Source organism: Microchirus variegatus (assembly GCF_963457635.1).
Source record: "Microchirus variegatus genome assembly, chromosome: 4".
NCBI classification, from domain to species: Eukaryota; Metazoa; Chordata; class Actinopteri; order Pleuronectiformes; family Soleidae; genus Microchirus; species Microchirus variegatus.
Window position 1 is genome coordinate 12,417,698 of NC_139805.1, and position 72,089 is coordinate 12,489,786.

Here is a 72,089-nt window from a genome sequence, read left to right on the forward strand (position 1 = left end):
ACACATACTGTACAAATAGAGGGACAAGAAGAACTGAGTGAAAGTTGACTGTGTACAACAATAACTCATCACCCATAAACTTTACTGAGTAAACTTTGTTCACTTCACATCACAGGCTAAATGTGACATTTTCTTGGCATTCAGGATGTACGTTTGCCTTGAACCACACATCTTTGCATATTAATGTTTTCAGTGAAACTTTACAGCAAAAAAGGTTTCACAGAACTGCTTACACACAGTTAGTAGTAACGTTCTTACCCTGCCGCAGAGGGAGCAAACATCTGCTGTAAAAAATGCATTTTACAGAAGAAAAAAAAAGAAGGCTTTATGACCTTGGCAGAATACTCCTGTAATTCGCTTCCCTTTTCACAACACACAGTCCCTGAAGAGGAAAAGAGAGAAAAGCGAAAATTAAAATGCATTGTGCCCGCAACCTCCATCTAATGTATCCATCCTGTTCATATTTATGAAATGGCCTTTAGCTCGTCCAGTCCTTACCACTATCCTCTCTCATGACTTGATCAAATATCCCTGTGTCTGCTCATATAGCACCGCAGCTGTGACACAGACACTGCTGGCTATCACTGTTAGTGTGCTGAATATGTATACTCACTCGGGTAATCAAGAACAGTGAGCACCATGGGCCATGTTCTGCTGACTGATATGGACATGTACAATTTGTGTTTAATATATCCACAGACCCTCTTTAACACAAACAGCTTTTTTTTTTTTTTTTTTTTATCCTGCTTCTTTCTGGGTTTTTTTCCACAGAATAATGTATCACCTATAGATGTGAACTACATGCAGCTCACCTCGACTCAGCTTGACTCTACACGGTTTGGTTTGTTTGTCCATTACAACAGAATACCTCCTCAATGGTGGTGGAGTCACCACAGCATGGCTGCATGATACTGCTGTGCTGTGATTTCGTTTTACACGTGACACACACAAACAAGTGACTTAGTTGTAAAGCAGTTGCTTTCTATGTACTGTATCATTAGAATCAGTAAATTAAAAAGATTAGTTCAGGACTTTCTTCTGACACAGTGACTGATCTGAAATACAGTGACAGGGCTTGTGATGCGACTCGTTGCTCACGATCGCAGGTTTTCTGCAGTGTTGTTGCTAAAACACACCAGACCCCTCTGTTAAATATTGAGATTTTAGAAATGTCCTTGCTAATTGTTGGAGATTAACCCACGTTTTCAGGATTGTTAAGTCTTTTTAACTGATCTGAAGTTCGGCATTGTTCGTCTTGCTCATGCCTCTTCCCGTGACGGCACTCTGATCAATCAGTGGCCGACAGTCTGACGACGTCACGCAGCACAGCGGCTCAGCTCGCTTGGAACCTCGCCTGAGCGGGTACTCAAAAAAGTACCAGGTGCTATAGCAAATGGAAAAGTAAAATAACCACAATAAGGCTCTTGGAATGGTATTGTCAATAGGACACTTTGGTCCAGACGGAAACATTTGGTCACCTTTCTTGATTCAGGTTTCTTCATCAGCCCCTGGTCTTTGGACTATAAAGATACATTTTCCTGGACTTGTCTATAAAAGAGGAAGAATTGGCAAAGGTAAAAAAAGAAGAAGAATAAACATTACGCCTTGACTCGGAAGAGTTGATTGCAGTAAAAAAAAAAAAACAGTCTGAATGCCCTCACAAGCCAAACAGACTGCCCATTTGTCAAACTTTATCCATCATCCAATGCAACATTTGGTAATTGTATAACTGTGGTAATTTTTCATTTATGAGATTTGTTTGTGTCTGTTGACAAATTAATTCTCATTAATTCAATACACAAATTAAATTACACATCAAGTCAAATGCTCCCTGTCTGCATTTATTCTGCAAAATAAAATCTGTTGTTGCTGCAGTTTCATTTGAAATAATTTCACAAAACTAATTTCACAAACTTTCAATGACACTATAAGTGGCACTTTTCACCAAAACTGAAGATCTCGATAATAACTATTCACAATCGCAATAATACTTCAATATGAAGATCATGGCAGGGTGGCAGGACATGAATACATTTACTTAAGCTGCTTTAATTTGAAATGGAGATGACTTCAAAGATTAAATAATATTCAATATTCAAGCTGTTTTAAATCATGTTATGATGGTGGTGTAAAAAATGATTTATGCTGATTATTTACATTAGGATAAATAACATATGGAAAATGTAACATGTATGAATAACATGTCGAAATACACAACGTATTGGGACGCCTGACCATTACACCAACAGGGACTGTAATGATGTATTCAAATACATACACAGTACTTTATCATGGAGTTGGTCCCTCTTTTTTCAGCTATAACAGCTTCCACACTTCTTGGAAGACTTTTCTCAACATTTTCAAGTGTTTCCAATTTGTGCTTCATTCATTCTGGTGAGCTTTTATGAGGTCAGGGACAAATGTCGGAGGAGGCCTGCAGGCTCTCAAGCTCTGTTTCAGTTCACTTCAAAGTTGACTGATGGGGTTGAGCCTGTGATTTACTTCCACACCAAACTCATCAAACCTTGTCTTTCTAATCCTTGCTTTGTGCCCTTGGGCACAGTCATGTTGGAATAGAAAAGGACCTCAACAGCTGTTGCCACAGAGTTGGAAGCATAGCATTGTAACATACCCATAATGTCTTTGTATGCTGCAGTGTTAAGATTGTCCTTCATTGGAGATAAGGAGTGGATAAATACTTTTGTCCATGCAGTGTATGTCTTATTTAGTATCAAGCAAAGTGAGAGGATGAAGTGATAATGTGTGAGAGAGTGAAAAGGTCCCTTATCAACATACATCAGTCTGGTTGGGTTAACATCTGCTCAGCAGTGGTTGGTTATTCATGAACAACAGTAATGCTGTGTGACACCTGTATGCTCTTGAATTATTCACTCATGTCTAATAGAGCTGAAATCAGTATTATTTCCTGAAATTCTATTCAAGATGCAGTATTATGAGGTTATACTTACCAAAATGCGTAAATAAGTTATTATATAATAGGCTGGTAATTCTGAGATTCAGGGCTCCTTTTAAATCTCTTAATTAGTAGTTAGAGATGTGAAAGAAATAATGTCACTGCCACACTGACTTTGTAAAAGTATTATTATTAATAGTATTATTGTTTTTTTTTTTTACTGACTGGTTTTATATTAACACATTCATCTGTTAATCTAAGGGTTGAGTGAAAATGGATAGTCAGATTATTATGAATGGTTGTTTGTCTCTCGGGCCACATGGTTGGTGTAGTGGTTAACACACTTGCCTGCAAGAAAACCCAAGTTCGAGCCCCGGTTGGAACAAGGGCCTTTCTGCATGGAGTTTGCATGTTCTCCCCTTGTGTGCTTGGGTTTTCTATGGGTTCTGCAGCTTCCTCCCACAGTCCAAAAACCGTGCAATATGGGGATTAGGTAAATTGGTGACTCTAAATTGACAATAGGTGTGAATGTGAGAGTGAATGATTGTTTGTCTCTATGTGAGGCAACCCTGATGTGGGAGATGATGGATGGATGGATATTTGTCTCTCTTTGTGGCTCTGTGACCGATGTACCCCACGCTTTTCCCCATGTCAGCTGGAAATCAGCCTCACGTGGAGGATAGAGCAATAGATGATGAATGAATGAATGTATACATAAGATCTTTTATATCTAATAACATTAGATATAAAAGATTTATATATATATATATATATATTAAATAATAGAACTATGCAGCCCACTAGACCGGAAAAATGTGTTTACCATTGGGCCTGGTACATTGAATTCCACTGACCTTTAAAGGCAAGTTATATGTAAATATATAAAGTTTTTGTTTACAAAGTTGCAATTAAAGATGACTTTTTTTTTAACATTAATAAGTAAGCTGTGACACATTTGCTGATTCAGTTAAAAAAAAAGAAAAATCTGTCCAGTGCAATCATTTACAGATCACTGAGCAGTAACATTAAAGCAGCAGTGCACTTAAGTTCTCAGGTCAAGGACATTATTGCACAACAGCACCTTAGCATCAAGGCAGGAATGAGATACAAGACAACGAGGAGACTCAGAGAAAAAGAGATGTGATGGAGAAAACAGGAGCATTGCACGGCAAAAATAAAAAAAATATGACATTTTTTTAAAGAGCAAGGTAATAAATGAAAGTGTTTGAATAGTTTTCTTCTCAGAGCATAATTATAATGTATGCAGAATCAGATCATTTGCTACCATGTAAGTGTCATCAATGCTCCTGCAGGTTGCATCAATTGCATACAAATTGAATCTGCCAAAGCCTCTGAGACACTCTTTGTCATCGATCAAGTACATGGCAAAACATTTATGCTAAGATTATTATTAATAATATTATTGTTGTTGTTGTTGTTGTTGTTGTTACAAGGGAATTGCGAATACATAATTTACATTCCATACCTTAACTGCAAAGACATCAGTTTTGCTTTGTTTGGAAAGATAACGCTGTTGCAGCAGAATTTAATTAATTTAAAAGAGAATTCCAGAGGGTAGAAACATAATGACAGTCATCAACAACAGCACAGCATCATCACTCCTGTAACACTTAGGTTGGAGCTTGGGGACACGGAAAAGATAGACACAGATAGCTTTGTTCCCAGCACTGACAGGAGAGCTTGCTGCAGACCTGGTAAGATGATTTTTGCCCCATCCATATGGAAACAGGACTAAAACCTAAATTATCTTTCTTTTTTTGTAGTTTTCAGTTTTTTCATAAACACGGCATTGTTTCTAGACAGAAATGTTACTTTTGGGTGGGCCAGTACAAAAGTGGGTGGACCATCTTGCCGCAGAAAATCAGGAATAACAAACACGAAAAACAGCTGTTATTCATGAGCTGTCCAATGGTACTGACGCTGCAATGGCTGTAATAAATGCATGAGGGATATCGGATATGTGCGGAATCCCTCATGGCTCGTGCTTTCATTACAGCCAGTGCAGATACTTTGATAGTGTTTCATCAATTGCTGATAAATAATTGCAGGTAAATAAAGCCACGTTAAGCCTGACTGGGGGAGGACACTGACAGCGAGGAGCAAGTTAGCTAATGGAGACTCGATGGAGGCATCGGCAGAGTTGCCAACCTTGTGAGAAAACCTTGTGTGACATCGTGGCATGCGGGGCAAATGTATAGCTGGCCCAGTCGAGGTTACGACCACACATCCAATATATTTATTTACAGTAATATTTCATGCATCCCAAGCTTATTAATGCTTTATACAATATGCTTTATGTATTATTAATGCTCAATACTAATATTATTTACCATAATATTTTATACAATATTATGGTAAATAATGTAGACACCCTGGTCCAGGGTGATGCAACTGATCGTAACTGAACTGTCTAGGTATCGCGGGTGCCAACGGTTTCAAACATCTTCTTTCTTAACTCTTTTGAAGTAACGCGTTAAGCCATCATTGTGGTTTTAACACTGAACAGCCAATTGTCAGTAATGCTAATAATTTTTTAAATGCTCCTGGACTCTATCTTCTTCTCTTTCCTCTCTTTGTAAATTTGACGTTGGGTTTGTAATCTGCTGAAGTTTCTGCACACGTGACACCTACTGCACATCTGTCTGTCCTGGGACAGGGATCCCTCCTCTGTTTCTGCCAATTTTTGTGAAGTTTCTTTTTACTTGCTGTACAGACTGTTAAGCTGTTCGAGGCATATTGTTTTTGTGACGTTGGGCTATATACTGTATACAGTACATATATATTGTCCATATAGACATGGACTTCCTGAAGTTGAACTCCAGCATCAGAGCAAGGAGGAAAGATGCTTATAGTGACTTTGAACGTGGCATGTGTCAGACGGGCTGGCAACTGCTGATCTACTGGGATTTTCACTCACTGTCATATCTAGGGTTTATGGTGGAATGATCTGGAAAAGACAAAACATCCAATGAGAGGCAGTAATCTGGGAGAACGTGTCACTGCTTCCATTCACAAATCATACCCAACCCTTAAAGTGTGTGCAAAACAATAAAGACTATAATATATTAAAGGCCAGTATTGTTCCCACAGTCTGTGTGAAAGACACACACCATGTTTTATATTGTTTTTATGTTTTTATGTATTATTTTATTGATTTTATGTAAAGCACTTTGGGTACCGTCTGGCTATTGTAAAGTGCTATACAAATAAAACTGGATTGATTGATTGATTGACCATGTTGTCACCTTTATTACTGCATTTGTGTGGACAGCATTATAAATGTAGATTTGAAGGTCTGCACATTTATGTGTGGTATAGAGAGGATGGGGGTGAGGAAGAATGACGGAGAGTGAGAGAGAGGGAGAATGTGTGTGTGTGTTTGCACTATATGTGTGTGATCATGAGGCTTAAGGAGAAGGAGCGGCAGAGCAGTATAGTAGAGTGGTCGGAGCGCTGCTTGTTGTTAACCCACCTCTTTAGACACTAATCTGCATTGACTCCAGGGAATAACAACACAGGGACACATTAGAGGTAAGAAGATTTATGCTCTTTAGAGAAAACTAGACATTTATAGCAGAAGGATGATTAATTTTACTGTAAACACACTATTTCCCATTATTATATTTTCAGATTCTTAATGTAATTGGCCAATTAATTAACCTGCAACGGTTTGTTGTAATTGACCCATTTATTGCGACAGCTATGTTTTAAAGAGATGTCATATTAAAATGTTGGAAAACCCATTTAGCTTAATTAAAGATAACATTTTAGGACTAACTGAACATGCAGTGGATCGTTTTACAGCTATTTGCGGTATATAATAACATTCTACTAAAACAAAAAAAACATAATAAATCATGTTAGAGGTACTTTGCATAATAATATATTTATGTTATGTTAATGTCTGTCCATGGAACCAATAACAAAGGATTTACTAAGGTTACATCTCTGCAGCTATAACTTAATTGGTGACTTCATTTATCTAAGTGGTGACTTTCTGTTGATTCAGTGGCAGTTTCAGCGTAACTGGATTGTTGGGGGGGGGGGGGGGGGGGGTGGAAACAACTCAGTTACACTTACATTTAATCACACTACATTGAAAAGTAAATGCATTAAAAAAAATAAAATGTGAATAAGATAGTTCAAAAACAAATTAGACCTTGGGTGTTGTGAATGTTGTATCTCTCATAAATGACCTGCTTCCTTCTGATTTTACCTTTGCAATAACATCATATTTGAAAAGAAAAATACAGTGGCCAGAAACAGTAGTTATCATTGTTTTAAAGAAAATATCACATAATATGCAGTATTTTCATACAGAACATTGACACAAATGTAGTCTTTCCTTAAACTGATGGATCATAAAATGTCTGGAGTATAATCAAATTTTAAATTCAAGAATTTCCATATTTACTTAATTTATTCAGAGCAGACGTCATGCAATCAAAGCAACTGTACCAAACACGAATGCACTTTATTTATTTATTAATGTACTAATTAAACCAATTTTGTCAATTAGAGTGATTTTTTGACCTTCAGGCAGCAGTTGCATATTTACTAAATAACATTTATAGGACATGTTAATGGAAATTAAAGCAGATGACTGTTTTATCTTATTTTTCCTCAGATAGCAAGTCCACTGGGACAAAGTCAGCAAAGACAAAGATGTCAACTTACAACTGCTCCCTTGATCTAATAGCTGAAAAAGGTGGGTGGCTTTGTCCTCTCGGGGAAAAGTGTAGCAATCTGACGCTAGGAATGAACAGCAGCCACGTTGACCTGGACGACGCATGTTTGACAGACTACCTGGAAAAATATCTGGGTCCTCGTCGATCCTCCGTGTTCCTTCCAGTCTGTCTCATCTACCTGATCATCTTTGTGGTAGGTGTACTGGGGAATGTGCTGACGTGTACTGTAATTGCACGCAACAAAGTGATGTGGACGCCGACAAATTACTACCTGTTCAGCTTGGCAGTGTCAGACCTGCTGGTGTTGCTGCTCGGCATGCCACTGGAGCTGTATGAGCTCTGGCAAAACTACCCCTTTCTCCTGGGTAAGGGAGGGTGTTACTTCAAGACCTTTCTGTTCGAGACAGTGTGCTTGGCGTCCATCCTTAACGTGACAGCACTGAGTGTGGAGCGCTACATTGCTGTGGTGCACCCACTGCGAGCAAAGTACGTCGTGACACGCACCCACGCCAAACGTGTCATCCTCACGGTGTGGGGTGTGTCAGTGTTGTGTGCCATCCCCAACACAAGTCTGCATGGGATCGCCACCCTTCATAGTCATTCCACCAGCCAGGCTGGAAACGTAAATGTGGAAATCCCTGACTCGGCCATCTGTACACTGGTGAAACCACTATGGATGTACAATCTGACCATTCAGGTGACCACTTTGCTGTTTTTTGCTCTGCCCATGCTCATCATCAGCGTTCTCTACATGCTGATTGGGCTGCAGCTGAAGCGCGAAAAAATGCATCAGGCAATGGAGGTGAAGTTGGAGTTCGGACAGGAGAGCTTTTGTAACGTCCGTACGCAGCAGCAGAAGACACGTCGCCGGCAAGTCACTAAAATGTTGTGTGAGTATTTAACTCTTTTACTACTGTAAAGTGTGTCCTGGAGTCATTTGTGAGGATTTTTTTTTGTATTTATGCAACATTTGTTGCACAACTGAGACTCAATACGTTTTTGGGGGTCGGTACCAATATTACCACAACAGTACCATAGTGCTTCTGGGGTTTTTTTTAAAGCGGAATGGGAGCATGTAATGTATGTTTGAAAATGCCTCTGGCTGAGCCAGCAGATAGTCTGTTGGCTCGGCACAAATATAATAGCATACATCCTCTGAAGGGATCCAATTAAAGGAACATAACAAGTAATTGTGGAGGTGTTGGGGTTTTTCCAGCCCAGCCCAACATTGTAGCCCAGGGCCATTTCTGGGTGCTTCTTATTTCAATGAAGGGGAGATGGAACCACTAACCACACTTGGTTCCTATGTATTTTCTAAAAGAAGCAAACAAATCACTCTTTTAAGGACCAAGGTGGCATTACCAGTAGCGGGACAAACTCAGGTAGAGCAGAAAATGAAATCCAAATTCACTTAGTGCGGAAATGATGAGCCATTTGATAATTTTAATGATGGAAATGAATGGTGAATCATTGTGGTAGTTCCTTAATCGTCTTGCCCTCATTGATTCATCTTGTCATTGTTGTCTCTGTGTTAGGTCTCTGTAAGTGGAACATCTATTACTCTACATTCACATTTAAGCATTTAGCAGACACTTTTATCCAAAGTGACTGACAAAAGAGGAATAAGCTACATAGAGGAAGTCTTGGAAATAAATCCACTAGATAGGAGCAGTGGACTGACAGAGGGTGAGAATGCAGAAGTGGATCCAAGTGCAGAAGGAAGCTCGGACAAAAGGTGCTCATGGACCGAAGCATGTACTAGGAGCTGGGTAGCCTATTGGGTTAGGTACGGCCTGATTTCTTATATTGAATAGTGTAAAGCAAGATTCTGGATCATGACACTGGATTTAAAAATTACACTTTATAATAAAATACCCAAATCATTAACTAAACATAGGTTAATGGGAACTAATGATTAAATAATATTACAAAATTGTGTTTGATACATCACTAATTGAGGAGATGGAAAACAAAACTCCCAAAGGACTCGCGCCTGACATCTGTTGCCACTGTAAATGTTGTTTAATGTAAATATAACATTGTACTTTTCTACTTGTGACATAACACAATAAAAACATGCAGGTGTTGCACCCAGCCGTGCAATTCAGAATACACATGATAAAATAAACAGTTTTACTTCCACTAATTATTTGACTTTATAAATTAAAGGTTACATAAACAATGCTGATACCTTCATCTGAAGCTTCCATTCATCCGTCATCATCTGTCATACAAGTATGTTTATTGATGTAGGCCATGTGTGCTTCTGCATCACTCAAGGTCAGGCTCTCACATCAGATGTTTGGTCGCTGCTGAGACTCTGAAGTGCTGCATAAATAAAATCAAACTTGAAGACAGGCACTAAAACTATGAAGCCAAATGCGTGTTCAGTCATGGAAGTATTCCCTGAAGATTGCACAATTTCCTCCTGTCTGAATAATAAATACTGAGTGCAGTCATTTTAGAAAATAACTGAGCCATTATAGATAAATACAGGACAATATCGTATTTCAAATTACCAAAGATTTGAGACATATTTTTGTATAATTTAGTGACCACTACTTCAGTCCATTCAGTTGTTTAAGTCAGTAATCTAGAACTTCCTATGAAACAACAAGAAAGTATTGAATTTAGAATCAAATGTTCTTCTTTAAAACACTGCCGTAAGATATTCCTATGTACTGTATATGATTAAATGGAAATTCTGTAAAGTTCAGGGGTTGCATTCAAAATTAACAGGAAAGGAAAACATTGATTAACTCTCATTTTGCTTTTAATTGTGTCACTTTGCTTCCACTGTAATTAGCATGCTAACCAACTAGCCTCAGGTCGGCCAGTCTGTCTTGTTACTTGATAATTATTTACAATCACGTCCGCCCTGAAAATACTACTGCAGTGATGCGCAGAGGCCACTTTATAAACCCTTTGTCTGTGGCAAATGATGAATCACATTCCTGCCAACAATCCTCTTTTAGGACCAAAGAAAAGTTATTGTACAAATCGCACTTAGTTCTTCAGTAGCAAGCTGTAGGCAACAACAAAGGATTTGCTCCTGGACTCCACCTGCAGTTGGTAAACAGTATCGTTCAATACAACTGTCCTACAATATGGTGAAATCTGAAGCAGGACTTCTAAAACAACAACCATGTCTTCAGACCAGATACAGCAGCCAATGGTATAGCATGTTATTCACATAGGATTATATTATTTTATTTGTCATATATTCGAAACAAAATCTAACTGTGAAAAAAAACGACAGAAGAACATCAGTGCTTCTGTTTGACGTAGCTCGCATGTTCAACCTGGCTTATAAAACCTACCGTCATTACATGCACATCGTTTGACCCACTGGATTTATGAAAGAGAGGACAAGATGACTTCAATAACACCTGACACACAGCAAGGTTATTATGAATGTATTATGTATTGTGAATGTACATGGTTATTGTCGAGAGATATGACGTATCGACTTCCTTTATCTGTTCGTACGACAGCGGAGCTGAAACAGTTTTTTGGAGAAGGAGCTCTATAGCTCTGCTATTATTGTAATGTTTAAAGTGGTAGTGTGAATAATTCATTAATTCATTCATTCATTCATTTGGAGGTTGAAATCCCACATTGTGTTGCTTTAATGTTCATATCTGTCCAATAAGTCATACACATAATAGCTTCTGTAACCTGTTTCAAAGTAAAACCACTGCATTAAATGCAGCAATAAAAAACTTGCTAAACAAATTTTGTTTAGCAAGGTTTTTATTGTGAAGTATTTGCAGGACCAATGCTGGAGACGCATGGATTTAATTTGAATACATTGGGATATTACAAAGTGTAATCTTGAACTTTGAAAGAGCTTTTTAGAAGAAAACTAGAAAAGCACCCCCCCCCCCCCTTGGACTTAGAAAATCTACTCTCAGCATTGATATTTATGAAAAGTATTTTAACCTAATCATTTAGGGGGAAAATGCTGTGAATAAGTTGAAGACTGCCAGTTGAAGACAGCGAGTGCTATAACCATTGACAGCAGATCATGCCCAAAATTTAATCACTTGTTCCTGGTCCCATTGCGGACATTTCCTGAAAATTTTAAGAAATTATGTTGCAAACTAACAGACAGACAGACAAACAAACAAACAAACAAACAAACTCGAAAGCATAACCTTGTTGATGGAGGTAATTAGAAATTAGAATGGGCAATTAACTTTCCAACCACAATGACAATTGTGCAAATGTAATTTTGTTTTTGTATAGCAGGTCAATCTATTTTGTTTGGAACACTCAAAAGGTATTAAGGACAAGTAGTGGTCTCGCACAATGGTATGAGCAAGGACTTCAAAGATATTTTCCAATTATGAGTCTAAAAATGAATTGTTGTTGGGGCTAAATAAAAGGCTGCATGTTGAGGATCCTCTGAAACATAGACACACAGCCCTCAGAAGGACAATTTAATTGAGAACAGAGGGAGCACGTTGGCAAAATCAATCAATGTACTGCTATATTAAATTGACCCCCAGGCTGTTACTCCTGCTGTCTTTTTTCTCTCTCTTGCTGTTTTTTCCAGTCGTTTTAGTGGTGGTATTTGGGATCTGCTGGGCACCATTTCACACCGACCGGCTCATGTGGAGTTTCATCCATGACTGGACTGAAAACCACCTGGAAATCTTCCAGTATGTCCACATCATCTCTGGCGTGTTTTTCTACCTCAGCTCAGCCGTCAACCCGATCCTTTACAACCTCATGTCCACCCGCTTCAGAGAAATGTTCATGGAAGTCATGTGCCATCGGCCGCATCACGCAACTCCGAGAAAATACTCGCTCAGCGTCACTCGGGTGACGCTCCGCAGCACACTGAGCGATGCGCCTCTCAACAACGGAGCTGCTGTTATTGAGGCCGAGGCAGAACATGGAGTCAGAGATGAGACCACTTTTTAAGGGGTTTTTCAAGAGCAGGTGGTGCGGTGTGGTGTCCAGGTGTCCTCATCTGATTCACTGCATCCATCAGCCGTAATCAACATCCAAACGAAATAAGTGCATCAGCTAAATATCTAATCGCAAAGTGGAGGAAGTGAACTGGAAGCACACTCAGACATCTGCTGAAACTGCAATTTTAAGTGTTATTATGCTTCTTCTAACTCACTGGAGATGAACTCCTGTGCCACATTTCAAACAGGCCTGATTCTACTATTTCAACTAACAAGATGACGCGTACATGGAAGTGAGGGAACATACAAGCTTATCCATGCATTAGCATTTTGTTTGAAAAAGTCATTATGTGTTCATCTCTTTTAGATGTAGGTCAGTGCTCTCAAACCTGACAAGTTAGTAAGTCCTCCCAAGACTGTAATGACACGTGAAAAAAAGCATTTTGTTGCGGTTACGTTATTATTCTGCCTCTGTTTAGTGTGCGTATGTAGACTGTAATATGTGTGCACTGAATTCTTCATGTGGAAAAAAAGGTCTATCAAGCAATGGAATCAGACACTGACTGCGGCTTCATTTGTATGTGTACAGTGGCAGCACAAGAAGAATTTATCCCATTAAACTGCTGAATGACTGGGTTTTTTGAGCTCTGAACTACTGAAAATGTTTTCTGTCACACTCTAACATGTACGCAACAATCTCGCTTTACTAGCGCAATGTCATGACACAAAATCTAAACCCACTATACTGAGAAACGCAGGAGCAGTTTTGTGGAGACGAGAGGCTTAATCAGCATTGTGTAAACTTATCTTCACAATGGTTTGAATGTAACAGGTGGTCTTCACTCCCTATTACAGGTAAATGAGAGTAAATAAAACATAACGGTGTCGAAAGCAATGCAAAACAAATCATTCTCAATGCTCCGTCCAGTACAGTTTGCTTTCCCGTTCTCTGCATAATGGATAGGGGTTTATACAATGTTACCCTATGTTTCAATTGACAGTTTGATGTTGAATATGTGTTTACTTTATGTACAGTTTTGGCCGTGTGCAGTAAGACTAATCCTGTGTTAGATTAATTTGCTAAATGTATGTTGCTTTTTTACAGTTTATAAGTGTGTTGTTCTTTAGGTCACCTGTGTAATGTCTCTCTTTTTGTATGATGCTCGACAGTGTTTTCAGTGATTTCTCAGAACTCAACAAAAATCATTTTCACGCGTGATGTTGTCGATTGCAAAATTTAAGACAACATGGTGATTGCCCCGCTTTTCATAATCTGTCATATTAGTTTTAAATGTTTTTATGATGTTAACTTATTGCTGTGCCTCGTGCAGTGTTTTCAGCGTACACACATCATTAATTAATCTAGTGAGCAAAATGTTATTGTAATCCAATGGATGGCTGACACTGCACAAATAAAGATTTGAAAAAAGAAAAAGAGTGGCCTTTTCTGTTGAGTCAGCCCTAAATATAAAATAATGTATGTAATAATGGAAGTAGTTTGTCATTTCTGACATGAAAGTGTCAACTGAGGATGTCTATGGGAAGCGTTTGGTGCAGAGCTGCTGTTGGTCCTTCATCTGTTCGTCAAGCAGAAGGTAACAGGTGCAACTTTTTCCGGACCATTTTAAACGGTGAGTACCATGAGCCACAACGTGCTCAGGAACAACAGCAATCATAATAATTAGTAGAGGTGTCGATATACTCGACTCACTTGGATTTACTTATCCACCGACAGGGACCTGTAAAAGCTTTGCTGCAGATACTGAGTGGTCCCATGTGGTAAATGAATGTTATTGCCTTTAATTTCATCTTAGCTTGGCTCTCTGTCCTCACAGTTGGTTGATTTGATTCATATGGATTTTAAGGTCATATTGTTGACAGAAATCCCTTGCATTCAAAGTCTAAATATCCACTGTATTCTTGTAATAACAAGCCAATAAAAAAAACACAGAAGATTAATACTTAATTTGCAGACATAGGTGGGCTAAATACCCCTAGAGCTGCAAGGATAACCCATCTGTATGAGCACAAACAGGCCATTGAGTACCATATCTAATGGTCCAAAAGCCACTGTGAAACAACCATGTGGGTAATGGGCAACCTGCTCCAGAACCACAGCTGCACACACATTAGTTTTTGCAAAAAAGCAGTTAGATTACTCTGTGACTGTGATGTAAATTCAGATGGGTTGCAAAATAAACGCCTGTAGTGATGGCCTGTTATATCATCTCCAATGCAAGAGATTCGTCTGCATATTCAAGCATTTGCCACCGCCATTAAACTGCAGGATGACTAAATAATACTGAGTAAATAGGAGGCATCTGCAGGAGCCTACAAAACTTCCTTATTTGATAATTCATTACCACAGGCTGCACTCAAGTGCAAACACACTTTTGATAGTATTGTGAAACAATATACAGCAGTCACATGCTACCGATAGCGAGAACTTTTCTCATGGTGTTGCCTGTGGGCAGCTACATAAAACTTCTGAAATCAACAGTAATGTTGGAAACCTGATGATGTAACAAAGCCAGGGATGACTATATATCCCTTTACATCATCATGACCCGAAGCAGATTTCATAATTCACACTCTGACACTTTGGAAATGTCATTACACTATCCCAGGGCTGACATTAGAGTCTTAACACTTTCTTAAGGCTATGTTCAAAAGTAATGAAATGCTGCCGACTCAAGAAATGTCAAGATCTTGAACTCGTAAACCACCACGATCTGTACTTTTTGAGAATTACGAATTCACATGAGGTGTTGGTTGAGCAGAGTCTGCGGCTTAAGATGATTTTAAGTGATAATTAAACATTTGATGTATTGGGAGATGACCTTGTTAAAACTTGCAATAGCTCAGCAACAGTACTTCCAATAGTGTCATCTTAGTCATGTTTTCACGGTTCAGTGACAATCAGCATAACTTTTTTAGGACTAGTATAGAAAGATTTGGCCGAGAGTATTATGTAAGCGTGGCAGAACATTCACACTCAAGTTCAAACAAAAATGACACACAAGAAGAATGTAGAAAAACCAAAATAGGAGGCACACTAAGAAAAGATATACAAGAGACACAGAAATGCCCTTTCCCTATAGAGAAACCCTTAACAAACAGTGAAAGAACACAAATGTCCAAAAAAGAATTTGACCTGTGAATTACAAATATTCTCCATCATGTCTTCACGTGCACGCTGGGCATGACTGAGCCACTGTGCAAGGAAGCAGATTTCTCTGTGGTTGCGTAGCTGCAGAAAATACTACAAATGAGGAACTGTGAAGGTGAAAATAGCCAAGCATCACAGCATTGGCATCAAGGTAACAGTTAACAATGCTTACAGTTTATCATCCATGTTGCGTACACCACTTGTATTTGCGCAGTCATTACTGCTGTTGCATTGTAAGAGGACTAGAATTATACTCACACGGGAGTACTACCTATAGAAATTAAAGCTTTAATTTAAACTTTAGTTCTCATAATATGCAGAGGAACGAGAGAGAATGAAACATGTTGTCTCTGACCCTATTCAGTGGATCCACTAGGATCCACTTCTTCTACTGCTACAGCTACATTTTTATCTGAGGTACAATATTATCTGCTCTCTTTTTAATTAGCTAATCAGCTGAATCTGCGTGTTGCACAGCTAAAGAGGTGAGCAAGATACATTCAATAGAAATTAACTAAACACAGTGCATGTAATGAAGTCAAAACATAAAGGTCAGTGCACCACTCCTTCCACACACACATTCAGTTTGTCAGTGAATGAATTCCTTTTTCCTCTATACTAAATGCAGTGAAACTCATCTAAAAGTCTCCTTTTGCTGTTTATCCGTTCAGGCACTGTAGCTTCAAAGGCTCAAAAGCTTTTCCATTTTGAACTTGGTGTGTGGTCTTTAACAATCCATTTTACAGCAGTCCTTTCTTTTGCTGCAGGCGGCAAAGTTATGTTCAGATATCGACTGTGTAACCAGGACAACATTTAGCACATACTGTACGTGTGGTCTGACAACTGCAACTCCACAGCTCCACTCTAGACCATGAACCAAACATAAACCTATAAATGAAAAATACAATATTAAAGCCATCCTCTCTTACTGAGGAAATGTATGAGAGCATTACACATTTCAGTGTACAGTGTTTACAGGGTGACTTATAATGCTAATATACGGGCTAAAAAACAACATCAAAAATTAAAGGTTTTTCATTATCCATGTTGCCATTCTCAAGATCTAATCCATGGGTGTCAAACTCTGGCCCGCGGGCCAAATTTGGCCCGCCGTGTAATTTCATTTGGCCCTTGAGGCAATATCAAATTAACATTAGAGCTGGCCCGCCGTTTTATACAGCGGCAATCGCACTGAATTTAGCCGGCGATTTGGCGACTTTGATGGTCAGTATAGCGGTATTTTCAAATTTATTAGCTTGTGGAAAAAGTTAATGTTGATATTTACCTCAGAAGGCTGCAAATAGAGGCATTCAATTTTTTATTTAGTTTTATTTGATATGACATTGATATTTTTTAATTATTATTATTATTATTTGAAACTCGATTTTGCATGTCACTATAAAGTTATATAAGCCTTGCTTGTTCAATATTCAATGCAAAACTTGTTTGGGTCCCTATTAAAAGGTTAATTTGTTCAACCTTGGCACGCGGCTTTGTTCAGTTTTAAATTTTGGCCCACTCTGTATTTGAGTTTGACACCCCTGATCTAATCGTATCACGTCATAGTTGTGCACTGCTCATTTACCTACCTGTAGCCGCAGGCTCACGAGACAAAGCATATCATTAAGCTATACCCGCACGTACTACGGTGCACACGTCATCTACTCATGAATATTTCACTCAGGCTACTATTGCATAGGCGTAGCCATCAACAGCAAGAAATTGTTAAGACATTTGGCGCAAATATCTTGGAGGCATCAAGTTATCATCTTGTCCTTGGATGAAAAATCAGGGTCCTTCAATTGGTGTAATTGCCTCAAGGCTTCAATTTACATATTTTAACAAAGTAAGAGTTTCTGCTTTTTCTCAGTCTATTACCTTGAGCATGAAATTACAGAGCAGTGTGGGACAAACATGCAGATTAAACCTAAAGATGTGTTTTCACAAATTATTGTCAACATATTGTATGACTCAAAGCTACATGTATAATTATGACCCATCATGTCTTTTACCACATGAATGGTTCTTAAAGTATCTTACCCAAAGGGTTGAAGTTGAAATATAAATCCGATTACTAATGCTGGCATGTTTGCAGAAATGTTGATTAACGTGTGTTGTCCGGTCTCGAGTAGCGCCAGATGTTTAAAACCCCTGGATTCATCGTCCAGATAGATTATCAACACCAGCCACTACTGAACTACTCCAGTGATCTTATAGCCGGCTCTCCTAAGAGGAGACGGTGCAGATGGAAAAATGAGGTTTCATTAATGCGCTGGCACATCACTAAAGGCGTGTTTCAACTTGCGCGACTCTTCTCGGCACAGTAACGTTATTTTGCTTTTCCATTAGCGATAGTACCTGGTATTTTTTGTTAGAACCTTCTCTGGCAAGGTTCCACGCGAGCTGAGCCGATAATAAAATGTGATGTTGTCAGACTGTCATCCACTGATTGGTCACAGGAAGAGGCACAAGACTCAAACAGATCAATGCTAAACTGAAGATCAATTAAAGGTCACATAGAGTGGTCCTGTTGCACATATTATGTTAGTTATGGAGGTCTACTTACATATATTAACTTGTTTTTATGGTCAAAAACCTCCTAGTTGCTGTAAACGAGCCGATAGAAATCCTCTTTTCTGACAGTATTTTTCTGCTGCGAGATTTCAGAGTGAACTTTCACCCCCAGAAGACAGAGTCTTGTGATTGGCCAGTACTATCCAGCACATCCGTTCTCAGAAGCGCAGCGCCCCCCTCTGGAACGGCGGATGCACTGCTCCTCATTATCAAAACATTGTTTTAACAGTGTTTAAAAATAGCTTCGTCACGACTCCCCGCCGCAGTCCCTTTTATGACTTTAAACCGGAGTCAGACCCAGAGTCAGAAGACACTGTTGCTCGTGAAACACCTCCACAACGGACATTATTCTTCTTCTGCGGTTCAATGTACGTAACCGGATGTGCCCTGACTACCGCCCGGAGCAGGACGATCGGTTGTTCAGGAGAACCGCTGCTTACGTAACTATTACGGGATTTTCAGTAATCTCGTTGAGCCCCGAGATTACAATAAAACACAACGTTCTCAGCAATGGCTGAACTGTTTGTTTCGAACCGTCAGGGCTTCATAAACAAGGTAATGATGCAGATACACACCAAAAAAACAGCGATAATAGGAACTTCCGGTCTAGTTCCGCTTTAACAAGACTTAACAATCCTGAAAACGTAGGTTAATCTCCAACATTTAAAGGGATAGTACGGAATTTTGGACCCGAGGCAAATCAATTGTAACGGCTGATTATCAATGTACATATCTGTGTTGATAGAATGTTTGAAATAAAACCAACCTTGCAATTCGAAGGATTTATGTCTCAGCAGCACGTCATACTTCCTATTAGGCTATGGCAACGGCGGACTGATTCCGCTGCTGCTGAGAAAGTAGTCCCTCAAAAACTCATGCGACGCGAGGTTAGTTTTGTTTCAAATATTATTCTATCAACACAGATATGTACATCGATTGACTTGCGCTAGCCATAGCACCAGCGAACTCGGCAACTAGAAGAACTGAATGAAATTTCTTGAAAATGTCTCCAGACGTCTCCATCTCACCGGCTGAGTTGGAAAATAGGTCTTATGTCCAAAATTCCGAACTATTTTTTTAACAGAGGAGTCTGGTGTATTTAGCGACAGCACTGCTGAAACGTCTTGGAATATATTTATTTCATATATATTTGAACTATGTTAATTTCCCTTGGTTTCCATGATTGACAAACAGCTTTGTAAAGATGATCTTAGCTCATACTTTCCTGCTAATGGAAAATATATATATATATATATACTTGGACTCAACTTCGTGAAGTGATATACAGCAACATAATTACTGTAAGAAAATAATTAACACATCACCTCACAAATAAATGGACTCAGGAATAATAATAAAAAAAAATGCTCATCACAAGCAAATGTTTTCATGATAAATGTCTTTACAACAAATGCTCCAATGTGGCAGTTTGCCAGTTTGGCTTATGTGGCTCAGTTATCATACATGTTATGTTGCTATAGAAACCAGTAAATGTCTCACTGAGCATGAGGGTGAGGATACGCATGCACCCATGTTCTCAAACGATTGCTGATAATCAGTGATTCACAAACAGCTTTGTAAGAGAACCATTTAATTAAATAATAATAATAATAGTACTTGTCTCCTAAGGAGCTATTAGAAAAGACACATTTCTTTCTTTGAAGTATAAATAACTTTCAGTTGTATTCAACTTACACTTGCACCTTGGTCCGAATTAGTATATGATACATTCTGCAGTAGGCAATTACACAAACAATGGACATGAAGGTTTTTGTAGTATTTTTATGTTTGCCTTGTGATAGACAGCCTGGAAACCTTCTGCCAAATGTCAGCTGAGAAAAGCTCCAGCTCCAGCTCCCCCACTGCCCTCAAAGAAAAAAACGGTGTAACTAATGGATGGATGGATAATTATGCAATCAACAAAGTGGGCTGTCAAACTCTTCCATTCCCCAAGTGAATGAGGGATTATGTAGCAAATCTTAGAGGTGAGATTCCCATCGGGACGTTTAAATGAGAAACATACAGCCCCATCTTGCTGTCTTTGTTCCAAAACAAAACACATTAATCTCATAAAAACCTAATTTTCAAGGAGGTAAAAAAACAAGATAAAAAAATATCACCACACTCAAAGGTCTACAATTATAATTTAAGAGCTTAGTTTCATCAAAACGACATTTATGACCTCAAACATTTATAGTCAGATTCAGTCAAGCTGACACATGCATGGTTATTAAAATAATGAAGCGGTCATAGTGATTAAATTACGCATGAGCACAACTTCTGTAAGAGCTCTAGATTTGAAAGACAATGTTTTCATTGCATAGTGATGCTGAAATACTATTGAAGCGTGGATAACTCACTTTATTGTTGTAAAAATGTTGTACAACTGTGTAAAATGTAAATATAAAGGCATCTAGGTTTCTGCATCATCTAATATGCTAACAGTTTAGTACAGACCACATCATTATAGCTGTTGTCAGTCCTGTTTCTGTGTTTCCCATCCTGAAACCTGAACTGTGCATGAATTCAAATTTGCTACTAATGCTGTGTACACGTGTTTCACCTTTCCTTGTTACTTTTATCCTGCCTCCTCACTGCACCACTGCCATTTTATAAGTTTCTATGCTGTCCACGTTCAGGGTGACCTCACCCTTGTGAATAGAATATACCAATAACAATATACCAGGGAATTTCATTACATCGGACCAAAATAAAGAAGACAATAAAAACAATGTAACGATTAAATACTTCAAATTGTACGGTTTAATGTCGTTGGTTACGGACACCGTCACTTTATTTTATATATTTTGCAGTGATAACACTATTCCAGGAATACCTTGAAGGGAACCAAACTGCACTTGCTGAAATTAAACTGGTTGGTAGAGGCATCCAACTGCAAGGCAGTAATTCTAGGTACAAAATCAATATGTTAGAAAACGCTGGTAAAAATCATCCTTTGTGTTCGACTACACACAAACGGCAAGCAATTTTTATTTTTCACCAAATAAACATATAATCATGCTAACTACCAGTTCTTAATATGTACCCAGAAAATTATGCTAAGCCCTGCACTGACTGCATTCACGCAAATCCTGCAGTGCTCTAATTACTGCTGATTTATAAATATATCTAAGAAGGAGTTTAATTATTATTGTAAGGTTCTGGGAAACGGAAAATGAGAGAGTCATTGACATTGTTCTGCTAATTATCTGCACTTTCCCAAGACAAGACATGACGTATGAAAAGAAGCCACATGTCTCAGTTTCACTGATCAGCACTACAACATTTCCACTGAGGATTTCGTCCCAAATGTGTTTATTCCATTTAATTCCATTCACTCTCTATAGTGTATCTAAACTTCTTGGTAGTTGCAATGTATCGATAAAAATGTTGATTTGCTCATTGATGGCTAAATGAAATAAGACACTTAATGAGGGACTTTGAGGACATTTTTGTTCTGGAATTTGTCTCAGGTTGTGTACAAACCTCCTTGGTTGAGCTTTTTTTTCCCCCTCACAAGCATTGCTGATCATTGCAAGCTGAATGTCAGGCCACATCCCAATAAATGCAAATTTTATTACATTATTACTCAGGAAAATGAAGGTTTGGAATTATATTTGTCAGAAGCTTACATTTGCCTCATTGACTATAGTCAGTTTTAGTTTTGTTCATGTTCAGTAAAGGTCAGTTCACTAAAAATATCAGACACATTTGTAACCATTTTGAAATGACAGAGTGGACAGAAGCATCATTTTTCAAGGTCAAAATGACATTTGTGGACAAATTATATACAAATGAATAAAGGGCAGGTGACATTTTCTTTGCCACTGCCTGCTTTGATTGATTTGCATAAGCTTGGTAATATGCAAATCCTCAAACGGAATGGCAACTTGAAAACGACATGAGGAGCCATATTCACGAAGAACATGCACCAATGAATCTTATTAACTATAAAATAAAAGGGGATAAAGCACAGTTACCCTGAAGACATAATGAGTGGTGAGGGATGCAGTAATCTCTGCAGATGACTCCTCCACTGATATATTTAAAACATGAACTATCAAACTAAAAAGCACTCAGACATCAAGCTTAATGATTGAGGGATATGTATTACACGCTGATGTTCCATCTGTCGTTACAAATTACAAAATGAGAAAACAACGATGGCATCAAAGTGGGTACTGTAAAGAAATGTGACACTGGATGTGTGCAGAGGTGATGGAAGAGTAAACAAACGTTACAAAAACAGCTCAGCCATTACATTTATTTAGTCACGGTGGTTGGCGTGAATGTTCCCATCAACATCACTCAACTACATTTACTTATATCTATAGACAGTAAAGGGAATTCCTCTGTGTGGTCTTCTGCTCCCAGAGCTCTGGCTTATGTTCTGAATGGCAGGTATTTCGGTAAATCTGTTGGCATTGAGCCAGTAAATTAAGGCTCAGGAGGTGAGCAAATTCCCTGAAAAAAATCAATATACCACCTTAATTGGCATGGGTTCATGGGAATAAGGAATGAAAAACTGCTTCCAATAAAGCTTTTAAACTTCACTCATCTCTGACTCCAGAAACTCCCTCCTTGGTTGGCTCACCTAATAATCAAATGTCCACAACAGTGAGGAACACGGTCCTGTCCATAAACTCAAAATAAAAGGATAAATAAGACATTCCAGCAGATACTGCACTGTGGTAAAATTTCTGTCGAGTTTCTAGTCATCCTGGTCAATATGGATTCATATGAGGCCTTTTTTCATATACTGGACCATTCTTTCACTTCTGGAAGGGATGTACAATATCCGAGTTGTGTTCGAGTGTCTTATGTGGGCAATAACAAGTGAAAACTCTGCTCAACGTTTGGTTGAATATAAAGATGTTTTCTCACCTTCGCCTGTTTAGAATGTTTGACCATGCTCGACTGTGTACACAAAAGACCCAGAGATGTGCACATGTTCACAATGAGGAAGAGGAACATCATCATGAACGAATGCCAGTACTTTCTTTATACCGCGACCATAAACAAAATGAAGTACCAAGATGTCACCAACTCCCGTAATCTGATAATTTCAAGTTTTGCACCTTAACCTCAAGCTGAAATTAGTATGTGTTAATGGTTTATATGCAGATTGGACTGATTTGAAGAACTCTCACAAATGTAACAAATGTGTCAGTTTCACTCATGAAGTCTGGTACAATGTTCACTGCATGTAGTCAAAAACACATAACATTGTCTCCAAGACAAAAGACAACCAGAGCAGTAGAGAGCTAAGAACAATAGGGTTTGTAGAAGTCACCATGACCACTGCTCCTTACTGTAAGTGGCAAACTTTTAATAGTCGGTATCTGTCATTGTGAATTTACACTGAAATACATCAAAATCACAACTTACATTTCAAGAGCATGAACCAAACCAAACACCATCATAAAGAATTTAGACACACATTTCTCACAGCCTGCTCAAACAGAAGACAAGCAATCTGACTAGAACACCATAAGGGTTGTGTATGAAAAAGAATTTTCTTCTCCTTTAACTCATAAGACTCATAGATGAAGCGACTATTTCCACAGGTCACTACATGCAGTAGATCATTGTGTGTCTCAAAGATAGCGGTGACCACCGACAGTGTCCAGCTGGCCAATTCCCCAATGGCTGTTGCCATAGCTACCCAAGTCTGGATTCTGCATATGTGGAAGATAAGATGAGCTGATTTTCAAGATAATGGGAAAATATAACATGTATTGCCCTGCAGGGTCACAGATTAAATAACATTACATTAAAAATGATATGGGTTATATCCAATATAATACTGATTGTGAAGTGAGACAACAATCAGCCACCTCCTCTACATGCATGCATGATCTCAAGCTGAGCGGGATATCGACTCTTTGATGGACTCTCTGACAGCGAAGACATTGAAGACATTGAAATATCATTTGCACTTGATCAATGTGGCTGAAAGATATCAAAAAGACAGAAGACGATCAGAACTGAGGGAATGGAACTACTTCAAGGCAGAGTTGATGTTCAAGACAGCTACAAATACCTTGAGGTCTCACAAGCAAATGAAAACCATGTAAGAAGATCTACCACAGCTAAATATCGACAGGTCCTAAAGAGCCAGCTGAATAGTAGGACCAAGATCCAGCCAATCGATAATAATAATAATAAGATACCCTGTTTGCAAAATTGCCTGGCCAAAGCAAGAACTAGAGGCCACTGATGGAGAGTTCCAACTCAAGTAGCACGGAGAGTTCCAACCTAAGTCCAGGACACTGAGGTTGTTCACTAAGGGGAGGGAAGGAGGCCGAGAACCAGTGAGTGTCAAAGCCCCTATCCAGGATTAAACAACTAACATCCAAGAATACATCAAAAAGATGGCTCCCAATGATGACCTGCTAAGTAAATGCCTTAGGCAGCTGAAATCCAGTAGCAGAGAGGAGGTGCCAGAGGTGCAAACATAGAGGGACAAGCCCCTGCCTACATGTCATATTCTACTGTCGAATTGAAGAAGTGGCTGATATACCAATGGGTGAATAAAACCAGACTGAAATACAGCACAGAGGCTCTAGCACAAGATCAATAGAGGCTGGGATCTATCACACCAGACAGGACCCCAAGTGTAAGCTGTGTAAAAGATGCCCAGGAGAGAGTGCAGCACATCACAGCATGTGTACATGGAACACCACAACCAAGTGGCTGGAATAGTGTACACGAACATCTGCACTGAGTATGGACTGGAGGTCCCAGGGTCAGGATGGAAGACACCTACAAAGGTTGTTGAGGACGACAGGGCTAAGGTCCTATGGGAATTTGTCATCCAGACAGAAAAAAACTGGTGGTGGCTAATTAACCGCACATAGTGGTTGTCCATAAGCAGCAAAAGAGAGCAGTAGTGATAGATGAAGCAATCCCAAGCAACACCAACATCAATAGGAAGGAACGCAAGAACCTTGAGAAATATCAAGGGCTGAAAGAGGAGCTAGAGGAGATGATGTGAGGAATAAAGGTAACTGTGGTCCCAGTGGTTATAGGAACACTAGGGGCTATAACTTCCAAACTGGGAGAGTGGCTCCAACAGATTCCAGGAACAACATCTCTGAGATCTCTGTCCAGGAGAGTGTAGTCCTAGGAACAGCAAAGATACTGTGCAGAACACTCAGGCTCCCAGGTATCTGGTAGTTCTTGGAGGACACACAAGTCTGTCCAAGTGGGTGAGTGGGGATTTTTTTTTTAAATTATATCTGTGTGTGCATGTGTGTGTGTTGCCATAATGAGACACTTCAAAAACAGACAGCTCCAAATGTGTAACAAATATTCTGCTTCCATAAAGGAAAAAATAAGCAGCTCACAACAAACTCAGCTAAATGCAGCTGCTGCTTTATATTTTAAGTTTTTCCTTAAAATCTACACACACAAAAAAAATGTAACACCCTTTTCATTTATCTTCCATGCAGCTGACACAATTACTGCAGAGAGACAGACGGCATCTCTCTCACATTCTGGTCACATTATGGTGGAGCGGCATGTGCTGTGAGAAGCATCTATGCATCTATGTGATAATAAGGGTTTATAGATGATATCATTTTTTTTTTTTTATTTATTTTTGGTGACATCTGGTCCAGTGATGTTGACCAGTATCTGGCAGATGCTGATATCGAGTATCACATAATCCCATCTCATGCCTACACAACATGCATATAATAAACCTTACACGGTAGTTTGATAAGACCTACCACTGCCATAATTAGTTATTTGTCAGAGTGTGATACTTTGGCCTCTCCATGTAATCAAAGTGTGAGTCATTTGACTAATTGATGCAGATAAGCTGGATCACTGCAGTTGCTCCCTTCCGTCTCATTACTCTTTATATATAGAGAGAGTCTGAAAAGCATCTTGTTTTCCTTCTGGAAGCTAGTTTGCAAAATTTAGACTAACAAAACACAAGAATATATGAAAATGCCTCCTTGTCCAACTGATGACAGGCGTTTCAATTTCACCAACTAAATATGGAGAAGAACAATTAGTTGAGTTTTCATATAACCAAAAATAGTGGTAAACAGTATTTATTTATTTATTGAAGGATGTGTTGTTAACTGAAAAGTTTTACATAGTCAACCTTTGACACGTCTAAATCTTAGGTTAAATAAGCAGCAAAGATCTGTCATCATTTCTTCCAAATAAAATGAAAACAATGAAAAAATATGACAAAAACATATGAAAAGCAAAACTCTTATCAACATGCTGCAACAAATATCTAATGCATTTTCTTATGTCCTGGTAAAATTACAGTGCAAATATCATACGTAAAAACTCTGACCTCAAAAAGATCAACATTGTTATAGTCATTTATTTTATTGTGAAACAAATTTCTCCTGAGATAAAAAAAAAAAAACTCTACCAGGAAACCTAGGAACAGTCATAGATCTAATTAAGTGTGATGGCTCCTCAATAATTAGATCATCTGCATAAATGTAAACCTTTTTCACTTGCTGCAGATTGATATAACTTTCTTGTTTAACAACTAAGAAAAAAAATGAATTGGCTCTGTTTCGGAGTAAAACCCCTCGCGACCAAAAGGTCAGTGAATTCATTTTAATCAAGAGAACGCAGCATGAATAATTTACACTAATAACTGGTGGTAGTCGTCAGGATGTCTTTGACAGCACTCCTTTTCTCTTAAACCATGCATACAGTATTAATTCCGGCTGATGGGCATTAAGATGTCAGTATTTTTCTAACTTTAATATCTCCTGTCAGGTGGACACAGGATATAATTTTTATCCCGTTTAATCATAAAGAGTATGTGCTGACAAATCAGACTAGACCTTATGTGTCTCAGCTGATCTGAACTGATCAAGTTCTATAAAGTGGACAACCCCGACTCATCACCAGTCACAACTTTATCCAAAGTTTCCTGCTGGCTATTTCTAATGTTTCTGTCGGCGATGCATGAGCAAGTGATAGGAGTGATCACGAAGCATCTTGAAAACCTGTGTGTAACATGTTGTTTTAATGGCAGACATTGAATATATTGATGACAAGTATGTTTGTGTTAATCTATAACTGCTTTCAAATAACTTGTTTTGGTATTTGAGCCTGAGAATAAGCCTTTCATATAATACTTCAGGCAAGGGTGTTGCTTTATGGAGGCTTCCATCTCACAAAGTAAGTCTGTGTCGCATTTAAATTGATCAAATTCTCAAACTCCAGGGGAGTGAATTCAAAACAGGGCTGAAAGGAAGTCAGATTGTGATTATAACCCCATACTGCTACAGAGGTTTGGAAGCTAAAAAAAAACTATGTGGTTGTTGAGATTTCTTTGTAAGCAGGCACTAGAAAATATGCAAACAAAACCTGAGCATATTTCCTGTCTTTTATATTGGAAACAGAGCAGCGTGTGAGCAGTAAGGTTGAGTTGTTTTCTTGCCATTGTAAATAACCTAATTTCAACCTTCAGTGCAAATAAAAATCAGGTTTCTAAGTACCTGGCCCATTGTTATATGTGTTATGATGCTAACAACAGGAGACAAATACTGACCTCTACTGTACTGCTGAGTCACTTTGTACTCCATTATTCAGTTGCTTTTAGTGAGTTTCATAAGCTGAAAGTGCTGGGAAACATGAGACAAAAATACATCTGCTAATCTGCCAGGTCTGCTAATTATTTTGTAAAATGTCTTGGAAATAAAGTCAGAGGTATTTTAACTTGTTAATCCCTTGAAGTAAAAATGTTTGCTTTTTTAGGTATTTAAATTCATGATCAAAATACAGTACACTGTATGCCAGGGGTCACCAACCTTTTTGAGTCAGAGAGCTACCTTAAGGGTAAAAAATAATATGGAGGGCTACCATATAATATTTTTTTGTTTGTTTACCATTTAAATGATTAATATTATGCATTCAACTGCATACACATTCCTTCCAGTGCTTACTCCTAACGATTACCAGTTTTTATAAACAATATCAAAGATATTTTACTGACAGATCATAAGGATACATGCAAGTGAGGTGAAGTGAAGTGAGCCCGCGGGCACCGTATTGGCTGCCCGCGGGCTACCAGGTGCCCGCGGGCACCACGTTGGTGACCCCTGCTGTATGCAGTTCACTGGTGTGCAATTCATCTTGCTTTTTCTAGCAGAGGATTTCCACACTTACATTGTCAACACTTTTTCCAACACCTTTGGCATGTACGGATATGCAACTTTCTGCACTGAATTTCATCAGTTCTGATCTTAAAATGTAGCATTTACATTACTGCAGATCAGTGCATTATGGGCCCAAAATGCTGGAAGTGAGCAGATGTTCACCTCACCTATTTCCATCCAAAAGAGTTCTGCCATCCCTCCTCTAGTCCGTCATCTCATCTTCAGTAATAATAGCTCCCGAAAACTGCTGCCAGGCAGAACAAGCTCTCCTAAAAGGTAAGAAACAGAGCGTTTGAGCCAATGGTCTCCGCACATGTAAACAGGTGCGTACAAAGTACAAAGCCGCGTTGATTTCGTCAGACGAGACGAAATATATTCATCAACAACCAATTCATGTATAAGACTGCACCAATGTCCTAAAGCACTGATTAAGACTATGATAACATTCACTTTTGTTGACACATGAACTAAAAACTAAGACAAAATCTCTCCTTATTTTTGTCAAACAAAATGAGGAATGTATCCAGCTGTTACGCCTTCAAACTGTCGAATGAGTTTGTGTGCAGCCGCTTCATTTACGGTGCGTGCTGTTGCTGCAACACAAATCTACATGGAGCAAGAACACGGGAGGTTTCTGCCACAGTTCCAGCTTTTGAAATGTGTCAGTTCAAAATAAAATACATAAGTCAGAACAAGTACATCGCATGTAAATGTGTCTCTTAAATCAGCAAAAACAGACACTTTTATCAAAGCTGTATTGATAAGTGCATTTTTTTTTTCTGGCAATCATGACATTTAATAAATATATTTGAGAAGTGTGAAACACTATTTGACTGAAAGGATAATAGGAAATATTCTCAGAAATAACTGAAAGTTTCTTGTTATTAAGAAAATAATGTCTTAACTAATTAAAACTGACTAAAAAATGACTAAATATGACTAAGACTAATAAGGACATTTGAAACAAGACTAAGACTAAAGAATAAAAAACACAAAAAAACAGTACAAAAGCACCTACGTTCATGAAAAGATCTTCTGCATAATTGTCTGTGTCGGCATCCCAGAAACATCTGGAAGACATTCTGAAAAGAAAAACACAATAGCACAGACCAGAGATCAGATCGAACACTGTAAGTCATGGACAATACACTGAAATACATTGGAACCCTTGTCTTGAAAACCTTAAATGATTAAGTATTTGTGTCATAAATACAAAATACAGCTCAGTCAGTACCTGTACCACAAAACAATGTTTGCAAATGTGAACAGCTAAGCCAGGGTTAGCTACTGTTACTGAAATATTACGATCTTAAGGCCATAATTACACAATCAGGAAACATTTAGTGAATAGAAACGTTCGTTAAATGGCTCACAATTCAATTTTCTGGATTTCAGAAATATACTTTGACTACACAGAACAAAACCAAGTAAACAAAACTACTACATTTTGTGTGACATTTTGGCTTTGACAGTATTTTTACAGCAATACTACTATATGACAGCAGACACATAGATTTATTCTTTAATGTTGTGAATAGAAATTGTCCACCTGTGTTTCCCCAGAACAACAGTGTGCTACAAAACATAAACTGTGACAGTTTGTCATTTGTCTGCAGCATCAATTGATCACTCACTTGACTCCCTGCCCCCGCTGTTCTCCAATGACCACCTGCACAACAAGCTTATATCTGTCAAATCCAGCATCTGTTGAGGACGAGAAATGATGCAAATACTTTCAGGAGACAATATTATTATTATTATTATTATTATTATTATTAATAATTACATTTCTAGAGCGCTTTTCTAGACACCCAAAGCGCTTTACAAATTGGCTATTATTAATTATTAATTAACACATTCTCACTGGTGGTGGTAAGCTACTTGTAGCCACAGCTGCTCTGGAGCAGACTGACGGAAGCGTGGCTGCCAATGTGCTCCAAACGGCCCCTCCGACCACCACAATCATTCATAGCATGTTTTTTCGAACTATATTGATATTTATTCTTTTTTTTTTTTTTTTTTTGTGCAACAGTAAGGAGGTGCAGATAAGAAAGGCACGGGAAAATAGTGATAGCAGGACGCCATAAACAAAACGACATGCAAAGCATGCGTTATGCAAGGCGAGCAGCTGGGTGTGGGGAGAAGGTGTCCAACTCATGGTTATGTCCAAGAACTTCTGGTGGGCAGGCGCAGAGGTGGCGAGTGAAAAAACATGCTGACGCAAAATTGCAGATATCACAATACAAGTAAAACATTTTAATAAAGTAGCAGCATGCCACTGTGAATGTTTTAATCTCAAATGTGCGAATTTGAAAGTGTTCCTTATGTTCTGAAGCCATGAATAAATTTAAAACCACAATTAACCAGTTTCTTCAGTGGGAGAATTTTTTTTTTACATCTTTAATAATTATCTAATTATCTTTATTAATATAACATTTTGGGTCATATTGCAGAGCCCTTCATTTTATTAGTTGGACTTTGACTGATCTATATCTGATTGACGCTGTATATCAATCCTGTAAGCTATATTTGGATTCATTTATATTCACTCTGCATTTTGTCCCCTCTCATGAGAATTCCTCACTGCAAGTCACATCAATCAAGAGTGTCATTAGTCGGCCGACTTACAATAGGGAGCATAAATATCCTAAAAGGACATGGTCATGTAAAATGAAATGACTCACTCTTCACTTTGTCCTTGATGCAGTCTGCCAGTGAGCGGGACAGCTCTGGGACTTGATCTGGGTCATACTGGACTCCAGACAGTCGCTCCCTCACAATTTCACGAATGCACTCCTTCACAATGGCTGGTTTAAACCTGAGAGAGCAACAACAAGGCACAGGGAATTAGTTTCCATCAGCTCCCACTGATCATAAAATGATGAGCCGGCCATGATAATACATGTAGACATGTTCCGTAGTGATGGTTGTTATAGGCTTGTGCATAATGTAGCCAATGGGGATGTAATGGTTTTTGTTATTTTGTTATCAAAATGGCGAGAACAAATGTCTCAGTACTGTGTGGACATGAACTACAGAAATCATCATCCTCCTGATTAATAAACAGAATTTATTTCCAAGTCTTTGTCTTTTTTTTTTTTTAATGTATTGGGAAACAAATACATATTCATCATACCATGGACGTGTTACAGTGGCATTACCATATCTTGAAATGTTTATATTTTCATGTTCCCAGTAGCCACCAATAAAGACATGTAACATATATGTCATACAGTGTACGTCCTTATACTGAGACATGTACAGTATGTCACCTACAGCATTGGAAATTATCAAAATCATTTTGTATGGTTTTGTAATGATTAATGAAGAAGCTCTTTAACCGAAATTATATTTAGTTTATGCAAATTTTTTTTTGAATTTTTGTTGTTATCTATGAATTTTCTAAATTACTGTTTTACAAAAACAAGATTATAGTTATTTACTTGCATTACTGAATAAAAAAGTGGGTTAGTGGTTGAATGTTATGCATGATTGATTCATATCTGACTTCTCAAGAGACGAAACGACTGTGCCGACTCAAATTTTGGGTTTTAAAAGGTGAATTCAGTTTGTTATTTGCCAAATAAATAACAATATCATTCGTAGATTTAAACACGTTGTTCAAAGATTTCTAAAATAATTCAAATACATTCGTTAAACACTGTATATGTGAAATACCCACACTAAAATGTGTATGTGAAACGTTTACATGTTCAAGTCATTCTTGTTTTACCTCATATGTAAGATCAGAGACACAATTCCATATAGTGTGTACAGCATTGTGTGCATATTAGATTACTTTTTTTTCCTGTTACGCAATATGTAGCTGACATTTGAAATTAACTTTAACTCTGCCAAAACTCCAGAAAACGATTATTTGATTTGTGATATGGAATTAAATCCACTGGACTGGATTCTCCCAAAGAGGTTGTAGATTCTTCAAAACACTGTTTCTGATTTGTGAATCATTTTACCCATTTGTGAAAATGCAAAAAAAGTTTCACAGATTTCTCTGCATCTAGACATGACTAGATTTTAGACCAGATCCAGATCAGAAACCTACATAGACTTGTCAAACCTGGACCGGACTGTCCCAAAGAGGCTGTAGATTGTTTTTGATAGAACTAAGATACAAATGAGTCGTCACGTTCGTGAATAGAGTACTAAACATTATGAGCGTATGACGTAATTGACGCAAACTACTATTAAAAACACGTTATTTAAACTCACGCTAATTTAAGGAGTTACACTCGTGGCACAGCAGCGTCACTAGTGACACGAGGAACTCTTATTTGGTGACTGGTGAAAATCAGGTCGTTAGCAATGTGCAAAACATGCTAAATGCTAACTCAAGCCGCCGCTACAATAGCTGTTTTACCACTGAGAACAACTCACTTGTGATGATGATGAGGTCGGATTAGATATGAATCAGATCCCTCCATGGTTAATAATTAAAGTTTCTGCCTCAATAAGATTGAGGACTCGTAAAGAGGCACGCTGAAGCTAACCAGCTAGTATGTGCAGTGTTACCCGTTACCATAGCGACGTATTTTCTGTGCTTCCTGTTTCAAAATAAAAGTATGGGAGTTGACTTATATGGGTTTTCGCGATCCTTGCAAATCAGGGCAGCTGTTGTTCGGCATTACAAATCGGTAATGTTACATCTCTATGATTGACTGTTCCCTCTGTCTGATAAAATATAACTGTTTAATAAAAACAAATGACACATAAACACTTGTTTGTCACTTCGATGTGTTCTAATCCTCACCTGTGGCACACACTTCCTGAATAAATACCTGCGGTGTGCTCATTTAAGTCAGGACTGAAAACATTATTGTTTAACTCAGCTTTGTCTTGAAATCATAGTTATCAATTCATTCTTCATTTTTATTCTTTTGTTTGTATCAAAAACAAAGTTTTAGTGAATTTGCAGTGTTTTTTTAAGTTTCTGAAAGCAAATAACCCCACATAAATAATATTTGTAATAATTGTATGATTAATTAATTACATAATGATCTACTGGTAATGATGATTTAAAATTATGTGCCCAATCACTCCAGACCACACCAGAATCTTTATTCCTCTCTAAGGTTTACTTCAGAAAACATGTTTAGTTTAATCGACTTAATTAATCACAAGCTCCAGGAGGTCATGGTTTGGGTCATGTTTGTTTGTGAGCATGCAGGAATTGTAGTGAAAGGATTCACTACACACTGAGGGTGTAGTTATGGCCAAAGGAAGAAATTAATATATTTTGGCAGCGATCACACGCAATTTTGGAAACCGAGCAGCCTCGGTGGAGATTTAGCATCTTTCTGAGTGCTTTCTCAAGATTTTACATGTGCTGCACTTGCCTCTGAGGTGCTACAAAGTAGTAGGCTGGGGTTCGGGCCCAGGGGAGGCTCTACCTCACTTTCTCTTATATATGTTTCTCAAATGTCAACGATTGCCTTGCCTCATGTACACTGCTCCTGTCTGCTGATTATATGTATTTTTGTCTTTATCAACTGTGCATGAGATGAACCGAAATGACTGATCCTGATCTTATTCCCACTGTTCTGCAAGGCTGTGGTGTGATAGTATGTCTTTTTAAATGTCACTGCTACCGCTGCTGTCTCTTTTCATTTTACCCTCTTCCCTTTGTTCATGAATGGAATTCAACATTGTAAAATGGTCCATTCCATTCAAGTCTTTATCATGAGTCCTGAATGTTCTGCTTTAAAAAATCAATAGCTGGCTGTCACAGCTGCAGAGATACTTTGGATTGTAGACCATTCAAACCTCCCATTTCTCAATTCTCTCACACACAAAGTGAAAGAAAAGGTGTTTCCATAACACATTGCTCATATTAATTAATTGTTTGTTTTTTTTTGTCAGCTGGGATTGGCTCCAATTTCCCCACTCGGGGAGAATAAAGTGGTAGAAAATGGATGAAACGGATAATATCATTATATCATTACATTCGGTATTGATCCTGATGTTTTGCAGACCTTTAATGGGTCACACATTAAAGGTCATTTTGAATAACCATAACTAAATTGCCCTCCCTTCAATTATTAAACCTGCAAATGAGTCATCATCACCTTAATGTCTTCATATTTGATTGTTTAAATGAGCTGCTGTCTGCATGTATTGTACACTTTTGGGGGAAAAAAAATATGTCAAAGATTTATAACTTAAACACCATTTCCTCTCATATCTCCTCTTAAAACTTAACTCAGATCACACTTTCACATAGCAACAGATGGACATTTTGGGGAATGTAAGGCAGAAAAGCTCCAGCAGGTGGCACTTGTGCACAATACACATATGGAAAACTGTAAGTTTGAATTTGTCCTGCAGCCCTTACTGTATAATATTGATTAATCAAGGGCATCTGTTGTTTGGCAACAGTGGGAAAACAATAAATAGTCTCTCAGAATTTTAGGATAAAGAGACTAGATGTATAAAGAACAATTACTTTCCTGAGATTGTCAAACAGGTCTAAACCTCTTCTCCCTCTTTTACTTTCATGATTATTGCTGTTTCAGCATCTGCCAAAGCTACATAAGCGTTTCCTCACTACAGTCATTACCATGGATGTATAATATAAAAACATCATAAAATACATCCATGGTCATCATGACTGTTCAAATGAAACTCAAGGAAACCAACATTAAGTTTCAGTTTCATTGTACTCCTCAATAAAAGCCAGTGGCTCTGGCTGAGTCCTCATTCCCACAGCCTGCTTCTTTACTGTGCAGACCAGCTGCGAGTCTTACCTGGGGTCTTTTGTGTCTTTAATTACCAGCACGTCTGTCACCGTCAGGATGGCACTTTCAGAGTGGACCAGTATTTTCCTGGGAGAAGCCAGCGATGTGCTGCATGGAGACACTTGGAATCTGGAGTTTGATCCCTCTATTCGACCCAAGTCTCCAGAGCCAGGATGGAAGGAATACATCAGAAACACTAGTGCAAGGTCAGTGTACTGGACTTAAATTATCTAGAAGATACAGACCGTCTATACAGTCTAATGTACAACACATATGTGATCATCTCTTAAAGTTTTGGACGAGAAAACAATTAGATTATACATTGTGAATGTACGTGTGTATGATGTAGAGAGAGTTGTGAGTAGGACAGGCCTGTTAAAGGAAACAAACAGATACAATAATACCAACACTCCATGACATTAGATTTGCTGTGATTTAGAAAATAAGTGTCACTTGTCATTTCAAAGGTTTCAATGCACCCAGTGTCGAACAAGAACCTGGCCTTCCAACCGAGTGATGGTGCTCTTCCACATGAGTCTTTCAGACGGGAACGGCCGTGTCAAAGTCAGGCGCTTCCGTCAGAAGTGCAAGAAATGTACTGACGCCCCAATGGTGGATCCCAAAATCGACCCAGAGCACATCACCATCCTCATGAAGAATCTGGTGAAGAAGATAAGAATAAAGTGCTACAATGAAAACCTGGATCAAGGCCACTATGATCACAAGAAGCTTGATGTCAAAAATCCTCATGAGCCTGATCACTGTGAAGGATGTAGAGAAGGCATCTGCAACAGAGAGTGAGCTGAGCTTTGTGAATCTTCAGCTGAATCGTTTGTTCTTTGTAACAGCATAAAACACATGTTCACTTTTGTCCCAGATTTATTAAAATTATGTATCACAAGATTATAATTTGTTCATGTACACGGTTCTATCACCTTGATTGTGCTTGTAATTAAAACAATAATTATACAGTTGTTATTATGTGATACACAATCATTTAAATATGTTGATGATGTGTTTTCAGTCAACTGATGAAAATGTATCCGCAAGAGAAAATGTATTTGTTGTCAAAAGAAATATAGTGTGTAGGTATTTTGCAACAACATAAAAGCTACTAAATATATGTTTCTGGAAGTACAATATAAAGTAAATTTAAGCTGCATTGTTTAAAAGATTTGATGTTGTAATATGGATTTCAAAATAAAGCTGTTAATTAAATGAAATAGCTCCTTTGACTGTTAAATGGATACAGTTTGTATAATACTGTATTTCCTCTTCAGTGGCTAATATAAAACACATTAGCCATAAAGGCCACCTCCAAGATCATAATTTTTCATTATGTTGTGATAATAAGTAACTTACTTATTATATTTCCACTATGTTTATTGCACTACACATATGAACAAGTGAATAAACGCCATGCAGTCATAAAACTATACTGCAAAGTATATTTTACAAGAATGTTGTTATTGTATGTCTAAGTCACTGTAAACCTTTTGTTTTTTTTGGCACATCATAGTGTTGACATCTGTCCTAGCATCACACGTCTTTCTTGCCCCACCCTGGTTGCACATTATTGCTAAAATGAAACTAAAACGAAACTCACTTTACTTTCATGTTTCTCTAAATATCTCTTGGCAGCGTGACATCACAAACGCAGGAGTGCACTTGTTTTAATTTTATCTATCAGGACAGGCCCATTCATCCCTGTTTTCTGTCAGGGATGTCTGCATGCAGTTTCAAGATGAGTAGAAATGTAAAAATACAATAAATAATAACCACAACACAAAAGCGTACGCAACACAGTTAGCAGATAAAACCACAGGACACATACAGAAACATTTAAGGAAACGGCTGAGTTGAATAACTGAAAGAGAAAAGACCCAGTGACTTCACATTTGCTTTGCACAACAATGTGCCAGCATCGCATGCTGAACATAACACAGTTTATAAAATCCAACATAGATGTTCAGACAGATGCCAAGTGCATTTGTTATTTAAATATGTGGGCACAGAATAGAAAAATGACGACTGGAAGCTTGACCCAAAGACACTTGAGTGTATTTTTACATAAGATAAACATGCAAAGTGCTAGATTTGAAGGTATAAAGTAAGTGGGTTGGTAAGTGGGTAACCTGTCCTGTTCTGTAGGTAGGTATCTAGTTTAACTTAGCAAACTCATCAGCTCAGACAGGACATAATACTGAACATACCATTGTAAAATGCAAACCCTGGCTCCAATAGTAACTGCCTCCACCCATCATGTGGATACACAGATCAAGATGACATGGAGGCTCCACAGCCACACCTAGCAACAACAACAACAAAACAAACAAAAGCAAACATTTAAAAAAAAAAAGTCCACAGTGTGTTGAGATCAGAGGTGCAATCACTGAAATGCATAATTTCATAATTTCTGCAGACAATCTATTAACCTAATGATCATGCTGATGCATTCAAGGACACTTCAGTACACAGGCAGATGCTTTTGACAGGATTCACAACTAACTAGGTATTGTTTGATTTGGTTGGTTTTTTGTATCTTTGGCGTATTGTAGTTGTAATGGAAAATAACACTTGCTCTCATATGTTGCTTGTTTAACAAAAACAAACATTTGTACACTACTCGTACCGAGTATGTGCCCAATTATCTTCAAACACAGCTGCACAGATGTGAGCCATCTTTGACCTGCCTCTGACCAGTTGTCCTTCTTGACTCTCTTTGCAAAGAATAAACCACGCTACAACAGCCAACTTGGGTTATCCAACTTTATTTCTCTTCATCGGACACCTTACGACAACGTTTGCCACAGCAGTGGTGAATATTGTTCATGCAAATTTTGTTGAAATACCCTGACATTGACCAACGTTTTTTCATTTCCGATATGCTGTGGGGTTTTTTTTACTCGGGCAGTGGGGATAGTGGGCTCTCGGCCAAGAGACCTGCTTTCAGCTGGAATGCTTCAAACTTGCGTTATTTTATTAGCCTGGTTAGGGTTATTGGTCGACCTCCAGTAGGTTGGTAGATAGATAACAAAGTGACAGGTTGGGGGTGGGTTGGTTGGTTGGTAGGTAGGTAGGTAGATGGGGACGTAGAGGGCTGAAACCAGAGGGCCCCTGTTTCCATTCACTGTTTATTTGCATCTGACCAGCAGGTGCGACACCGACGCTGCTGTGGGCACATGTCACCATCTCCAAGTCACACACTGACGACCAAAACATAAACTATGGCTTTACTGTGCTTTGAATGAAACCACCTGCAGGGAAAGTTAGCCACATTATTTGCCAGTGGCACTATGTATATCTTGGCTGTACTGAGGTTCAGTGTTTAGTCTTGCAAGAGTTAGTTTCTCAGGTAAGTAGTAGCGGTCTTTTTTTGTCTGGTATTTGTAACAAAAATAACATGTTTCAATGAAGCTAGACTATTATTTCCTCTCCAGGCATAAGAAACCAAAGACAGATAAATGCTTGATGTTTGATGTCATGGCATCCCAGGTAAAGTATATTTTCTTGCTGTAAAATCTGAAGTTTACATATTATATCTGAGGTTGAATACAGCATTGGCTGTTATATACTGTAAGTGATCCTGTTTTCCTGTATAACATATCAATCAATAACAGCTTTTAATCCCTATAGCGGCTGATTTTAATATCCATGTCCACTCTGGTGTGGTGTCTCATGCAAGGTAAGTGATATTTATATACAGTAAAGCTCATGTATAAGTGTTATATGTTGGGTTAGGGGTGAGACTGCATAAACTTTGAATACAATTTGATAGACTCGTTTTTGAATTTCGCCAGCAGCTCCATGCAGTGCCATCATAGTGAATTGCTCTGAGCCAAACCAACCTACCCTTCTGAAGGCTCTGACTCCACTCTTTAACCTGAGCGCCATACGACCTGTCATGAACACATCAACATGTACCAACGTCAACATTTCCTTCATCATGTATGGAATATTAGGAGTGGTAAGTTTACATCTCTATCAAAGCAGATGTAAGGAGTTTAGGTGTATAATTAAGGATTCATTCATTTTATATTAATGAGTAATAATAATCCATTGGGTTGCTGTCTACAAACACATTCTTATAAAGATCCATGTGTTTCCCAAAACCAAATCCATGTGTTGAAATCTTTACTCTTGTCTTCCAGGATGAAAAGTCTCAGCTCTTGATGACATACCTTTGGCTAAATTTTGTAAGTCCTAGATTCACCCATTTCCAGCAGTAGATTTGTGTGATCAAGTGAAGCGTCTGCTCTGTGCACTGACAACAGGTCTGTTGTTTTAGAGGTGGATGAACGAGTTTGTCAGCTGGGATCCAGCCCAGTGTGGCTCAGACAGGATTGCTCTCCCCAAAACCAAATTTTGGGTGCCAGATATTGTGATCAATGAATTGTGAGTCTCATCAATTTACTGAAATGGCTCGGAACTAAAATAAAATTTTGGCAAATATTTATTGATTGTAAATGTATACATCTTTGGTACTTTAGTGAGAACTGACACAATATATACAGTAGTACTAGTCAATTATCAATCAAATAGATGTATTGTTTTTTTTATTGTTGGCCTCACCATAGCATGTTATATGAATTATAGGAGCTGTGGAATAAGGGAAGATTTTTTTCCACAGCATAATTCAGTAACAAGCAAATTGTGTGATATTGTGTGGACACATGTTGTTTTTTTTCATATTTAATCTCAGCATAGAAAGATAAGACTCTTAAACTTCTGCTAAAGGTGCCTTATTTTCTCTGCTTTTTTCCCATCTTGCAGTATGGATGAAAACACGGCCCCTGAGGTTCCATATCTGTACTTACGTAGCGATGGTCGGGTGCGTGACACTCTACCGGCCAAAGTCGTGAGCTCCTGTAACCTTGACATTTATACCTTCCCATTCGACGTACAGAATTGCACATTGACTTTCAACTCCTACATCCACTTTGGTAAAGCTCAACTTTAATTTCAAAGAGTTTGGACAAAAGCGTCAACCAGTTTTAATAAATCTAAAGTATCTGCTAAGTAAGATTTGTACCGACAAGAAGCTATGAATGAATGATGAACTGCTCTGATATTATTTTCAATTTTAAGGTTAAACAACCACTTACCAATGGCTGCTTTTCATATGTTTCTGTTATTTAACCCATCACCAAAAGTCTGATGCAATGACCAAATGTCAGTTTGACTCAGTTAATTAAAAATGTTTTTTGCCTTTCTTTTTTCTTTACAGTGATGATCTTAAAGGTTGATACCTTCCTGTGTTTGTCTCTCCTCAGCGACAGATATAAAGGTTTTCCTCAGCAGATCTGCACAAGACATTACAGAAAGCTCCAGAAAAGTCATGACCACAATGGGAGAATGGGAGCTGTTGGATATCACCGCCCACGATTACATGGAAAGGTTTGGGACGGAGTACATCGATGAGCTTAAATTTCATGTACGTTGATGGTACCGTATGTAAAACGTGTTATTTTGGGTGATGATATTGATCTGTGTGAGATATTCAAACACAGCCATCCAATTAAGGCCCTTACTTGTACAACAACAGTAAAGATGTGTGTCAAAATGTATCATAGCACAGAAGGTTAAAAATGTCCAAAATCATTTGATTCCATTCCCTGCGCAGATACAAAGGAAATTGTGAGACCTGTATAAACACATTTTTTCAGGGGTATGAGGTAATGATGGATGTGGGGCAAACTTAGTTATAGCTCAAGAGTAGTCAAATTCTGCTTGACTTGTAGCTGATTTGGTGTTAGTTTTTGAGATAATAAAAGCCTTATGGTACAATGAATATTCTACCAGCCAGAAATTAAAAAACTTTTCTTTTTTTAAATAAAGTAAATAGATCCACAATTTATAAATTGTTCTGGTTCGTTGGGAGGAATGGTATGATGTGACCGACTTTGTTGGATTACATTTAACGCTGAAGTAGCATTTGTTCATTTTTGCTGACATGTCCGTCATCTTGTTTCTGTAGATCAGAGTGAGGCGCCGAGCCACTCTATATGTTGTGAACCTGTTGATCCCCAGCTGCTTCCTCATCACGGTTGACCTCTTCAGTTTCCTGCTGCCTCCACAAAGTGTGGACAGATCTTCCTTCAAGATGACCCTCATCCTGGGCTACACCGTCTTCCTGCTCATCATGAACGACCTGCTGCCCATAACTGGAAACACTATACCGCTCATAAGTCAGTGGTTTTCAGAGAACTAATAATAACTATGTGCAGTGTGTTGACTGATTTATGTAAACCTTTGTTGTTGCGGGGTCCATGTCACACCTGTCTTGTTTTCTGTTTGTTTGTTTGTTTGTTTGCTTTACATCAGATGTGTTCTTCTCTCTCTGCCTGGCTCTGATGGTTGCCAGTCTACTGGAGACAATCCTCATCACCAACCTGCTGTGCGGCTCTGTCAAAGACTCTCCAGTTCCTCACTGGATCCAAGTCCTTGTTCTTCAGATTTTAGGTTTTCTTGTTTTCATGCCGCGCAAAGCTAAGCATTCAGGTAATTATCTTATAAATCAGAGATTTACAAGTTTTAATTCACAGGAAAGCGGGTATATGCATGATAGTTGATCATAAACTCTGAGGAAAGAGAGGAAGTAATATTGAAAACTGTCTGGATTTCTTCTAGACATGGAGCAAAGTGTTGCTGTGATAAAGCTTGATGCTGTTGAGGGACCTCCACAGCAGAAGGGGCCAGTGGTGGAGGACAGGGCCGTGCAGGAGCTGAGAAGCCTGGCCACAGACCTCCGGGCTCTTCGCCTCCAGGTGGAGCAGCAGCTTGATGGAAGCCAAAGCTCAAAGGATTGGATCCAGGTGGGTTTCATCATAGACCGTCTGCTGTTCGGTATCTACATCCTCTTCATATCAGTCAGCTTCATTACCATCATCATTATCTGGCATAACTCATACAGTCAGTAAACAACTGCTTTGTGTTTTAAAAAGGCTCCATTCATGTGAATAGGGACCTGATAGTGACTCCAATGTTTCAGTTATGACCAATGTCATTGTTTTCTTGGAGAAACATTGCTGTAGCACATAATGTGGTATATTCTACTCTTATACAATGTACTAATGTTTAGAGCAACAATCGCTTATTATATTATATCTCGTCGTCATTAAATTATCAGATTTGATGTGGAATTGTATTCAAAAATAAAAGTACTTTTAAAAAAAAGTTCTGTCAGTTTTTGATTGACATTTATTTCAAGCAAAACAATCACATCCCTGATTGAGCAATTAATTAGTGATCATCACACTGCGTAGAAACTACGCCAATGCAACAAAAGTAGAAAAGTGTATGTTGTCACTTCCCAAATCAAGTGAAGTTACTCTTAACATGCGTAGATGACACCTTCTGAAATTACGAAAGTGTGCTCAATCAAAGAATCAACTCTCAAAAACAAACATAAATACTTATATTGTGTTCCACTGCAATGGGAACGGTACATAATACGGTACATAACCCATGTCACCAGGTACGTGGACAGGGACTGAGGTCAGACATGGATGTTAAGCCATGTGGTCTTGCTCACTGTCTTCAAAACTGATCTGTAATATTTGGGATGTGTTTGAATTCAAGTCTGTGTCACAGACATAAAAGCACCACTGTATCAAGAGTGTGAAATTGGTAAGAGTAAGTAAGAGGCAGGTAACAACATAATGTCTACATGTACCTGAGGATAGGTTCCATCTAAAATCCCCACAATACATGTGCACATGTATAATCAGCTGATTCTGCACTTAAAAGTTATTTTCAATGTCTATTTATCTTGAAAAGTCGATAAGTTTGACCCCATTTATCTGTTACTCAGTATTTGTGAAGACAACTTTACAGGAGAGCTCTTACCACCAGGAGACCGCGCACACATACACACTAACAGCCACTTCTGACCCAATGTTAATGTTTTTAGTGCTGCCTGCTGAAAGTCAAGCCTTCTAAGCTTCTGTTCATCTTCATCTTTCTGCTCATGCATGGTAAGTAAAGCTGAGTCAAGTGTATACAGAACTCCTTCCTACATGTTACTGCTTTTCACAGGATAGTTAGAAGATATCCTGTAGTTAGGATTCAAGTCATTTTTTAATTTAAATGTTGACATCAACTTCACAGCTCCATCTCCTCCGACTTTACATCATGACATCATTTTGAGCGAGATCGAGAGACAGACATGATTTTCAGACATCACAGACTCACAGAAACGTGTAGATTTTGTATCGTTTTTCATTTGCTGGCTGTAGCCAATCGTCAAAAATGACATATTCCTTTTTCCTTCTCTCTCTTAAGCGGGGAGCAGTTCCTTCATGCTGAACTGCTCTCAACCCAACACACTGGCTCTACTGGAGGCGCTCAAACCAGTCTTCAAACTGAACTCCATTCGACCAGTCATGAATACATCAACCGTAACGAATGTCAGCATTTCCTTCACCCTGTTTGCCATCTTGGGTGTGGTAAGGAACACAACAATAGTCTAAATCCATCACAATAATATCAGGTTCTACTGTATGTGTAAATTTTGCATCCAAATATTTATTGCCACCAGAGACATTTCACTGGATGCCAGAATAAATTCCCATTCAAGAAAAATGTCTGTATAGCGCAAGCACCTAAATTACATTATTTTTTTTATTTTATTTTTTTTCAGGATGAAAAGGCACAGATCTTCACAACTTTTATTTGGCAAACTTTAGTAAGTACTAAATTGAACGATTTTATTTTAGCAGTACGATCCCTGAGCCCATGTCTCCTCATTTGTTTCTAAAGTGTAACAGCAGAATACAGAACACTGGATAATGTGAACATGTCAGATTAGATCATTAAGACGACAGTTCTACAAATCTATATGAGCATAATTATGTGCAGTTCAACACATGACTGCGTTTCTTATTCTCACTGCAGGAATGGAGAAATGAGTTTGTCAGCTGGGATCCAGAACAGTGTGGTACTTTCCGGATTACAGTTCCAAAGAAACTACTCTGGATACCTGATGTGGTCATAAATGAGTTGTAAGTGCTCTCTATTCTGTACAGTGCAGGCTTTAAAATGTTTATTGGGGGATATTAAGTCTAACCAGTGGCACATCTAAAAAAAAAAAAAAACACATTTCTGGGCAAAGAATTAACAGGAATATTAGTCCTAACTTATAATTTCCTTATAACTGTGTGTTTGTTTGTTTTTTTGTTTGCTTCTCATTCTCCAGTATGGAAAAGAACCAGGCTCCATTTGTCCCATATAACTATCTGTATTCTGATGGCTTTGTTTTCGATGCACAGCCCGTCAAAGTGATCAGCTCCTGCAGGCTCGACATCTACATGTTTCCATTCGACTTACAAAACTGCAGTTTTAGCTTCAACTCGTACGTATACCGACGTAAGAGACGCCCATTAATCTTCTCCTTGCATGGCGTTAACGTTCTGAGAACTTCTAATTCTGTGAGCTGAACCGTAGCGACGGGGGGGTTCATTCATTCATATTCATGTTGTTCTTTCAGAGTATGCATTTCAAGTTGGCCTAGCTAAATCTGCAGAAGAAATATTTCGACGCTCTAAAGAATGGATGGTAACGATGGGTGAGTGGGAACTCACTGGAATCACAGTGAAGAAACACGTGTTTCCGGTTTCGGAGGGAGGAAAGTATGAGGAGCTTCGTTTCCATGTAAGGAAAAACTCTGACTGCACAACATCTACTGTACTTTTTAAACTTCTATTTATTCACATGACAGAAAGTCTAAAAGGTCAGGGAGCGGGACTGCACATCTAGTGTACAACATCAGTTGTTTGTTTGAGTTTGCTTACACAGCCATGTAGGCAGGAAAAGCTTCTGAAAAAATTAATGGCACCAGTGTGGAGTTCACTGCACTATTTTAATCCACAATTAATGTATGTAATAGTTGTATTAAAAAGCAAATAACAGTAACACAACGAGGGTAAGCTAGACCAGCTTCATCATTTCCACGGTCCTCTGTCTTCTATGTTTGGGTGAATTGAGTTGAACTTGTCGAGTTGGTGATGGTGTTTCCATCATTTAAAAGGTGTGTTTGTGTCGATATGAAATAAAGTGGATATATTTGTAATAAGACAATGGTACAGGTGTGTCCTGTCACAAAACAGTGAAATGTGACTTGTATAAGTGTAAAATAAAAGCACATTACCTGCATCAGTTCAACAAGAATGTGAGGTTAACCCTGCTGCTGCTGCTGCTGATGCTGCTGCAGGTGTCGGTGAGACGCCAACCCACCATGTATGTGGTGAACCTGCTGATCCCCAGCTGCTTCCTCACCACAGTCGACCTTTTCAGTTTCCTGCTGCCTCCGCAAAGTGTGGACCGATCTCTCTTCAAGATGACCCTCATCCTGGGCTACACCGTCTTCTTGCTCATCATGAACGACCTGCTGCCTATAACTGGAGACACCATACCTCTCATAAGTCAGTTGACAATCATTATAGTTTGTATTTAATTTGATTAATATGCATATCTTATTGTTAGCAGTCACTCAGCTCATTACATAATTACTTCATACAACCTGGTTTGGCCTGAAGACCAGTTGACCAACCAGAGAAGACCTAACTGTGGCTCTGAGGAAGGTCACCGTAGGCTCTCCATGCTTGGAATATACTTAAGAGGATATCATTTATATTAACCCTTAGTGCTCACATGGCACAAATCTGTGCTGCTGGTCACATTATGCATTGTTGAGTCAAAGTTGATGATATATCGCATTTTTAGTAGTGATATAAAGTAGCAATAATAAGCCACAGAAAAGACCAAAGACCAAGTGAACTTTTAACTGTGACGTATTTCCATGTCACAAATTCAATCCGATTTCAAACATTATGAGTACTCTGTATGTACAGTTTAATGTTTCAACGTAATGGAAAAAACAGCCAAAATGCTCTGTGTTCTAAGGGTTAATATTTCCTGAAATAATGATCAATAATAAACTTCGACCAAACTTTGATGCACTTTTGGGCTCCAACCACACGCATTCACATGCTGCAGGCACAGCGATAAGGAGCACCATGGGGTTAAGTGTCTCGCCCAGAGACACATCGACATGAAGACAAGGAGGAAACAGGGATCAAACTCTGAGTCCCAGCTGCTTGCTCAATGTCATAAAATCCCATTCACTGAGCATTTAAGGTTTTTTTTTTTGTTTTGTTTTGGTTTTTTTTAAATCTCATTTCTCATACTCATTTTTATGATGCCAGATGTGTTCCTGTCTCTGTGCCTGGGTCTGATGGTAGCCAGTCTACTGGAGACTATTCTCGTCGTCAACATGCTGCGTGGCTCCGCTCATTACTCTCGAGCTCCTCACTGGATCAGAGTGTTTGTCCTTCGTATCCTGGGTCGACTGGTGTGGCTTCGTCCAAAGTCCAGTGATCCACAAGACAACACCTACATAATCCAAAATCCTGCAGCTCATGGTAGTGTGTGTGGGTCTTAACCCTTGATGGTTGTCACAGAAGGCAGTGTAAATCAGTCACAGCTGCCTTCAACTCTATTTGTATTTCCTCTGCAGCAGGAATGAACGTGTCATATTGTGTGGAGGAAGACAGCGAAGCTCCAGAGCATAAAGGACCACTGAATAATGACGAGGCCCTGAAAGAGCTGAGGAGCCTGGGAAGTGAGCTTCAGTCCCTCCGCCTGCATGTGGACCAATCGCTGGCTGTTAACCAAAGCTCAGAGGAGTGGATCCAGATGGGTTTTATCATAGACCGCCTGCTGTTTGGCCTCTACATCCTCTTCATATCAGTCAGCTTCCTCACCATCATCATTTTGTGGGTGTGCTCATAAAATGTGATGTTGTTTGTGATTTTTTTTTTTTTTTTCGCATACTGTAATTTTTCTGGTTACTTTTTTTTTCTGGAAAACTTTAGCATTTTGAAGTGATGTAATATTACATGACACATCTTCCCTCCAGGAGTCTCCACAGTGGATCTTCAATAGTTTTAATACAAGCATAATGACATAACTACATTCACATTGGCTGATAAAGAATACATAAATAGAGTTAGAGTTAATAGAGTTCCTATTTGGCCATTTTTACGATTAATATGTAATAGTTTGTGTCTGCCATTGTAGAAAATGTTGATTTTGATCAATTAATAAAAGAAGCTTCCATGTGTTTAGGAAAATGATGAGTTGTTTTTAAAATTTAATTTAAAGTCTGTAAACCCAAATCCACAATCGTCTTCTAACTATGTAATTTAGGGTCTTATGTAGATAATATTTAACATGTAAAAATATTAGAAATCAGTTTTCGTCCAAATTCGAAATATTTGTCTTTTTAACTGTAGAAATGTGGGTTTCAATTGGGCGGAGTCGCTAGGGTTTATGACAAATAAGAGAGCGTTCACCGCTCGAGATGAGTCGGTGAGCGGCTACACAAGCAAGGCTGCTTGAGGAGCCTTCAATCAGTGATCCATTTTGTTGTTTCAAGCTCATTGCATATTGAGGTGTGCTCTCAGGACAAGGCAAAACTAGCACAAAACAATACCACACATAGCAGATGGTTTGACTGGTTTTACTTGAATTGTGTGACGCTGAGGCTTTGACAAACACGAATATTTCACATGTGAGTTGTCAGTTTGTTCGGACTTTCCCTCAAGTGCTGCCACCTGAGCTGTCTGATTCACTAATATTTCTGCTCCTTTTTCTTTTAAACTTACAATCTGGGAAATGCAACCTGCTGGGCTATCGCTTTAAAATCTCACTCTGGAGATTTCAATCTGTGCAGACACAAACAATGATACAACAGCACCTATATTTGCTTTTCTAATGAGGTCGTAGCAGTTAGAACTGAGCAGATTAAGCAGTCGGTGAACCCAACATGGATTATGACAGAACATCAACTGCTAATAATCGTTGTGAATTAAAAAAAACCCATCAGAGCAGAATTGTTCATAAAAACCACTGATTTCATACAGTCATCAGTTTACTGCTGTAAATGTTTATTTGTGTATTATTTAAGAATTAATAAATGTAATTCTCCCTGTCTCTACCATTCGCTAACTTAACCAAAAATAAGCACATGGACCAACTGCAGCAGGGTACAACAGATTAACTCCCACAGGTTGAGGTGTTAAAAAATAAAACGGGCCAGTGGTTACCAAAGGTGTTGAACAACAACTTCTTTGTTAACCCGAGTGTCCATATTCCAGTTGTGTGTTTTTGCACATCTGTTGATTTATATTCTTCTATCTATTCACAAGACTTTAAAATAATATACTTTAGTTACTTTTTATCTGGAGCAATTGAACCAGTTATCATTCAAGGGTGTGTGGTCGACTAATCTAAAGTCAAAGTACTTAAGCCCTAAACGTTTTGCACTCAAAACCATGTAGTATAGTGTATTTACAGTTTTACCTCTTTGTACTTTCAATTTGTTCAGTCATTATGTGATTGGAACGGATCACACATTTTTAAAAACATATGTTTTTTTGTAATTTTAGTTTACGTTTGGGTCAGATTAGGTTAGTGGTTAGGGTTCTGCTTAAATCTCGAGAGAATTAATTAAGTTGCACAAACATGTATACATGTACGTTCAGTACCAGCAGGAGCTCTCTTTGCACATGTTCACATCGTTGGACGTGGAGGTCATTTTGTTCCCTCAGAAACATCGAGCATGAGTCCAACTGTCAGCATCATCTCAGGTTTACTCCTAATGTCAGGTAACAATTCACCTTTTTATTACTGTGAGTAATTTGTGTGTTTTGTTTTCCATTCTGATGCATGTCCAACTCTGTGAATAATAAGCAGCAATGTAATAATTACTGTGGTTTATTCTGTTTCATTTAATTAATTTGGCTGTTGTAAAGGAGGGGAGACAAATCTTGAAAATCTTCGAGTCATGTGTTTCATTATTAATCTGTCCAGCTATTTTTGGCAGAGATTCAAAATATATTATGCTGGAGGACACTTTCAACATATCAACAGATATGCTGTTCTCAATCTCCGGAATACAGTGTTATATAATCTCATGGCTATTCTGGTACAGCTCAGAATCTGAGACAAACTGATAATATAAATGTTTAAATACTTAATAGAGGACTTTTTGACACGTTATCTATGAAATATCAGTTTCTTAATGCCGCACCATATCAAAATCATGAGTTAAGTTTTACTCTCATCCAACCTTTGAAAAAATAATTTCTTCATAGTTCTTCACTTAAATACAAAATAGGATTTTCTTAAACACAAGAAATGGAGGAGAAAGTGAGCCATTAGTTCCCCTAGATAGATAGATAGATAGATAGATAGATAGATAGATAGATAGATAGATAGATAGATAGATAGATAGATAGATAGATAGATAGATAGATAGATAGATAGATAGATAGATAGATAGATAGATAGATACTGATATAAAATGAATGGGCTTCCACTGGCCATTTATAAAACACCACCACCACCTGCTGGACTACCACGAAAATACATCTGCACAGCAAGTTCTGACCTTAATATCAATTCATTTGAGTGTACATTTGAGACCACAGAGTTTCTGTGAGTTGATATTGTACCTATTTTCAGTTGTTAAACCTCTACAAATAATAATCCCATGTTGTGTGTAGAATACAACTCGATTCACACTCACATTTCTGCCCAGTGGAGGTTAACTTCAACAGGCAGCTGAGTCACAAATCTCAGAGTTTAGAAGTAAAATGGTTTGTTACCTGGCTGAGGATGATTGAATCAGGCTCTTCAACACCAAGTGAATGAACACTGTTTGAATATTACACCACCAAAGATTGAACACAAGCCCAAATCAGCTGTGTGTGCCAAACTACTTTTTTTTCTTCTTCTTCTTTTTAATGGCTGCTCGCCACCAACATTATTGGGCAATACTACCACCTGCTGACCCGGGGTGTGGGTCTGGCTCCAATTTGCCCTCCTAATTATTTAAATATATATTATGTAGTGGCTTCTTTAAAACTTCTACTGGCATAATTTTGAAAAAAAAAAAATAATAATAATTTCCTTTCTTTACTCGTTTTGCGCTGATGATATTAGCAAAACAAAAGCAGTTAAAATAAGGGTTTGTGGGTTGTTTCTTGTTTTTGTTGTTGTTCTTTTTAGTGTCTGTATAATTCTAGGAGATATTCTTCCTGATATTTAAGTCTTATTTAATACCTTATTAATATTGATAAGGTATTAAATAAGACTTAAATACATCAACACTCATAGCATAATTATTATGCTATGAGTGTTGATGTATTTGAATCATTTACACGCCCCTAAATAATTGAAAATGTCTCTTCAGTGTCTCTGTGTTACAGTAAACTTCCTTGTAAAAAAGGTCACAGTGGTCCGACCTATGAGTCCATGCAAGCTGTGTTTGACCTGAAAGCCTTCAGACCAGCAGTGAACCTCAGTAATCCGACAATCACCAACATCTCCTTCACCCTGTATGCTGTTCTGGGAGTGGTGAGTGTGAAGATTACAGTTCTAACAAAAATACCAAGGTTCATGGGTGTTGTGAAGGAGAACATGAGGACAAGCTGGAGGCAGATGATCCACTGTGGTGACCCTCTGAAAGAAGAAGAAGCCAATAGAAGAAGAAGAATTGCATTATTTGACTTGATGGGGACACTTTAGAAAAGGTTTAACTGTTGTTTACTGTCATTTTAGAACGAGAAAACCCAGATACTCACTACTTTCCTGTGGCTTAGACTGGTAAGTAACATGGAAAGACACACTAATCGGGACAGATTATGTGTAACCACAGTGCAAACAAGTATCGAGATTACAATGATGAACAGATTTTATTTCAGATTATAATTATCTAATTATCTGCAGTATTGGCATCATGAGTTCCTGATTTGGGATCCTGACACCTGTGACGGCGTCACCAAGATTTCTCTCCCTGTGAAGAAACTCTGGTCACCTGACATTATTGTATATGAGTTGTAAGTACAACTATGTTTTTGTCTGAATGTGAATTCTGAAAGTGAGTCTCAGCGTGGTTTTCTACGTCTTTTGTTCTCATTCCGCCACTTTCAACCGTCCCAGTGTGGACGATGATGTCTCGCAGGCCTGTCCTTATGTCTACGTCAACCACACGGGTCACATCCGCTGGGACAGGATGCTGCGGCTCGTCTCGGCTTGCAATCTGGAGATCTTCAGTTTTCCTTTTGATGTGCAGAACTGCACCTTTACTTTCGGGTCCTACATGCACACCAGTAAGAGAAGGCTTCTTAACAATAACACAGCTACACACGGCTACAGTCAGACAAAGTCAATCCAAAGCTGTGCTCAGCACTGAGTCAGAACATTTGACTGAATACAGAGAATAAAAAACCTGAAACAATGACGATGAAAAAAAGCTTTGTTTGCACTCATTTGTAATGTTTGGATATTTTTCTCTGTCACAGTAAAGGATGTAAGGGTCAGTCCAGCACTGACCTTTGCAGAGATGTCCGGAAACTCAAAGCGTTACCTGGAGGCCAGTGGAGAGTGGGAGCTGGTGGACATCCTGGGAGAGACATCCATTCTCAAGTTTGGAATTGACGAGTGGGACATCATCACCTTCTGGGTAAGAGAAATCTCATTAAACATTGTTTACTGCTCTGAATTTGCAAAAGAAACATGTATTGTGGCAATGTGTAACAATGTCAGGCTGATGGACGTGCTGCTCCCCTCCACTGTTGGAGCTTCATAGAAAGTTCATTTTATGTCTTGGTTCCACACTCTCATACCTCGCAACACATTTATCAAGTTTATCAAGTCAACACGACTTTGGGTAAATGATAATGTCAGGACTCAAATACAGCACTGAAGTAGCATGAGGGTTAAATAAATAAATAAAAAACTAAACGCAAAAGGCAAAAACAATCCAACATCCAAAGGCCTCAGAGGTCATGACGAAGATGAAGCCATTCTTATAACCATTGGGCTTCTTGTTCACCAGGTGGTCATCAAGCGGCGCCCAGTTCTCTATGTGGTGAACCTGCTCATCCCCAGCTCCTTCCTCATGCTCATCGACATCCTGTCCTTCTACCTGCCGCCCCACAGCGTCGACCGCGCCTCCTTCAAGATGACCCTCATCCTGGGATACACCGTGTTCCTGCTCATCATGAACGACCTGCTGCCCAGCACAGCAAACGGCACGCCCATCATAGGTGATCACAGATGTGATGCCGTGTCGAGCTGATGACGGACAGAGATAACAGGTCCCACCGTGTACATCAACATTAACCAACTGCTTAGAGTGTTTCCTTGTCCCTTTTATGGTGTTGTCAACAGTTTTACAAATCAAACAACTCCAAATTATATGTAGCCTGGCAAAAGTAGACTTAACAGCACAGGACACAGACACACTTTTGGGATCTTTATTCTGAACAGTACATTGGTTTTCAGTTAAGAAGGAACAACTATGATGGGTGCCTTACAATAGTGTCTCAAAAAATAAAATAAACCCAGCAATGAGGATGGTTTATGGTCTCAAAATGTTGTGCTGCAACAACATTATTATTGTTATATTATAATATAACAATATTGCTGTTGAATAACTGTGAACTTCTGGGCTAAAACTCACAATTTCTAGGACTCAGTCCTTCTGTATGACCTTCTGTCTTTTAATCCACTGCAGGTATCTATTTCTCAGTGTGTCTGGCTCTCATGGTCATCAGTCTACTGGAGACAGTCATCATTACCAGTGTCCTCCACCACAGCTCCCTGAAATATCAAGAGGTCCCAAACTGGGTGCGGATAGTCGTCCTCAAACATATCGCCACCCTCATCTGCTACCGCTGGCCGGAGGACGTCCAGCCTTCGTCTGCACCAAAGACAGACACACCTGAGAGCTCAAACGACAGCCCGGGCCTATGGATCGTCCAACCAGCCGAGCAGAGTTCTCCCCAGCCCACGACCAATAATGAAGGTACTCTACATCAAAGTGGTTTGTGTCTACATTTAGTGACAAATGCACTTGTTGACAAAAGCACTTTCTAATTTCCATATTTTATCTCCATTTTTTTTTATTTCACATTGTACTTTATTTATTGAAATGATATGCATTAATAATTAATTTCGACTGTTCATATTCATTATTTATGAACAGTCAAAATGGTCTTTCTAGTAGGCACATTATTCCCGGGAGTTTGAGTGTTAAGTTCTTGTCCTCATGTGATCCTGTCCATCATTGTTGCCCCTGACAGACACACCGCCGCTGACTGAACTGCAACAGATCTGTCAATACCTGGGTGACCTCCGTGCTCACCTCACCTCGCTGCAGAAGGAGAACGAGCTGCAGAACCAGTGGTGTCATGTCGGGTATGTCCTGGACTTCCTGCTCTTCCGCATCTATCTGCTGCTCATAACCTGCTACGCCCTGGTCATCATCTCCATGTGGTGCGTCTGGATCAGCCAGTCCTGAACTACAGACCAGACCAGCGCTGGTATCAGCTCAGTCCAAGCCGTTTATGTAACTAGACCTGTCAATGCCACACAGTTACTGTTTCAATAAAGTTAATGTATTGCATTAAGCCTTATGGAACAATAAGTTAATACAGTATAAAGGATTTTAGAGCTGCAATTAACAATTATTTTCATAATCGATTCATCTGTCAATTATTTTCTCAATTAATCGTTTCTTCCATAAAATATCAGAAAATGTAAAAAACAAAAACGTTGATCAGTCTTTGTCAAACCTGGAAATTACGGTGTTTTGTGGACAAAACAAGACATTTGATCGATTCAGATTTAAGGAACTCTGTTATGTGGAACAAAGAAATAGCGAAAATATTCACATTCAAGAAGCTAAAACAACCAGGAATCTTGTTTTAATAATGAAAAAAGCTTCAAACTGATTAATCGATTATATAAATAGTTGACGATTCATTTACTAATCGATTAATAATCAATGAATTGATTAATTGTTTCAGCTCTAATGGATTTGGAACAAGGAGTGTATTTGTCATCACAATCAGAATATTTACTATTCCCATGTGTCCTTTTCTGCTGTTTACACATGTAAACAATAAGTGTGACAATAAAAACATCAAAGGAAACCAAAAGTCTCCTCACAATTTCTGGGCTGCAAATAAACAAAATTTAAACCTCATGATTCAAATTTTCAGAAAGCAAAGTCCTCCTCACTAACATCAACATTTTACAATGTGAATTGCAGCAAATCTGCTCCATAAAGCCATGCAGGTAAGATGACAACTGTGCCGTCGCAGATTAAAGTGACGCTGGTGACGTTCAAAATGAAGAAATCCACCCTGTGGTGAGTCACCAACCTGTTGTATAATCCAAGCATTTGTCATTCCAGTGTTCCAAGAAGTTACGCTGCCATGTAACAATCTGTCGAGTCAATATTAGCCTCTGGAGGAGGCAACTCATTTTCAACAAATGATTGTTGTCGAAATGATCTGGCTGTTGCAGGACATCTCTATATGGTGGAACAGATCCTGGACCAGTTCACTTTGTAATTAAATGCAGTGATAAAGACTTAAAAGATGCTGAAACTGACAGAAGCAAAACTCATCTCCATCTACTTTCTGCTGCTTCATGGTGAGACTTTTGAATCAGGCAAAGATGTTCATCTGTTAAAAGTTGGAATGACCTTCGACTAAATGCTAATATTAAGGTTTTATTTAAAACGAATGCCGCATGTATAATAAAGCCCTTTTTCTCAGTTTATACAGATGAACACACGTCACGATGTCCATTGTAACACCGTGGAATTCTGTTCCTTTCTCTTTTTAAACTCTTCAGGCTCTGCAACGGCAGCGTTGAACTGCAGCAGCCCGACTCCTGCTGCCTTGCTCCGTGCACTTGAGGAGGAATTATTCTCAAAACAACTGATCCGCCCCGTACAAAGCTTTTCACATCCAGTGAATGTATCCATCATCATCACTGTGGTGGGGATCATGGGAGTGGTGAGATTACGCACACATACAGCTGATCATGTCTTATGTGATATTGTACATCAATATTATGTATTACTGACTCTAATGTTTTATTTTTAGGATGAAAAATCCCAAACTCTGACGACAGTCTTACAGCAAGTCCTGGTAAGTCCACTGACAACGACGAGCTCGTCAGAAGAATAAATACAGTGTAGGTTTATATGCATTTTCTATGTAATATATCATTTCTTGTGTGTTCAATGTCGTCAGGTGGCATTTTTTTGTATTTTTGCTATGGGGGGAAACAAATTTGAGTACATAGTGATACTGTCCTGTCCTGTTTAACGTAGGAGTGGAACATCGAGGGACTGAGCTGGGATGAGGAGGAATGTGGCACTAAAAGAGTCTCTGTGTCTCGGGACAACCTGTGGATCCCAGACATCCACATCTTAGAGTTGTGAGTGAAATTGCTGGATTTTTCAGTCTATTGTTCAGTTAGAGACACAAACATGAATCATTAACAGTCAGAATAGCATTGATCTTTTAGATCAGAGGAGAAGAGAAAGTAGAGCAGGTGGAGGTGTTCTGCTCAAATATCTCATTTAACTGTTAAACTCGTTGTTCTTTTCCAGCATAGATGAAGACCAGTCTCCAAAAAGTCCCTATCTCTACTTGAACAACACGGGTCATATTTTTAGTCATCAGCCGATGAGGGTGGTTAGCTCCTGCCAGTTAAAGATCTACACTTTCCCCTTCGATATACAAAACTGCTCTCTGACCTTTAGACCATATCTACACGTTGGTGAGTCTGCATCAGCCACAAAATACTCAAAATGTACCGTGTATGAACTGTGCAACACTCTTCCTCGTGTGTTTTCAATAGTCCTATAATATTTGCTGGAAAATGAACAGTGGTTTGACTTTTTGATGTGCGTTTGTGCTGTTATGCAGATAAAGTCAACTATGAGTGGAGCCATGCTGGTTATTTACCCCCCGCTTTCCTGTTACTAGTCTCTGTGCTAAACTAACCAGCTCACTGATGTTCATATTCAAACGCTGCCGATAATCCAGTGAGCAAATTTACCAAAAGGCTGTTCTTCTAAAGATTCACATTTATTTAGACAAATGACGCGTCTTCAAGCTGTGTCATGTGTTGAAGCTGCAGGGGAGATTTCTCTGTTGAGTTTTGTCAGCGACTTTTTAATATAAACACCCGTCACATTCAACCCATTGTCAATCCTCTTTACCCTCACATAAAGCACACAGATGCAGTTTTGATATCACCAGGATATCCTCAGTCAGGTCTGACTGAGTTGCTTGAGAGAGACCACTTTAAAGGGTGGGGGATCATTTTCTTGAGCATTTTTTTTTTACTGTAAAATCCTCTTCAAAACCCGATTGTAACCAATTAATTACTGCAATCTCACAAAAAATGACAACATGTCAGTCAACTGTGGAACGGACAGGCCTGTAAAAACACCATCCAATCATATTGAACGGCCCCAACAAATTAATTGGATCGTGATGCATCAATCAAACTTGCTCGTTCCTGTGCTTTGGAGGCAGAGCTTCAGAGGGAAGTCTGAAGACAGACTTGGACTTTTGAATTCAAAATGTAGCCTGCTCTCACTCTTTTTCCATAATCTCCAACCCTACCTTCAAGGTTAATGACACAGCATACAAATAATATTACATTGTTTCTGTTCATGAAGCCCCAACACAATTTTATAGAAAATCACCAAAACTTACCAACAAAATACTCTTTAGAAGTTTCTTTGAAGCTTAGGAAGGTTTTGTCAGTGCATTCAGCACAAGAAGAAAACCTGCAGCAGGTGAAGCACCCCCTTCTTTCTGATTGGTCACATCCTCCTGTGATGCCACAGTTATAGTTGTGAGGCTGAAAAAGGTGGAGGTGTAAGAGATTATTATGGATATATTGATCATTTACACCAACAAAATCTTGCCGACTGTTTTTTTTATCAAACCACCAATACAATGATATCTAATATCACTGAACTCACAATTGAATGTTACGTTTTCTTGAAGCTGCTGATGTGAGGATGATTCAAGGCAGCACTGTGGCGCAGATTCTGCAGGAGTCCAGAGAAATGCTGCAGACCAGTGGGGAGTGGGAGCTGGCAGACATCAGTGCGTCTCATTCTGCCCCGGAGTTAAATGAGGGGAAATATTCTGAGATTAAATACTTTGTAAGCACTTTTGAATGATATGATAGGAGCTATACATGCAAATGAAAGAACTTGTGTACAGTGAACAGAGCAGGAATAATGTCAGTGTGTGTTGCACCTGTGTTGCTTTCCAAAGATCATTTTAAGACGTCGACCCGTTCTGTACGTGATGAACCTGTTGATCCCCAGCTGCTTCCTCATCACAGTCGACCTCTTCAGCTTCCTGCTGCCTCCACAGAGTGTGGACAGATCCTCCTTCAAGATGACAATCATCCTGGGCTACACCGTCTTCCTGCTCATCATGAACGACCTGCTGCCGGTCACCGGGGAGACACCGCTCATCAGTGAGTGACACCATTACACTTCAGTGACATTCAATTAACTACTAAGGATAATACATTTAGTCACGTGATGATTGATATACAGTCATTTTATTTCACCTGTATGATTACCACCAGAGGACGCTTGCGTACCACTGTTGGTACAAAAATAAAGTATTGATGATGATAACTAACTTCCCGCAGATAATGTTGTCATTGCATAATTTTAATAACAACAAAGTTGTGTGTTCAAGGAACTCAACAGGTTCCTTGTGTGATTTTCAAGACAGGATCACGTGAAAGTCATGAACTCTCGCTGTCGTTGTTTCCTGCAGATGTTTTCTTCTGCATCAGCCTCATTCTGATGGTGGTCAGCCTGTTGGAGACTGTGTTCATCACCAACATCCAGTTCAGCTCCAGCCAGTACAGCCAGGTGCCTCAGTGGCTGAGTGTCCTCGTGTTGCAATACCTGGCTGTTGTTGTTTTCATTCCTCCAGTGAAGAAGAGCAACAGAGTCACAGTCTTCTTCAACCCATCTTCTAGAGGTTACTATTATTATCGTCATTATTATTGTGGTTAGGGCCCAGGCATGAATGCTCAGGGCCGAAACAGCTCCCATGGCTCGAATGTGTGTGAGGAGCCTATTGTTATCCTTCATATTTCTTATTATTATTACATCGGTGGCTTTGCGGTCATTTTTGAGGGGGTTAAGGTGCATAAAAACTCTTTGCATGGAGGTCAGGTCTGGCGAAAATTCGATATTGGCATAGTCCCCGGACCTATGCGTTGCTTAAGGGCTCTATAGCACCCCCTAAAGTTTAAAATGAGGCAAATTTGAGTTCCACTGAATTTCCTGAAACTTGACAACCAAGATGAACAAAAAAGTCGACCGTAACCTGAGGAAGTTGGCCATTTTGCAATTTGCGCCCATATGTCGGTTGTACCAACATGGGGAAAAAAACGTCAATTTGTACAAATTATTATTTTTGTTAGTCAGTAAAATACAATTAGGTAATAAAAATAAAAAAACAGGGTCAGGCAACTACAGTGGCCATCGCATACCACTGTGATTCCTAATTGTGTGTAATAATCTTAGGCTTTAAGACAAGATAAGATGGTCCTTTATTATTACACAATGGGAAAATGGACAGTGTCAAAGCAGCAGAAACAGTAAAGACAAAGGTAATAAATAATTAATATGCATTTTCACATCTGTGAATGTACAATATAGAAAAACATCAACAAATATACTATAGAAATGTAAGAATATAATACAGAATATACTGTCAGGCTTCCTTCTTCTTATGAACAACAGGGGATGAGTTGATGGTGCAGAAAAAAATTGCTGGCCCAAGAACTCATATCGAGCAAAGTTCACCATCACGATCAAGCACTGCAGTTTGCTCGAGAGAGTTTCAGCCGAATCTCAGAACACTGTGCCCTCCGAGAGCAGTACCACACATTTTGGTATTCTATCTTTAGTATAGAAGCCACTGGTGATGGACAAACAAGGCCAAAAATGGTTCCCTCTAAACTACATATAAACATTCTCTGGGCTAATCCCAAACAGGGCAGTGTCCAGGCCTGACCTTCCAACCTCTGTTGTAAGGATGTCGTAAAGCTGTCACCGGTGCTGCGTCTAACCCTCAAAATTACTCTCTTATGAGGAATCTCCTGTTGGCTTCCCAATGCAATGGAATGCATATCTCACACATAATTAAAGACAGAATTTAGCTGTGTTAATATGTTTATCTGAGACACTTCAATACATTATAGATATTAATTTACCAGAAAATTTATATAATGAGTTTGATATTTCCAGTATAAACAATATAAACTGGTCACTGCACACATCTCTGTTAGAAAGGACTATTGTTGCTTACCATGTTGATTTAAGCACTAGCAAAATACATTTTAATCGCGATAACTGAAATTTGACACCTACATTTCATATTTTTGTATTTTTACTTTGTTTTTGCACCAGCCCCTGTGATGAATAACATCAGCAGCAGCATCTCAGGTAGAGATGCTCAGAGTGCGTCATACGATGGCGCTGCAGATAAACCCATGCTGGATGAACTGAGGAGCCTGAGCAGAGATCTCATGGCCATCCGGATTCAGATGGACAAACACTTCCGGAGCAACAACACCTCAGAGGAATGGACGACGATAGGGGAAGTCATTGACCGCCTGTTGTTTGGCTTGTACATAATCTTCATCTCTGTCAGCTTCATCATTATTGTTGCAATCTGGATGTGGAATAACTCCTACGCAGCATGATCACCTTGCATCTTGGAAAAGTTTGATGGGGTTGAAACTTTTGGGGTTGGTGAAACAGTGAAGATGTGATGAAATAAATTAAATTTCTTCACTGCTCTTTTTAAGTTTATCAACACTACAATCAGCATCATACATTTCGACTCTCTGCCTAAAATAGCTGATGGATTAAAAATGAGTTAAATGACGGATGAAGAGTTTTGAGCTTTTTTATATCTCCCCTCCATCACAAAAGCGACAGGAATTACATTGTAAAGCTGTAAATAAACTACATTAATTATTACATCGCAGTGATAAAAAGGTGAATTGTTACCTGACATTAGGAGCACTGTGGGAAATACAGGGGGGTCTGAGGGTTTAGATCCCCCTGATTAACAGTCGAGACCCCCTGAAAGTCTCAAAAGCAAAATTTGAGGGGGGGTGTAAACATGTTACAGTGTAATTGGAAAACATGTTTTTTTTCCTAAAGATTTTTGTGATTTCAGTTTTACATATACGATCTACATACACAATACACTTTGCATGATTTCTTATTCTTTATAACCAGACAAAATACATTAATAAGTAAATTGTTTTATTTGTAATTTTGTGTTTTAATTTATTGCTTTCCAAACGGTGCTGTGGAAAAGGCCAACGCAAGCACACATCTGACAGGGAAGATAGCCAATACCGTAGGGTGGCTACCCCCCCGTGTTTCTGAGGGAACAAACGACCTCCACAACCAACGATGTGAAAGAGAGCTCCTGCTGGTACTGAACGTACATGTATACATGTTTGTGCAACGTAATTAATTCTCTCGAGATTTAAGCAGGACCACAACCACTAACCTAATCTGACCCAAACAAAGGTATGTCCAAAAATATTTAATATTTGTGACCAGTTTTGTCTCAACAACATGAATAAGAGGCACACAAAATCACACGTAAATATTTACAATCACATAATGACTCAACAAATTGACAAATTAGTTTTCAATAAAAAACGCTGATGGCTCGACCACAAATCCTTAAACGATAACTGGTTTTGTTGCTCCAGATAAAAAAAAAAGTATGTTCTTTTAAAGTCTTGTGAATAGATAGAAGAATACAAATCAAGAGATTTGGACAAACACTCAATGTGGATTATGGACACTCAGGTTAACAAAGAAGTTGTTGTTCAACACCTTTGGTAACCACTCACCCGTTTTATTTTTTAACACCTCAACCTCTGGGAGTTAGAATCTGTTGCACACTGCTGTTGTTGGTTCATGTGCTGGTTAAGTTAAAGAATAGAAGAGACATTAAATAAATAAAAACTAAAATTAAAGTGACCTAAATGCTAACTGCAGGACATCTTCTAACTATCCTGTGAAAATCAATAACATGTAGGAGTTCTGTATACACTTGACTAGGCTTTAATTACTGTGCATGAGCAGAACAATGAAGATAAACATAAGTCTAGAAGGCTTGACAAAGAAACCTATCCTTAAGTAGATGTGTTGCTACCTGCCTCTGATGCAGCGGTGCTTTTACGTCTATGACACAGAGACTTGAATTCAACGCATCCAAAACATTTAGGATCAAATATGAAGACAGTGAGCAAGACCATAGCTGACCTCAGTCCCTGTCCAAGTACCGTGTGACATGGGTTATGTACTGTATTGTGTACTGCACCCATTTCAGTGGAACACATTATCAGTATTTATTTGTTTTAGAGAGTTGATTCTTTGATTGATAAATATTATAATTTCAGAAGGACATTATTGTTATGCTTGAAAAAAATGTCAATCAAAAGCTGACAGAATTGTATTACTTTTATTTTTGAATACAATTCCAAATCTAATCCAATAATTTAATGACAATTATATAATATGAGAGATTGTTGCGCTAAACATTAGTACATTGTATAAGTGTAGAATATACCATATGTGCTACAGCAATGTTTCTCCAAGAAAACAATGACATAACTGAAACAGTTGAGTCACTATCAGGTCACTATTCACATGAATGGAGCCTTTTTAAAACACAAAGCAGTTGTTTACTGACTGTATGATTTCTGCCAGATAATGATGATGGTAATGAAGCTGACTGATATGAAAAGGATGTAGATACCGAACAGCAGACGGTCTATGATGAAACCCACCTGGATCCAATCCTCAGAGCTTTGGCTTCCATCAAGCCGCTGCTCCACCTGGAGGCGAAGAGCCCGGAGGTCTGTGGCCAGGCTTCTCAGCTCCTGCACGGCCCTGTCCTCCACCACTGGCCCCTTCTGCTGTGGAGGTCCCTCAACAGCATCAAGCTTCATCACAGCAACACTTTGCTCCATGTCTATATAAAAAAAGACGAAATCCAGACAGTTTTCAGTATTACCTTCTCCCTTTCCTCAAAGTTTATGATCAACTATCATGCTTATTCTATTTTCTGTGAATTATACCTTGTAAATCTCTGATTTATACTTAACCACCAATAAGATAATTACCTGAATGTTTAGCTTTGTGTGGCAGGAAAACAAGAAAACCTAAGATCTGAAGAACAAGGACTTGGATCCAGTGAGGAACTGGAGAGTCTTTGACAGAGCCGCACAGCAGGTTGGTGATGAGGATTGTCTCCAGTAGACTGGCAACCATCAGAGCCAGGCAGAGAGAGAAGAACACATCTGATGTAAAGCAAACAAACAAACAAACAGAAAACATAAATTCATAAAAGGTTTACATAAATTCAGACTCTGGACAGGTCTCCAGTCCGTCACAGGGATGGCTATGGCTGGTGGATAAAATGTCCGGACACACTCAAACATGTTGATTCTCTGAAAATCACTGACTTAGGAGAGGTACAGTGCGTCCAGTTGTGGGCAGCAGGTCGTTCATGATGAGCAGGAAGACGGTGTAGCCCAGGATGAGGGTCATCTTGAAGGAGGATCTGTCCACACTTTGTGGAGGCAGCAGGAAACTGAAGAGGTCAATGGTGATGAGGAAGCAGCTGGGGATCAACAGGTTCACCACGTACATGGTGGGTCGGCGCCTTAATCTGATCTACAGAAGCAGGATGAAGGACAAAAAAGGTCGTCAGGAAGCATTTGCACAGAAAATGTAAAATGTTTTATAGTACAGACAACCCAAAATGTGATGACCACGCATGTGGACGCCAGGTCTTAGGAGGTTGGCAGAATATTTATTACCATACATAAATTACCAAAAGGCTCTTATTAAATGACGATCAAAAGACGATGAGCATGCTGTCAACTTTCAGCTGTGGGATAAATCAACAAAGCACACAGTCAAGCAGAATTTGACTGAAGTTTGACCCAATTCTATTTTATTGTGAATTTCCTGCTCACATTTTTAAATCAGTGAAGAAAATCGAATCAAAAGATTCTGCGCTTTAAATTTCTGTAATGTGACACAATGGAGTTTTACACAAATCTTTACTGCTTCTGAATATCTTAGAATTAGGCTCTCCAGATATTTTCACACAAAATATCAAGCAAATCAAATTCATCGAAATAACCTAAATCTGCACTCTTACAATCCAAGTGTAGAATGCCATTTTTGTGCCTTCAGAGTGTTCTACTGTTGGTACCATCAACGTACATGAAATCTGAGCTCATAGCTGTAATCGCTGTTGGGTCGCCCGTGGGTGCTGTTGATATCCAGCAGCTCCCATTCTCCCATTGTACTCATGACGTCTTTTGAAAATTGTGACATGAAGTCGACAGGATCGTTCTGGGAAACCTTTAAGTCTGTGTTTTAGAAGAGAAAAACACAGGAAGGCATCAACCTCGAAGATCATCACTGCAATGAAAAGTAAGACAAAAACAAACAAAAACTGTCCCAAATGCATTTTCAATAACTGACTCTAACTGACATTTGATCATTGCATCCGACTTTTCTCTGTGTTGATATCAAACACTATTGAAAATAATATTAATAATATTATAACAGTTCATCATTCATTCATAGCTTCTTGTCTGTACACATCTTACTCAGCAGTGACTTTAGATTTATTAAAATCGGTTGAAGCTTTTGTCCAAACTTTCCAAGAAAACTCTTTGAAATGAAAATTCAGCTTTCTTACTTGAGTGGCGAAACGAGGCGAAAGTCAAAGTGCAATTCTGTACGTCGAATGGGAAGGTATAAATGTCAAGGTTACAGGAGCTCACCAACTTTGACCGGATAAGAATCCGTTACCAAACCATCACTAAAGACATACACAAATGGAACCACAGGGGCCGTGTTTTCATTCATACTGCAAAATAGAAAAAAAGCAGAAGTTTAGGAATCTTAACTTTCTCTGCTGAGTTTAAATATGAAAACAAAAAAACTATTTGCTTGTAACTGAAATATGTTGTATAAAAAGTTCACTTTTTCCACAGCTCCTATATTCACATACCATGCAATGGTGAATTGATCCTCTTTAAGAGTAAAAGTATATATCCAAATATTGACTAATTCACTACTATTACTGAATATATTGTGTCAGCTCTCACGAAAGTACCAAAAGACATTTGCAGCTGATCAATAATTGACACAATTAAATTACAGTGCTGAACCATTTCAGTGTATTACTCAATGAAAATGAATACAGTGACTCACAATTCCTTGATCACAATATCTGGCACCCAAAATTTGTTTCTTGGGAGAATAATATAGTCTGAGCCGCACTGGGCTGGATCCCAGCTGACAAACTCGTTCCTCCAAGCCTAAAAAAGACAAACCTGTTACAAAAGCAACACTTGATCACTCTGTTACTGCTACCTGGAAATGGGTGAATGCAGAACTTACATAATATATAATAATGTATGTCATCAAGAGTTGAGACTTTTCATCCTGGAAGACAAGGGTAACAATTTCAACACATGGATTTGTTTTGGGAAACACATGGATCTTTATAAGAAGGTGTTTGTAGACAGCAGCCCAATGGATTTTTACTCATCAAAATAAAATGTAATCCTTAATTATACACCTACACCTAAAGTCCTCATACAGATTTCTTGATTATTCATTTAGATAGAAGTAAACTTACCACTCCTAATATTCCATAAATGAAGAAGGAAATGCTGATATTGGTACATGTTGATGTGTCCATGACAGGTCGTATGGCGTCTAGGTTAAAGAGTGGAGTCAGAGCCTTCAGAAGGGCAGGTTGGTTTGGCTCAGAGCAATTCACTATGATGGCACTGCATGGAGCTGCTGGCAAGGTGCAAAAGATACTATGGTTACATGATTTGGCTGATGTGTTAATAAAAAAAAAAAAAAAGTCAACAAAGTGTATTCAAAAATAATTTTATACCAGTCTAACCCTAACCCAACGTATGAACGAAAGCTAAAATGTGTCAGCCTTCACATACATTATATGATAGAAACTATTAATTTAGCAGTTTTGTTTATGTGATGCTGCCTTGTTGGTGAGAGATGTTAGACACAGTGTACAAATACTTGTATATGAGCTTTATATAAATAACACTTACCTTGCATTAGAAACCACACCATGGATATTAAAATCAGCCGCTATAGTGACCACAGATGAAAAACTGTTATTGATTGATAAATTATACAGGAAAACATGATCACTAACAGTATGTAACAGCCAATGCTGTATTCAACCTCAGATGTAATATGTAAAATTCAAAATATTCAGCAAGAAAAGATACTTTACCTGGGATGCCATGACATCAAATATCAAGTGTTTATCTGTCTTCTGTTTCTTATGCCTGGAGAGGAAATAATAAAAGTATTGCTTCATGGAAATATTCTGTGTTAAAAAGGGAGCAGAGTAAAGACAGCTTCTACTTACCTGAGACACCAACTCAAGACTAAACACTAAACCTCAGTACGTCCAAGATATACATAGTGTCACTAGCAAATAATGTGGCTAACTTTCCCTGCAGGTGGTTTCATTAAAAGCGCAGTAAAATCGTTAGTTTATGTTTTGGTCGTCAGTGTGTGACTTGGAGATGGTGACATGTGCCCACGGCAGCATCTGTGTCACACCTGCTGGTCAGATGCAAATAAACAGTGAATGGAAACAGGTGCCCTCTGGTTTCAGCCCTCTACGTCCCCATCTACCTACCTACCAACCAATCTACCACGTTGATACCCGCCACCTATCAACCTACTGGAGGTTGACCCATTGTGGAATTTTTAGAGGCTAATCAAATACAGAAAGTTTGAAGCATTTTAAGTTGATAGCAGGCTACTCAGCCCACTATGCCCACTGTCAAGGTAAAAAAAACAAAAAAAAAAAAACATGTTGGTCATGGTATTTCAACAAAATTTGCAACAAAATAATCAGTGTGTGACTTGGAGATGGTGACATGTGCCCAAAGCAGGATCTGTGACACACCTGCTGGTCAGATGCAAATGAACAGTGAATGGAAAGAGGTGTCCTCTGGTTTTAGCACTCTACATAACCATCTACCAACCAACCAACCAACCCATCTACCTACCACTTTGTTACCTGCCACCGACCCAATTACTAGAGGTTGACCAATTTTGGAGTTTTAATGGCTTATCAAATAACTAAAATTTTATTATATTATTTTAAATTGTTATGTTGCACAGGTGGAAGAAGGCCGACAAATTTTTTGGCTCATTATTGATGACCTTGCATCTTGGAAAAGTTTGATGGGGTTATTATATATTTGGTCAGAGTCTCATGAAAATGAATGGAAAAGTTTTTGTTTTATTATTTATTTATTTATTCATTTATTTATTTTGCACCGTTTAAAAATAATAATATAAAAGAAAACACGATGTGTGTGTGTGTGTGTGTGTGTGTGTGTGTGTGTGTGTGTGTGTGTGTGTGTGTGTGTGTGTGTGTGTGTGTGTGTGTGTGTGTGTGTGTGTGTGTGTGTCTGTGTCTGTGTGTGTGTCAGTTTGTGTGTGTGGTCACCTGTGGTAAGAGCTGTTGTATAGTTGTCTTCACAAAATACTGAGTTACAGATACATTTTCAAGATAACTAGACATTGAAAATCATTTTTAATTGCAGAGTCAGCTTATTATAAGTGTGTACATGTGTTGTGGGGATTTTGTGTAGCTACCTGCCTCCTACTTCTAATTTCAGGGACTCTTGATGCAGCGGTGCTTTTACATCTGTGACACAGCGACTTGAATTCAAACACATCCAAAACATTAAGGATCAAACATGAAAACAATAAGCAAGATCACATGGCTTAACATCCGTATCTGACCCCAGTCCCCTGTCCACGTACCGTGTGACATGGGTTATGTACTATGATGTGTACTGTTCCCATTTCAGTGTTACACATTATCAGTAGTTATGTTTGTTTTTGAGAGTTGATTCTTTGATTGATTCCTATTTCATAATTTCAGAAGGACATGATTGTTATGCTTCAAAAATGTCAATCAAAAACTGACAGAATTTTTTCAAGTACTTTTATTTTTTATTACAATTCCACATCACATCTAATAATTTAATGACGACGAGATATAATATAATGAGCGATTGTTGCTCTAAACATTAGTACATTGTATAAGAGTAGAATATACCATATGTGCTACAGCAATGTTTCTCCAAGAAAACAATGATACTGAAACAGTTGAGTCACTATCAGGTCACTATTCACATGAATGGAGCCTTTTTAAAACACAAAGCAGTTGTTTACTGACTGTATGATTTATGCCAGATAATGATGATGGTAATGAAGCTGACTGATAAGAAGAGGATGTAGATACCGAACAGCAGACGGTCTATGATGAAACCCACCTGGATCCAATCCTTTGAGCTTTGGCTTCCATCAAGCCGCTGCTCCACCTGGAGGCGAAGAGCCCGGAGGTCTGTGGCCAGGCTTCTCAGCTCCTGCACGGCCCTGTCCTCCACCACTGGCCCCTTCTCCTGTGGAGGTCCCTCAACAGCATCAAGCTTTATCACAGCAACACTTTGCTCCATGTCTATATAAAAAAAGACGAAATCCAGACATTTTTCAGTATTACCTTCTCCCTTTCCTCAAAGTTTATGATCAACTATCATGCTTATTCTATTTTCTGCGAATTATACCTTGTAAATCTCTGATTTATACTCTGTACTTAACCACAAATAATATAATTACCTGAATGTTTAGCTTTGTGCGGCAGGAAAACAAGAAAACCTAAGATCTGAAGAACAAGGACTTGGATCCAGTGAGGAACTGGAGAGTCTTTGACAGAGCCGCACAGCAGGTTGGTGATGAGGATTGTCTCCAGTAGACTGGCAACCATCAGAGCCAGGCAGAGAGAGAAGAACACATCTGATGTAAAGCAAACAAGCAAAAGACAAGACAGGTGTGACATGGACCCTGCAACAATAAAGGTTGACATACATTCATCCTCCACATGGAGTTGCTGGTGCCATTTCCATCTGACATAGGGCAAAAGGCGGGTACACCCTGGACAGGTCTCCAGTCCATCACAGGGACACAGAGACAAAAGTATTGTTTTAAATAATATCAGTCAACACACTGCACACCGTTATTTTTAGTCATATATATACATACCATTGCTACATACAGTGTGTTTATATATGTATGTATACATAAATATATATATATATATATATATATATATATATATATATATGTATACATAAATATATATATATATATATACACATACATAAATATATATATCTATATACATACATAAATATATATATATATACATATAACTATATATAGTTAAAAATCACTGACTTAGGAGAGGTACAGTGTGTCCAGTTGTGGGCAGCAGGTCGTTCATGATGAGCAGGAAGACGGTGTAGCCCAGGATGAGAGTCATCTTGAAGGAGGATCTGTCCACATTTTGTGGAGGCAGCAGGAAACTGAAGAGGTCAATGGTGATGAGGAAGCAGCTGGGGATCAACAGGTTCACCACATACATGGTGGGTCGGCGCCTCAATCTGATCTACAGAAGCAGGATGAAGGACAAAAAAGGTTTGTCAGGAACCATTTGCACAGAAAATATAAAATGTATAGTTGCTCAACCAGTACAATTTAAATTTAAATTCAAGAATGGACACTGGCTTGCAGAATATTTCAAATCACACAGCTACAAGTCAAGCAGAATTTGACGAATCTTAAGCTATAACCAAGTTCGACCCAAATGTATTTTATTGTCAAGTTCCTGCTCACGTTTTTTGAATCTGTGAAGAGAATTGAATCAAAAGACTCTAGACTTTTTAACCTTCTGTGCTATGACACAATGAATTTTGACACATCTTTACTGTTGCTGTATAGCAATGTTTGGATATCTTAGATGCTCACCAGGTTGATTGATTTGAGTCAAGTCAATCAAATTCATAAAATATGTTTAACCTAAATGTTCACTCTTACAATCTGAGTGTAAAATGCCATTATACATACGGTACCATCAACGTACATGAAATCGAAGATCATCGCTTAAATATTTTCCATGCTTGTGGGCGACGGTGATATCAAGCAGCTCCCATTCTCCCATTGTGGTCATTATAGTTTTGGAGCGTTCCATCATGTCCTCTACAGGTTTGTCCTGGAAAACCTTTATTTCTGTCACTGAGGAGAGACAAACACAGGAAGGTATCAACCTCTAAAATCACCACTGTAATAAAAAGAAAGGCAAAAAAATAACTGTCCCACATGCATTTTCAATAAGTGACTCTTACTGACTTTTTTCTGTGTTGATATCAAACACAAGTACCAAAATTGTAAAATAATATCAGAGCAGTTCATCATTCATTCATAGCTACTTGTCTGTACAAATCAGCTACTTTATTTATTGATTTATTAAAACTGGTCGACACTTTTGTCCAAATTTGCCAAGAAAACTCTTTGAAATGAAAGTTGAGCTTTCTTACCTTCATGGACGAAGGAGTTGAAAGTCAAAGTGCAATTCTGTACGTCGAATGGGAAGGTATAAATGTCAAGGTTACAGGAGCTCGCAGCTTTGGCCGGTCGAGCGTCGCGTACCCAACCATCGTTACGTACGTACACATATGGAACCTGAGGGGCCGTGCTTTCATCGACACTGCAAGGTTGACAAAAAGCAAAGAAAATAATAATGTGGAAAAAAAAGTTCCCTTTTTCCTCAGCTCTTATATTCACATAAGATGATATGGTGAGGCCAACAATAAAAACATGGACTTAATCCTGAGATTGATGAGAGTAAAAGTGTATATCCAAATATTGATTAATACTACTGTATATATTGTGTCAGTTCTCACTAAAGTACCAAAGATGTATACTGATGTATAATTACTTACAATGAAACTAAATAAACAGACTCACAATTCATTGATCACAATATCTGGCGCCCACATTTTGTTTCTGGTGAGAGTAATATTGTCTGAGCCGCACTGGGCCGGATCCCATCTGACAAACTCGTTCATCCACGTCTAAAACAATAAACCTGTTGTTAGTGCACAGAGCAGACGCTTCACTTGATCACACAAATCTACTGCTACATCATCACTGCCTGGAAATGGGTGAATGCAGAACGTACATAATATAGCCAAAGGTATATCATCCAGAGTTGAGACTTTTCATCCTGGAAGACAAGAGTAAAGATTTCAACACATGGATTTGGTTTTGGGAAACACATGGATCTTTATAAGAATGTGTTTGTAGACAGCAAACCAATGGATTTTTACTCATTAATATAAAATTAATGAATCCTTAATTATACACCTACACCTAAACTCCTCAGATATTTCTTGGTCGTTTTTTGATAGAGATGTAAACTTACCACTCCTAATATTCCAAAAATGGTGAAGGAAATGTTGACGTTGGTACATGTTGATGTGTCCATGACAGGTCGTATGTCGCTCAGGTTAAAGAGTGGAGTCAGAGCCTTCAGAAGGGCAGGTTGGTTTGGCTCAGAGCAATTCACTGTGATGGCACTGCATGGAGCTGCTGGTAAAAATCAAAAGTTGCTATGGTTACATGATTTGGCTGATGTGATATCATGGGGGGGGGGGGGATTAATCAAAGTGTATTCAAAAATAGTTTGTACTAGTCATAACCCTACCACAACGTATAAACAAGAGCTAAACATGTCAGCCTTCACAGACATTATATGATAGAAACTATTTATTTTGCGTTCCTTTGCATCTTTTCTGTCTGTGTGATGCTGCCTTGTTGGTGAGAGATGTTAGACACAGTGTACAAATACTTGTATATGAGCTTTATATAAATAACACTTACCTTGCATTAGAAACCACACCATGGATATTAAAATCAGCTGCTATTGTGAACACAGATTAAAAACTGTTATCAATTGATAAAGTATACAGAGAGAGATGATCCGTTAGAGTATGTAACAGCCACTTTAAAAAAAAAAGATACTTTACCTGGGATGCCAGGACATCAAACATCAAGTGTTTATCCGTCTTTGGTTTCTTATGCCTGGAGAGGAAATAATAGTCTTGCTTTATGGAAACATTTTATTTTTGTTACAAATGGCAGCTACTGGAGGTTGACCAATTCTGGAATTTTAAAGGCTAATAAAATAACGAAAGTCTGAAGAATTTTAAGTAGATAGCAGGTTACTCAACGCACTATCCCCACTGCCCAAGTAAAAAAAAAAAAAAAAAAAAGTTGGTCATGGTATTTTAACAAAATTTGCATTAACAATATTCACAACACCACAACAATGATACACGACAAAAACACTTATATGCCATGACCTTTTGTCTACCTAGTTGGCAATGAATCCTGTCAAAAGCATCTGCCTGTGTGTTTGTGGAAGTAATGAAATGTACAAGATGTGGTGCCACTCAAGTGTCCTTGGTTCAAGCTTAGAGTACAGTGTACATGGACAGAAAACGCTTCAGTCAAGAAGCATTACACCAAATTAAATCTGGGACAAATGTTAAAATGTGTTTTATGCTGTTACAAAGAACAGCCTAAATCTGAAGATTCACAAAGCTCAGCTCACTCTCTGTTGCAGATGCCTTCTCTACATCCTTCACAGTGATCAGGCTCATGAGGATTTTTGACTTCAAGCTTCTTGTGATCATTGTGGCCTTGATCCAGCTTTTCATTGTAGAACTTTAGTCTTATCTTCTTCACCAGATTCTTCATAAGGATGGTGATGTTCTCTGTGCTGATGCTGGGATCCACCATTTGGGCGTCAGTGCATTTCTTGCAGTTCTGACGGAAACGCCTGACTTTGACACGGCCGATCCCGTCCGAAAGACTCATGTGGAAGATCACCAACATTCCGTTGCAAGGCCAGGTTCGCTGACACTGAGTGTATTGAAACCTTTGAAATGACAAGTGAAACTTATTTTCTAAATCACAGCAAAATGTAATGTCTCACACAACTGCTCA

General features: G+C 38.6%; 9 protein-coding genes across 9 annotated transcripts; 6 read left to right on the forward strand and 3 right to left on the reverse strand.

Annotated features, from left to right (window-relative positions):
• Window positions 1–7,600: 7,600 nt before the first annotated feature.
• nmur1a (neuromedin U receptor 1a) lies at window positions 7,601–12,552 on the forward strand (the record flags this gene model as incomplete). Its single annotated transcript, XM_083887803.1, has 2 exons — window positions 7,601–8,513; window positions 12,182–12,552. The coding sequence occupies 2 exons, from the start codon at window positions 7,601–7,603 to the stop codon at window positions 12,550–12,552; spliced, it is 1,284 nt and encodes a 427-aa protein (XP_083743929.1).
• A 15,936-nt stretch (window positions 12,553–28,488) lies between these two features.
• dynlt2b (dynein light chain Tctex-type 2B) lies at window positions 28,489–32,945 on the reverse strand. Its single transcript, XM_083888609.1, has 5 exons — window positions 32,826–32,945; window positions 31,115–31,248; window positions 30,065–30,134; window positions 29,449–29,512; window positions 28,489–28,699 (listed from the first exon to the last, which is right to left on the reverse strand). Exons 1-5 carry the CDS (start codon window positions 32,870–32,872, stop codon window positions 28,652–28,654), a joined length of 363 nt encoding a protein of 120 aa, XP_083744735.1. The 5' UTR covers window positions 32,873–32,945; the 3' UTR covers window positions 28,489–28,651.
• A 2,294-nt stretch (window positions 32,946–35,239) lies between these two features.
• On the forward strand, window positions 35,240–35,983 carry LOC310925788 (receptor-transporting protein 3-like; the record flags this gene model as incomplete). The annotated part of the gene is made up of 2 exons (XM_083887805.1): window positions 35,240–35,388; window positions 35,650–35,983. 2 exons carry the CDS (start codon window positions 35,240–35,242, stop codon window positions 35,981–35,983), a joined length of 483 nt encoding a protein of 160 aa, XP_083743931.1.
• A 2,853-nt stretch (window positions 35,984–38,836) lies between these two features.
• Window positions 38,837–44,188, forward strand: LOC310925789 (5-hydroxytryptamine receptor 3C-like; the record flags this gene model as incomplete). The annotated part of the gene is made up of 11 exons (XM_083887806.1): window positions 38,837–38,867; window positions 38,986–39,149; window positions 39,334–39,378; window positions 39,471–39,577; window positions 39,956–40,125; window positions 40,456–40,616; window positions 41,160–41,370; window positions 41,507–41,683; window positions 41,813–42,094; window positions 43,466–43,629; window positions 44,078–44,188. 11 exons carry the CDS (start codon window positions 38,837–38,839, stop codon window positions 44,186–44,188), a joined length of 1,623 nt encoding a protein of 540 aa, XP_083743932.1.
• Window positions 44,189–44,743: 555 nt separating this feature from the next.
• On the forward strand, window positions 44,744–46,972 carry LOC310925790 (5-hydroxytryptamine receptor 3A-like; the record flags this gene model as incomplete). The annotated part of the gene is made up of 4 exons (XM_083887807.1): window positions 44,744–44,833; window positions 45,339–45,603; window positions 46,387–46,602; window positions 46,698–46,972. The coding sequence occupies 4 exons, from the start codon at window positions 44,744–44,746 to the stop codon at window positions 46,970–46,972; spliced, it is 846 nt and encodes a 281-aa protein (XP_083743933.1).
• A 1,831-nt stretch (window positions 46,973–48,803) lies between these two features.
• Window positions 48,804–53,552, forward strand: LOC310925791 (5-hydroxytryptamine receptor 3A; the record flags this gene model as incomplete). The annotated part of the gene is made up of 9 exons (XM_083887808.1): window positions 48,804–48,849; window positions 50,439–50,602; window positions 50,807–50,851; window positions 50,975–51,084; window positions 51,188–51,357; window positions 51,550–51,710; window positions 52,086–52,296; window positions 52,767–53,057; window positions 53,335–53,552. 9 exons carry the CDS (start codon window positions 48,804–48,806, stop codon window positions 53,550–53,552), a joined length of 1,416 nt encoding a protein of 471 aa, XP_083743934.1.
• A 1,498-nt stretch (window positions 53,553–55,050) lies between these two features.
• Window positions 55,051–59,815, forward strand: LOC310925792 (5-hydroxytryptamine receptor 3A-like; the record flags this gene model as incomplete). The annotated part of the gene is made up of 7 exons (XM_083887809.1): window positions 55,051–55,059; window positions 55,380–55,486; window positions 55,662–55,831; window positions 57,076–57,236; window positions 57,352–57,559; window positions 57,871–58,080; window positions 59,520–59,815. 7 exons carry the CDS (start codon window positions 55,051–55,053, stop codon window positions 59,813–59,815), a joined length of 1,161 nt encoding a protein of 386 aa, XP_083743935.1.
• Window positions 59,816–61,828: 2,013 nt separating this feature from the next.
• LOC310925793 (5-hydroxytryptamine receptor 3A-like) lies at window positions 61,829–63,461 on the reverse strand (the record flags this gene model as incomplete). The annotated part of the gene is made up of 4 exons (XM_083887810.1): window positions 61,829–62,118; window positions 62,270–62,446; window positions 62,612–62,822; window positions 63,381–63,461. 4 exons carry the CDS (start codon window positions 63,459–63,461, stop codon window positions 61,829–61,831), a joined length of 759 nt encoding a protein of 252 aa, XP_083743936.1.
• Window positions 63,462–67,411: 3,950 nt separating this feature from the next.
• LOC310925794 (5-hydroxytryptamine receptor 3A-like) lies at window positions 67,412–68,682 on the reverse strand (the record flags this gene model as incomplete). Its single annotated transcript, XM_083887811.1, has 3 exons — window positions 68,478–68,682; window positions 67,860–68,036; window positions 67,412–67,701 (listed from the first exon to the last, which is right to left on the reverse strand). Exons 1-3 carry the CDS (start codon window positions 68,662–68,664, stop codon window positions 67,412–67,414), a joined length of 654 nt encoding a protein of 217 aa, XP_083743937.1. The 5' UTR covers window positions 68,665–68,682.
• Window positions 68,683–72,089: the final 3,407 nt, after the last annotated feature.

Excerpts from the sequence above, each read along its gene's own strand:
- dynlt2b (XM_083888609.1), bottom strand. The coding sequence starts at position 32,872 with ATGGAGGGATCTGATTCATATCTAATCCGACCTCATCATCATCACAA. Across the intron at positions 30,135-31,114 it reads CATCAAGGACAAAGTGAAGA|ATGCTGGATTTGACAGATAT; the intron begins GTGAGTCATTTC and ends CGTCCTCAACAG. Across the intron at positions 29,513-30,064 it reads CAGCGGGGGCAGGGAGTCAA|AATGTCTTCCAGATGTTTCT; the intron begins GTGAGTGATCAA and ends TTTTCTTTTCAG.